Raw genomic sequence first — 72089 nt, 5'->3', positions numbered from 1 at the left:
CTTCGAATGGTGCATATTGAACTCACAAAAAGCCTAGAGTTAAAGTAAGTTAATAAAGTTGAAATCCCTTTGTAACAGATGAGTTTTCGTCCGAAACCCTAATACTTCGAAAGGGATTGTCCAGTTTGTACACGAAGTGCATCCAGGTTTTGCCGCAATCCTCTCAACTTTTTAGCACATGCTATGTGGGTGAAATTATGACACCATGCCAAGTTTCAACCTTTTCAGAGTTCATTTGTAGTGCTTTTCAATTTCTGAGTCATTTAGCTCAAAATAAATCATTAAATGCATGAAAAATATCAACTGAAGTCAGGAGAGGGTTGAAAATTCATGATGTGCCTTTGAATGGTGCATATTGAACTCGCAAAAATCCTAGAGTTAAAATGAGTTATTAAAAATTGAAATCCCTTTGTAATAGATGAGTTTTCGTCCGAAACCCTGATACTTTGAAAGGGATTGTCTAGTTTGTACACGAAGTGCATCCAGTTTCTGCCGCAACCCTCTCAACTTTTTAGCACATGCTATGTGGGTGAAATTATGATACCATGCCAAGTTTCAACCTTTTCAAAGTTCATTTGTAGTGCTTTTCAATTTCAGGGTCATTTAGCTCAAAATAAATCATTAATTGCATGAAAAATATCAAATGAAGTCAGGAGAGGGTTGAAAATTAGTGATGTGCCTTTGAATGGTGCATATTGAACTTACAAAAAGGCTAGAGTTAAAATGAGTAATTAAAAATTGAAATCCCTTTTGTAACAGATGAGTTTTCGTCCGAAACCCTGATACATTGAAAGGGATTGTCCAGTTTGTACACGAAGTGCATCCAGTTTTTGCCGCAACCCTCTCAACTTTTTGGCACATGCTATGTGGGTGAAATTATGATACCATGCCAAGTTTCAACCTTTTCAGAGTTCACTTGTAGTGCTTTTCAATTTCTGGGTCATTTAGCTCAAAATAAATCATTAAATGCATGAAAAATATCAAATGAAGTCAGGAAAGGGGTGAAAAGCATGATGTGCCTTTGAATGTGCATATTGAACTCACAAAAAGCCTTGAGTTAAAATGTATTAAAAATTGAAATCCCTTTGTAAATATAAGTTTTCGTCCGAAACCCTGATACTTCAGAAGGGATTGCCAGTTTGTACACGAAGTGCATCCAGTTTTTTCCGCAACCCTCTCAACCTTTTAGCACATGCTATGTGGGTGAAATTATGATACCATGCCAAGTTTCAACCTTTTCAGAGTTGATTTTTAGTGCTTTTCAATTTCAGGGTCATTTAGCTCAAAATAAATCATTAAATGCATGAAAAATATCAAATGAAGTCAGGAGAGGGTTGAAAATTCATGATGTGCCTTTGAATGGTGCATATTGAACTCGCAAAAAGCCTAGAGTTAAAATGAGTTATTAAAAATTGAAATCCCTTTGTAAGAGATGAGTTTTCGTCCGAAACCCTGATACTTCGAAAGGGATTGTCCAGTTTGTACACGAAGTCCATCCAGTTTTTGCCGTAAGACTCTCAACTTTTTAGCACATGCTATGTGGGTGAAATTATGATACCATGCCAAGTTTCAACTTTTTCAGAGTTCATTTGTAGTGCTTTTCAATTTCAAGGTCATTTAATTCAAAATAAATCATTAAATGAATGAAAAATATCGAATGAAGTCAGGAGAGGGTTGAAAATTCATGATGTGCCTTTGAATGGTGCATATTGAACTCACGAAAAGCCTAGAGTTAAAATAAGTTATTAAAAATTAAAATCCCTTTGTAACAGATGAATTTTCGTCCGAAACCCTGATACATCAAAAGGGATTGTCCAGTTTGTACACGAAGTGCATCCAGTTTTTGCCGCAACCCTCTCAACATTTTAGCACATGCTATGTGGGTGAAATTATGATACCATGCCAAGTTTCAACCTTTTCAGAGTTCATTTGTAGTGCTTTTCAATTTCTGGGTCATTTAGCTCAAAATAAATCATTAAATGCATGAAAAATATCAACTGAAGTCAGGAGAGGGTTGAAAATTCACGATGTGCCTTTGAATGGTGCATATTGAACTCGCAAAAAGCCTGGAGTTAAAATGAGTTATTAAAAATTGAAATCCCTTTGTAACAGATGAGTTTTCGTCCGAAACCCTGATACTTCGAAAGGGATTGTCCAGTTTGTACACGAAGTTCATCCAGTTTTTTGCCGCAACCCCCTCAACTTTTTAGCACATGCTATGTGGGTGAAATTATGATACCATGCCAAGATTCAACCTTTTGAGAGTTCATTTCTAGTGCTTTTTAATTTCAGGGTCATTTAGCTCAAAATAAATCTTTAAATGCATGAAAAATATCAAATGAAGTCAGGAGAGGGTTGAAAATTCATGATGTGCCTTTGAATGGTGCATATTGAACTCGCAAAAAGCCTGGAGTAAAAATGAGTTATTAAAAATTGAAATCCCTTTGTAACAGATGAGTTTTCATCCGAAACCCTGATACTTCGACAGGGATTGTCCAGTTTGTACACGAAGTACATCCAGTTTTTGCCACAACCCAATCAACTTTTTAGCACATGCTATGTGGGTGAAATTATGATACCATGCCAAGTTTCAAGCTTTTCAGAGTTCATTTGTAGTGCTTTTCAATTTCAGGGTCATTTAGCTCAAAATAAATCATTAAATGCATGAAAAATATCAAAGGAAGTCAGGAGAGGGTTGAAAATTCATGATGTGCCTTTGAATGGTGCATATTGGACACACAAAAAGGCTGGAGTTAAAATGAGATATTAAAAATTGAAATCCCTTTGTAACAGATGAGTTTTCGTCCGAAACCCTGATAATTCGAAAGGGATTGTCCAGTTTGTACCCGAAGTGCATCCAGTTTTTGCTGCAACCCTCTCAACTTTTTAGCACATGCTATGTGGGTGAAATTATGATACCATGCCAAGTTTCAACCTTTTCAGAGTTCATTTGTAGTGCTTTTCAATTTCAGGGTCATTTAGCTCAAAATAAATCATTAAATGCATGAAAAATATCAAAGGAAGTCAGGAGAGGGTTGAAAATTCATGATGTGCCTTTGAATGGTGCATATTGAACTTGCAAAAAGCCTGGAGTTAAAATGAGTTATTAAAAATTGATATCCCTTTGTAACAGATGAGTTTTCGTCCGAAACACTGATACTTCGAAAGGGATTGTCCAGTTTGTACACGAAGTGCATCCAGTTTTTGCCGCAACCCTCTCAACTTTTTAGCACATGCTATGTGGGTGAAATTATGATAGCATGCCAAGTTTCAACCTTTTTCAGAGTTCATTTGTAGTGCTTTTCAATTTCTGGGTCATTTAGCTCAAAATAAATCATTACATGCATGAAAAATATCAAATGAAGTCAGGAGAGGGTTGAAAATTCATGATGTGCCTTTGAATGGTGCATATTGAACTCGCAAAAAGCCTGGAGTTAAAATGAGTTATTAAAAATTGAAATCCCTTTGTAAGAGATGAGTTTTCGTCCGAAACCCTGATACTTTGAAAGGGATTGTACAGTTTGTACACGAAGTGCTTCCAGTTTCTGCCGCAACCCTCTCAACTTTTTAGCACATGCTATGTGGGTGAAATTATGATACCATGCCAAGATTCAACCTTTTGAGAGTTCAGTAGTGCTTTTCAATTTCAGGGTCATTTAGCTCAAAATAAATCATTAAATGCATGAAAAATATCAAATGAAGTAAGGAGAGGGTTGAAAATTCAAGATGTGCCTTTGAATGGTGCGTATTGAACTCGCAAAAAGCCTGGAGTAAAAATGAGTTATTAAAAATTGAAATCCCTTTGTAACAGATGAGTTTTCATCCGAAACCCTGATACTTCGAAAGGGATTGTCCAGTTTGTACACAAAGTGCATCCAGTTTTTGCCGCAACCCTCTCAACTTTTTAGCACATGCTATGTGGGTGAAATTATCATACCATGCCAAGTTTCAACCTTTTCAGAGTTCATTTGTAGTGCTTTTCAATTTCAGGGTCATTTAGCTCAAAATAAATCATTAAATGCATGAAAAATATCAAATGAAGTCAGGAAAGGGGTGAAAACCATGATGTGCCTTTGAATGGTGCATATCAAACTCGCAAAAAGCCTGGAGTTAAAATGAGTTATTAAAAATTGAAATCCCTTTGTAACAGATGAGTTTTCGTCCGAAACCCTGATACTTCGAAAGGGATTGTCCAGTTTGTACACGAAGTGCATCCAGTTTTTGCCGCAACCCTCTCAACTTTTTAGCACATGCTATGTGGGTGAAATTATGACACCATGCCAAGTTTCAACCTTTTCAGAGTTCATTTGTAGTGCTTTTCAATTTTAGGGTCATTTAGCTCAAAATAAATCATTAAATGCATGAAAAATATCAACTGAAGTCACGAGAGGGTTGAAAATTCATGATGTGCCTTTGAATGGTGCATATTGAACTCGCAAAAAGCCTGGAGTTAAAATGAGTTATTAAAAATTAAAATCCCTTTGTAACAGATGAGTCTTCGTCCGAAACCCTGATACTTCGAAAGGGATTGTCCAGTTTGTACACGAAGTTCATCCAGTTTTTGCCGTAAGCCTCTCAACCTTTTACCACATGCGATGTGGGTGAAATTATGATACCATGCCAAGTTTCAACCTTTTCAGAGTTCATTTGTAGTGCTTTTCAGTTTCAAGGTCATTTAGTTCAAAATAAATCATTAAATGAATGAAAAATATCAAATGAAGTCAGGAGAGGGTTGAAAATTCATGATGTGCCTTCGAATGGTGCATATTGAACTCACAAAAAGCCTAGAGTTAAAATAAGTTATTAAAAATTGAAATCCCTTTGTAACTGATGAGTTTTCGTCCGAAATCCTGATACTTCAAAAAGGATTGTCCAGTTTGTACACGAAGTGCATCCAGTTTTTGCCACAACCCAATCAACTTTTTAGCACATGCTATGTGGGTGAAATTATGATACCATGCCAAGTTTCAAGCTTTTCAGAGTTCATTTGTAGTGCTTTTCAATTTCAGGGTCATTTAGCTCAAAATAAATCATTAAATGCATGAAAAATATCAAAGGAAGTCAGGAGAGGGTTGAAAATTCATGATGTGCCTTTGAATGGTGCATATTGGACACACAAAAAGGCTGGAGTTAAAATGAGATATTAAAAATTGAAATCCCTTTGTAACAGATGAGTTTTCGTCCGAAACCCTGATAATTCGAAAGGGATTGTCCAGTTTGTACCCGAAGTGCATCCAGTTTTTGCTGCAACCCTCTCAACTTTTTAGCACATGCTATGTGGGTGAAATTATGATACCATGCCAAGTTTCAACCTTTTCAGAGTTCATTTGTAGTGCTTTTCAATTTCAGGGTCATTTAGCTCAAAATAAATAATTAAATGCATGAAAAATATCAAAGGAAGTCAGGAGAGGGTTGAAAATTCATGATGTTCCTTTGAATGGTGCATATTGAACTTGCAAAAAGCCTGGAGTTAAAATGAGTTATTAAAAATTGATATCCCTTTGTAACAGATGAGTTTTCGTCTGAAACACTGATACTTCGAAAGGGATTGTCCAGTTTGTACACGAAGTGCATCCAGTTTTTGCCGCAACCCTCTCAACTTTTTAGCACATGCTATGTGGGTGAAATTATGATAGCATGCCAAGTTTCAACCTTTTTCAGAGTTCATTTGTAGTGCTTTTCAATTTCTGGGTCATTTAGCTCAAAATAAATCATTACATGCCTGAAAAATATCAAATGAAGTCAGGAGAGGGTTGAAAATTCATGATGTGCCTTTGAATGGTGCATATTGAACTCGCAAAAAGCCTGGAGTTAAAATGAGTTATTAAAAATTGAAATCCCTTTGTAAGAGATGAGTTTTCGTCCGAAACCCTGATACTTTGAAAGGGATTGTACAGTTTGTACACGAAGTGCTTCCAGTTTCTGCCGCAACCCTCTCAACTTTTTAGCACATGCTATGTGGGTGAAATTATGATACCATGCCAAGATTCAACCTTTTGAGAGTTCAGTTGTAGTGCTTTTCAATTTCAGGGTCATTTCGCTCAAAATAAATCATTAAATGCATGAAAAATATCAAATGAAGTAAGGAGAGGGTTGAAAATTCATGATGTGCCTTTGAATGGTGCGTATTGAACTCGCAAAAAGCCTGGAGTAAAAATGAGTTATTAAAAATTGAAATCCCTTTGTAACAGATGAGTTTTCATCCGAAACCCTGATACTTCGAAAGGGATTGTCCAGTTTGTACACAAAGTGCATCCAGTTTTTGCCGCAACCCTCTCAACTTTTTAGCACATGCTATGTGGGTGAAATTATGATACCATGCCAAGTTTCAACCTTTTCAGAGTTCATTTGTAGTGCTTTTCAATTTCAGGGTCATTTAGCTCAAAATAAATCATTAAATGCATGAAAAATATCAAATGAAGTCAGGAAAGGGGTGAAAACCATGATGTGCCTTTGAATGGTGCATATTGAACTCGCAAAAAGCCTGGAGTTAAAATGAGTTATTAAAAATTGAAATCCCTTTGTAACAGATGAGTTTTCGTCCGAAACCCTGATACTTCGAAAGGGATTGTCCAGTTTGTACACGAAGTGCATCCAGTTTTTGCCGTAACCCTCTCAACTTTTTAGCACATGCTATGTGGGTGAAATTATGACACCATGCCAAGTTTCAACCTTTTCAGAGTTCATTTGTAGTGCTTTTCGATTTCAGGGTCATTTAGCTCAAAATAAATCATTAAATGCATGAAAAATATCAACTGAAGTCACGAGAGGGTTGAAAATTCATGATGTGCCTTTGAATGGTGCATATTGAACTCGCAAAAAGCCTGGAGTTAAAATGAGTTATTAAAAATTAAAATCCCTTTGTAACAGATGAGTCTTCGTCCGAAACCCTGATACTTCGAAAGGGATTGTCCAGTTTGTACACGAAGTTCATCCAGTTTTTGCCGTAAGCCTCTCAACTTTTTCGCACATGCTATGTGCGTGAAATTATGATACCATGCCAAGTTTCAACCTTTTCAGAGTTCATTTGTAGTGCTTTTCAATTTCAAGGTCATTTAGTTAAAAATAATTCATTAAATGCATGAAAAATATCAAATGAAGTCAGGAGAGGGTTGAAAATTCATGTTGTGCCTTCGAATGGTGCATATTGAACTCACAAAAAGCCTAGAGTTAAAGTAAGTTACTAAAGTTGAAATCCCTTTGTAACAGATGAGTTTTCGTTCGAAACACTGATACTTCGAAAGGGATTGTCCAGTTTGTACCCGAAGTGCATCCAGGTTTTGCCGCAATCCTCTCAACTTTTTAGCACATGCTATGTGGCTGAAATTATGACACCATGCCAAGTTTCAACCTTTTCAGAGTTCACTTGTAGTGCTTTTCAATTTCTGGGTCATTTAGCTCAAAATAAATCATTAAATGCATGAAAAATATCAAATGAAGTCAGGAGAGGGTTGAAAATTCATGATGTGCCTTTGAATGGTGCATATTGGACACACAAAAAGGCTGGAGTTAAAATGAGTTATTAAAAATTGAAATCCCTTTGTAACAGATGAGTTTTCGTCCGAAACCCTGATACTTCGAAAGGTATTGTCCAGTTTGTACACGAAGTGCATCCAGTTTTTGCCGCAACCCTCTCAACTTTTAGCCCATGCTATGTGCGTGAAATTATGATACCATGCCAAGTTTCAACCTTTTAAGAGTTCATTTGTAGTGCTTTTCAATTTCAAGGTCATTTAGCTCAAAATAATTCATTAAATGCATGAAAAATATCAAAGGAAGTCAGGAGAGGGTTGAAAATTCATGATGTGCCTTTGAATGGTGCATATTGAACTCGCAAAAAGCCTGGAGTTAAAATGAGTTATTAAAAATTGATATCCCTTTGTAACAGATGAGTTTTCGTCCGAAACACTGATACTTCGAAAGGGATTGTCCAGTTTGTACACGAAGTGCATCCAGTTTTTGCCGCAACCCTCTCAACTTTTTAGCACATGCTATGTGGGTGAAATTATGATACCAAGCCAAGTTTCAACCTTTTTCAGAGTTCATTTGTAGTGCTTTTCAATTTCTGGGTCATTTAGCTCAAAATAAATCATTAATTGCATGAAAAATATCAAATGAAGTCAGGAGAGGGTTGAAAATTCATGATGTGCCTTTGAATGGTGCATATTGAACTCGCAAAAAGCCTGGAGTTAAAATGAGTTATTAAAAATTGAAATCCCTTTGTAAGAGATGAGTTTTCCTCCGAAACCCTGATACTTTGAAAGGGATTGTACAGTTTGTACACGAAGTGCTTCCAGTTTCTGCCGCAACCCTCTCAACTTTTTAGCACATGCTATGTGGGTGAAATTATGATACCATGCCAAGATTCAACCTTTTGAGAGTTCAGTTGTAGTGCTTTTCAATTTCAGGGTCATTTAGCTCAAAATAAATCATTAAATGCATGAAAAATATCAAATGAAGTCAGGAGAGGGTTGAAAATTCATGATGTGCCTTTGAATGGTGCATATTGAACTCGCAAAAAGCCTGGAGTAAAAATGAGTTATTAAAAATTGAAATCCCTTTGTAACAGATGAGTTTTCATCCGAAACCCTGATACTTCGAAAGGGATTGTCCAGTTTGTACACAAAGTGCATCCATTTTTTTGCCGCAACTCTCTCAACTTTTTAGCACATGCTATGTGGGTGAAATTCTGATACCATGCCAAGTTTCAACCTTTTCAGAGTTCATTTGTAGTGCTTTTCAATTTCAGGGTCATTTAGCTCAAAATAAATCATTAAATGCATGAAAAATATCAAATGAAGTCAGGAAAGGGGTGAAAACCATGATGTGCCTTTGAATGGTGCATATCAAACTCGCAAAAAGCCTGGAGTTAAAATGAGTTATTAAAAATTGAAATCCCTTTGTAACAGATGAGTTTTCGTCCGAAACCCTGATACTTCGAAAGGGATTGTCCAGTTTGTACAGGAAGTGCGTCTAGTTTTTGCCGCAACCCTCTCAACTTTTTAGCACATGCTATGTGGGTGAAATTATGATACCATGCCAAGTTTCAACCTTTTCAGAGTTCATTTGTAGTGCTTTTCAATTTCTGGGTCATTTAGCTCAAAATAAATCATTAAATGCATGAAAAATATCAACTGAAGTCACGAGAGGGTTGAAAATTCATGATGTTCCTTTGAATGGTGCATATTGAACTTTTAAAAAGCCTGGAGTTAAAATGAGTTATTAAAAATTGAAATCCCTTTGTAAGAGATGAGTTTTCGTCCGTAACCCTGATACTTCGAAAGGGATTGTCCAGTTTGTACACGAAGTTCATCCAGTTTTTTCCCGTAAGCCTCTCAACTTTTTAGCACATGCTATGTGGGTCAAGTTATGATATCATGCCAAGTTTCAACCTTTTCAGTGTTCATTTCTAGTGCTTTTCAATTTCTGGGTCATTTAGCTCAAAATAAATCATTAATTGCATGAAAAATATCAAATGAAGTCAGGAGAGGGTTGAAAATTCATGATGTGCCTTTGAATGGTGCATATTGAACTCGCAAAAAGCCTGGAGTTAAAATGAGTTATTAAAAATTGAAATCCCTTTGTAAGAGATGAGTTTTCCTCCGAAACCCTGATACTTTGAAAGGGATTGTACAGTTTGTACACGAAGTGCTTCCAGTTTCTGCCGCAACCCTCTCAACTTTTTAGCACATGCTATGTGGGTGAAATTATGATACCATGCCAAGATTCAACCTTTTGAGAGTTCAGTTGTAGTGCTTTTCAATTTCAGGGTCATTTAGCTCAAAATAAATCATTAAATGCATGAAAAATATCAAATGAAGTCAGGAGAGGGTTGAAAATTCATGATGTGCCTTTGAATGGTGCATATTGAACTCGCAAAAAGCCTGGAGTAAAAATGAGTTATTAAAAATTGAAATCCCTTTGTAACAGATGAGTTTTCATCCGAAACCCTGATACTTCGAAAGGGATTGTCCAGTTTGTACACAAAGTGCATCCATTTTTTTGCCGCAACTCTCTCAACTTTTTAGCACATGCTATGTGGGTGAAATTCTGATACCATGCCAAGTTTCAACCTTTTCAGAGTTCATTTGTAGTGCTTTTCAATTTCAGGGTCATTTAGCTCAAAATAAATCATTAAATGCATGAAAAATATCAAATGAAGTCAGGAAAGGGGTGAAAACCATGATGTGCCTTTGAATGGTGCATATCAAACTCGCAAAAAGCCTGGAGTTAAAATGAGTTATTAAAAATTGAAATCCCTTTGTAACAGATGAGTTTTCGTCCGAAACCCTGATACTTCGAAAGGGATTGTCCAGTTTGTACAGGAAGTGCGTCTAGTTTTTGCCGCAACCCTCTCAACTTTTTAGCACATGCTATGTGGGTGAAATTATGATACCATGCCAAGTTTCAACCTTTTCAGAGTTCATTTGTAGTGCTTTTCAATTTCTGGGTCATTTAGCTCAAAATAAATCATTAAATGCATGAAAAATATCAACTGAAGTCACGAGAGGGTTGAAAATTCATGATGTTCCTTTGAATGGTGCATATTGAACTTGCAAAAAGCCTGGAGTTAAAATGAGTTATTAAAAATTGAAATCCCTTTGTAAGAGATGAGTTTTCGTCCGAAACCCTGATACTTCGAAAGGGATTGTCCAGTTTGTACACGAAGTTCATCCAGTTTTTTGCCGTAAGCCTCTCAACTTTTTAGCACATGCTATGTGGGTCAAGTTATGATATCATGCCAAGTTTCAACCTTTTCAGTGTTCATTTCTAGTGCTTTTCAATTTCTGGGTCATTTAGCTCAAAATAAATCATTAATTGCATGAAAAATATCAAATGAAGTCAGGAGAGGGTTGAAAATTCATGATGTGCCTTTGAATGGTGCATATGGAACTCGCAAAAAGCCTGGAGTTAAAATGAGTTATTAAAAATTGAAATCCCTTTGTAAGAGATGAGTTTTCCTCCGAAACCCTGATACTTTGAAAGGGATTGTACAGTTTGTACACGAAGTGCTTCCAGTTTCTGCCGCAACCCTCTCAACTTTTTAGCACATGCTATGTGGGTGAAATTATGATACCATGCCAAGATTCAACCTTTTGAGAGTTCAGTTGTAGTGCTTTTCAATTTCAGGGTCATTTAGCTCAAAATAAATCATTAAATGCATGAAAAATATCAAATGAAGTCAGGAGAGGGTTGAAAATTCATGATGTCCCTTTGAATGGTGCATATTGAACTCGCAAAAAGCCTGGAGTAAAACTGAGTTATTAAAAATTGAAATCCCTTTGTAACAGATGAGTTTTCATCCGAAACCCTGATACTTCGAAAGGGATTGTCCAGTTTGTACACAAAGTGCATCCATTTTTTTGCCGCAACTCTCTCAACTTTTTAGCACATGCTATGTGGGTGAAATTCTGATACCATGCCAAGTTTCAACCTTTTCAGAGTTCATTTGTAGTGCTTTTCAATTTCAGGGTCATTTAGCTCAAAATAAATCATTAAATGCATGAAAAATATCAAATGAAGTCAGGAAAGGGGTGAAAACCATGATGTGCCTTTGAATGGTGCATATCAAACTCGCAAAAAGCCTGGAGTTAAAATGAGTTATTAAAAATTGAAATCCCTTTGTAACAGATGAGTTTTCGTCCGAAACCCTGATACTTCGAAAGGGTAAATTGTCCAGTTTGTACAGGAAGTGCGTCTAGTTTTTGCCGCAACCCTCTCAACTTTTTAGCACATGCTATGTGGGAGAAATTATGATACCATGCCAAGTTTCAACCTTTTCAGAGTTCATTTGTAGTGCTTTTCAATTTCTGGGTCATTTAGCTCAAAATAAATCATTAAATGCATGAAAAATATCAACTGAAGTCACGAGAGGGTTGAAAATTCATGATGTTCCTTTGAATGGTGCATATTGAACTTTTAAAAAGCCTGGAGTTAAAATGAGTTATTAAAAATTGAAATCCCTTTGTAAGAGATGAGTTTTCGTCCGTAACCCTGATACTTCGAAAGGGATTGTCCAGTTTGTACACGAAGTTCATCCAGTTTTTTCCCGTAAGCCTCTCAACTTTTTAGCACATGCTATGTGGGTCAAGTTATGATATCATGTCCAGTTTCAACCTTTTCAGTGTTCATTTCTAGTGCTTTTCAATTTCTGGGTCATTTAGCTCAAAATAAATCATTAATTGCATGAAAAATATCAAATGAAGTCAGGAGAGGGTTGAAAATTCATGATGTGCCTTTGAATGGTGCATATGGAACTCGCAAAAAGCCTGGAGTTAAAATGAGTTATTAAAAATTGAAATCCCTTTGTAAGAGATGAGTTTTCCTCCGAAACCCTGATACTTTGAAAGGGATTGTACAGTTTGTACACGAAGTGCTTCCAGTTTCTGCCGCAACCCTCTCAACTTTTTAGCACATGCTATGTGGGTGAAATTATGATACCATGCCAAGATTCAACCTTTTGAGAGTTCAGTTGTAGTGCTTTTCAATTTCAGGGTCATTTAGCTCAAAATAAATCATTAAATGCATGAAAAATATCAAATGAAGTCAGGAGAGGGTTGAAAATTCATGATGTCCCTTTGAATGGTGCATATTGAACTCGCAAAAAGCCTGGAGTAAAACTGAGTTATTAAAAATTGAAATCCCTTTGTAACAGATGAGTTTTCATCCGAAACCCTGATACTTCGAAAGGGATTGTCCAGTTTGTACACAAAGTGCATCCATTTTTTTGCCGCAACTCTCTCAACTTTTTAGCACATGCTATGTGGGTGAAATTCTGATACCATGCCAAGTTTCAACCTTTTCAGAGTTCATTTGTAGTGCTTTTCAATTTCAGGGTCATTTAGCTCAAAATAAATCATTAAATGCATGAAAAATATCAAATGAAGTCAGGAAAGGGGTGAAAACCATGATGTGCCTTTGAATGGTGCATATCAAACTCGCAAAAAGCCTGGAGTTAAAATGAGTTATTAAAAATTGAAATCCCTTTGTAACAGATGAGTTTTCGTCCGAAACCCTGATACTTCGAAAGGGATTGTCCAGTTTGTACAGGAAGTGCATCCAGTTTTTGCCGCAACCCTCTCAAATTTTTAGCACATGCTATGTGGGTGAAATTATGATACCATGCCAGGTTTCAACCTTTTCAGAGTTCATTTGTAGTGCTTTTCAATTTCTGGGTCATTTAGCTCAAAATAAATCATTAAATGCATGAAAAATATCAACTGAAGTCACGAGAGGGTTGAAAATTCATGATGTTCCTTTGAATGGTGCATATTGAACTTGCAAAAAGCCTGGAGTTAAAATGAGTTATTAAAAATTGAAATCCCTTTGTAAGAGATGAGTTTTCGTCCGAAACCCTGATACTTCGAAAGGGATTGTGCAGTTTGTACACGAAGTTCATCCAGGTTTTGCCGCAACCCTCTCAACTTTTTAGCACATGCTATGTGCGTGAAATTATGATACCATGCCAAGTTTCAACCTTTTCAGAGTTCATTTCTAGTGCTTTTAAATTTCAAGGTCATTTGGTTCAAAATAAATCATAAAATGCATGAAAAATATCGAATGAAGTCAGGAGAGGGATGAAAATTCATGATGTGCCTTTGAATGGTGCATATTGAACTCGCAAAAAGCCTGGGGTTAAAATGAGTTATTAAAAATTGATATCCCTTTGTAACAGATGAGTTTTCATCCGAAACACTGATACTTCGAAAGGGATTGTCCAGTTTGTACACGAAGTGCATCCAGTTTTTGCCGCAACCCTCTCAACTTTTTAGCACATGCTATGTGGGTGAAATTATGATACCATGCCAAGTTTCAACCTTTTTCAGAGTTCATTTGTAGTGCTTTTCAATTTCTGGGTCATTTAGCTCAAAATAAATCATTAAATGCATGAAAAATATCAAATGAAGTCAGGAGAGGGTTGAAAATTCATGATGTGCCTTTGAATGGCGCATATTGAACTCGCAAAAAGCCTGGAGTTAAAATGAGTTATTAAAAATTGAAATCCCTTTGTAAGAGATGAGTTTTCCTCCGAAACCCTGATACTTTGAAAGGGATTGTACAGTTTGTACACGAAGTGCTTCCAGTTTCTGCCGCAACCCTCTCAACTTTTTAGCACATGCTATGTGGGTGAAATTATGATACCATGCCAAGATTCAACCTTTTGAGAGTTAAGTTGTAGTGCTTTTCAATTTCAGGGTCATTTAGCTAAAAATAAATCATTAAATGCATGAAAAATATCAAATGAAGTCAGGAGAGGGTTGAAAATTCATGATGTGCCTTTGAATGGTGCATATTGGACACACAAAAAGGCTGGAGTTAAAATGAGTTATTAAAAATTGAAATCCCTTTGTAACAGATGAGTTTTCGTCCGAAACCCTGATACTTCGAAAGGGATTGTCCAGTTTGTACACGAAGTGCATCCAGGTTTTGCCGCAACCCTCTCAACTTTTTAGCACATGCTATGTGCGTGAAATTATGATACCATGCCAAGTTTCAACCTTTTCAGAGTTCATTTCTAGTGCTTTTAAATTTCAAGGTCATTTGGCTCAAAATAATTCATTAAATGCATGAAAAATATCAAAGGAAGTCAGGAGAGGGTTGAAAATTCATGATGTGCCTTTGAATGGTGCATATTGAACTCGCAAAAAGCCTGGGGTTAAAATGAGTTATTAAAAATTGATATCCCTTTATAACAGATGAGTTTTCATCCGAAACACTGATACTTCGAAAGGGATTGTCCAGTTTGTACACGAAGTGCATCCAGTTTTTGCCGCAACCCTCTCAACTTTTTAGCACATGCTATGTGGGTGAAATTATGATACCATGCCAAGTTTCAACCTTTTTCAGAGTTCATTTGTAGTGCTTTTCAATTTCTGGGTCATTTAGCTCAAAATAAATCATTAAATGCATGAAAAATATCAAATGAAGTCAGGAGAGGGTTGAAAATTCATGATGTGCCTTTGAATGGCGCATATTGAACTCGCAAAAAGCCTGGAGTTAAAATGAGTTATTAAAAATTGAAATCCCTTTGTAAGAGATGAGTTTTCCTCCGAAACCCTGATACTTTGAAAGGGATTGTACAGTTTGTACACGAAGTGCTTCCAGTTTCTGCCGCAACCCTCTCAACTTTTTAGCACATGCTATGTGGGTGAAATTATGATACCATGCCAAGATTCAACCTTTTGAGAGTTCAGTTGTAGTGCTTTTCAATTTCAGGGTCATTTAGCTAAAAATAAATCATTAAATGCATGAAAAATATCAAATGAAGTCAGGAGAGGGTTGAAAATTCATGATGTGCCTTTGAATGGTGCATATTGAACTCGCAAAAAGCCTGGAGTAAAAATGAGTTATTAAAAATTGAAATCCCTTTGTAACAGATGCGTTTTCATCCGAAACCCTGATACTTCGAAAGGGATTGTCCAGTTTGTACACAAAGTGCATCCATTTTTTTGCCGCAACTCTCTCAACTTTTTAGCACATGCTATGTGGGTGAAATTATGATACCATGCCAAGTTTCAACCTTTTCAGAGTTCATTTGTAGTGCTTTTCAATTTCAGGGTCATTTAGCTCAAAATAAATCATTAAATGCATGAAAAATATCAAATGAAGTCAGGAAAGGGGTGAAAACCATGATGTGCCTTTGAATGGTGCATATCAAACTCGCAAAAAGCCTGGAGTTAAAATGAGTTATTAAAAATTGAAATCCCTTTGTAACACATGAGTTTTCGTCCGAAACCCTTATACTTCGAAAGGGATTGTCCAGTTTGTACAGGAAGTGCATCCAGTTTTTGCCGCAACCCTCTCAACTTTTTAGCACATGCTATGTGGGTGAAATTATGATACCATGCCAAGTTTCAACCTTTTCAGATTTCATTTGTAGTGCTTTTCAATTTCTGGGTCATTTAGCTCAAAATAAATCATTAAATGCATGAAAAATATCAACTGAAGTCACGAGAGGGTTGAAAATTCATGATGTTCCTTTGAATGGTGCATATTGAACTTGCAAAAAGCCTGGAGTTAAAATGAGTTATTAAAAATTGAAATCCCTTTGTAAGAGATGAGTTTTCGTCCGAAACCCTGATACTTCGAAAGGGATTGTCCAGTTTGTACACGAAGTTCATCCAATTTTTTGCCGTAAGCCTCTCAACTTTTTAGCACATGCTATGTGGGTCAAGTTATGATATCATGCCAAGTTTCAACCTTTTCAGAGTTCATTTCTAGTGCTTTTCAATTTCAAGGTCATTTAGTTCAAAATAAATCATAAAATGCATGAAAAATATCGAATGAAGTCAGGAGAGTGTTGAAAATTCATGATGTGCCTTCGAATGGTGCATATTGAACTCACAAAAAGCCTAGTGTTAAAATAAGTTATTAAAAATTGAAATCCCTTTGTAACAGATGAGTTTTCGTCCGAAACACTCATACTTCGAAAGGGATTGTCCAGTTTGTACACGAAGTGCATCCAGTTTTTGCCGTAAGCCTCTCAACCTTTTACCACATGCGATGTGGGTGAAATTCTGATACCATGCCAAGTTTCAACCTTTTCAGAGTTCATTTGTAGTGCTTTTCAATTTCAAGGTCATTTAGTTCAAAATAAATCATTAAATGAATGAAAAATATCAAATGAAGTCAGGAGAGGGTTGAAAATTCATGATGTGCCTTCGAATGGTGCATATTGAACTCACAAAAAGCCTAGAGTTAAAATAAGTTATTAAAAATTGAAATCCCTTTGTAACTGATGAGTTTTCGTCCGAAATCCTGATACTTCAAAAGGGATTGTCCAGTTTGTACACGAAGTGCATCCAGTTTTTGCCACAACCCTCTCAACTTTTTAGCACATGCTATGTGGGTGAAATTATGATACCATGCCAAGTTTCAAGCTTTTCAGAGTTCATTTGTAGTGCTTTTCAATTTCAGGGTCATTTAGCTCAAAATAAATCATTAAATGCATGAAAAATATCAAGTGAAGTCAGGAGAGGGTTGAAAATTCATGATGTGCCTTTGAATGGTGTATATTGGACACACAAAAAGGCTGGAGTTAAAATGAGTTATTAAAAATTAATATCCCTTTGTAACAGATGAGTTTTCGTCCGAAACACTGATACTTCGAAAGGGATTGTCCAGTTTGTACACAAAGTGCATCCATTTTTTGCCGCAACCCTCTCAACTTTTTAGCACATGCTATGTGGGTGAAATTATGATACCATGCCAAGTTTCAACCTTTTCAGAGTTCATTTGTAGTGCTTTTCAATTTCAGGGTCATTTAGCTCAAAATAAATCATTAAATGCATGAAAAATATCAAATGAAGTCAGGAGAGGGTTGAAAATTCATGCTGTGCCTTTGAATGGTGCATATTGAACTCACAAAAGGGATGGAGGTAAAATGAGTTATTAAAAATTGAAATCCCTTTTGTAACAGATGAGTTTTCGTCCGAAACCCTGATACTTTGAAAGGGATTGTCCAGTTTGTACACGAAGTGCATCCAGTTTTTGCCGCAAGCCTCTCAACTTTTTAGCACATGCTATGTGGGTGAAATTATGATACCATGCCAAGTTTCAACCTTTTTCAGAGTTCATTTGTAGTGCTTTTCAATTTCTGGATCATTTAGCTCAAAATAAATCATTAAATGCATGAAAAATATCAAATGAAGTTAGGAGAGGGTTGAAAATTCATGATGTGCGTTTGAATGGTGCATATTGAACTCGCAAAAAGCCTGGAGTTAAAATGAGTTATTAAAAATTGAAATCCCTTTGTAAGAGATGAGTTTTCATCCGAAACCCTGATACTTTGAAAGGGATTGTACAGTTTGTACACGAAGTGCTTCCAGTTTCTGCCGCAACCCTCTCAACTTTTTAGCACATGCTATGTGGGTGAAAGTATGATACCATGCCAAGATTCAACCTTTTGAGAGTTCAGTTGTAGTGCTTTTCAATTTCAGGGTTATTTAGCTCAAAATAAATCATTAAATGCATGAAAAATATCGAATGAAGTCAGGAGAGGGTTGAAAATTCATGATGTGCCTTTGAATGGTGCATATTGAACTCGCGAAAAGCCTGGAGTAAAAATGAGTTATTAAAAATTGAGATCCCTTTGTAACAGATGAGTTTTCATCCGAAACCCTGATACTTCGAAAGGGATTGTCCAGTTTGTACACAAAGTGCATCCAGTTTTTGCCGCAACCCTCTCAACTTTTTAGCACATGCTATGTGGGTGAAATTATGATACCATGCCAAGTTTCAACCTTTTCAGAGTTCATTTGTAGTGCTTTTCAATTTCAGGGTCATTTAGCTAAAAATAAATCATTAAAAGCATGAAAAATATCAAAGGAAGTCAGGAGAGGGTTGAAAATTCATGATGTGCCTTTGAATGGTGCATATTGAACTCACAAAAAGCCTGGAGTTAAAATGAGTTATTAAAAATTGAAATCCCTTTGTAACAGATGAGTTTATGTCCGAAACCCTGATACTTCGAAAGGGATTGTCCAGTTTGTACATGAAGTGCATCCAGTTTTAGCTGCAACCCTCTCAACTTTTTAGCACATGCTATGTGGGTGAAATTATGATACCATGCCAAGTTTCAACATTTTCAGAGTTCATTTGTAGTGCTTTTCAATTTCTGGGTCATTTAGCTCAAAATAAATCATTAAATGCATGAAAAATATCAACTGAAGTCACGAGAGGGTTGAAAATTCATGATGTTCCTTTGAATGGTGCATATTGAACTTGCAAAAAGCCTGGAGTTAAAATGAGTTATTAAAAATTGAATTCCCTTTGTAAGAGATGAGTTTTCGTCCGAAACCCTCATACTTCGAAAGGGATTGTCCAGTTTGTACACGAAGTTCATCCAGTTTTTTGCCGTAAGCCTCTCAACTTTTTAGCACATGCTATGTGGGTCAAGTTATGATATCATGCCAAGTTTCAACCTTTTGAGAGTTCATTTCTAGTGCTTTTCAATTTCAAGGTCATTTAGTTCAAAATAAATCATTAAATGCATGAAAAATATCGAATGAAGTCGGGAGAGTGTTGAAAATTCATGATGTGCCTTCGAATGGTGCATATTGAACTCACAAAAAGCCTACAGTTAAAATAAGTTATTAAAAATTGAAATCCCTTTGTAACAGATGAGTTTTCGTCCGAAACACTCATACTTCGAAAGGGATTGTCTAGTTTGTACACGAAGTGCATCCAGTTTTTGCCGTAAGCCTCTCAACTTTTTAGCACATGCTATGTGGGTGAAATTATGATACCATGCCAAGTTTCAACCTTTTGAGAGTTCATTTGTAGTGCTTTTCAATTTTAGGGTCATTTAGCTCAAAATAAATCATTAAATGCATGAAAAATATCAAGTGAAGTCAGGAGAGGGTTGAAAATTCATGATGTGCCTTTGAATGGTGCATATTGAACTCACAAAAGGGCTGGAGGTAAAATGAGTTATTAAAAATTGAAATCCCTTTTCTAACAGATGAGTTTTCGTCCGAAACCCTGATACTTTGAAAGGGATTGTCCAGTTTGTACACGAAGTGCATCCAGTTTTTGCCGCAACCCTCTCAACTTATTAGCACATGCTATGTGGGTGAAATTATGATACCATGCCAAGTTTCAACCTTTTTAGAGTTCATTTGTAGTGCTTTTCAATTTCAGGGTCATTTAGCTCAAAATAAATCATTAAATGCATGAAAAATATCAAATGAAGTCAGGAGAGGGTTGAAAATTCATGATGTGCCTTCGAATGGTGCATATTGAACTCAAAAAAAGCTAGAGTTAAAATAAGTTATTAAAATTGAAATCCCTTTGTAAAAGATGAGTTTTCGTCCGAAACCCTGATACTTCAAAAGGGATTATCCAGTTTGTACACGAAGTGCATCCAGTTTTTGCCGCAACCCTCTCAACTTTTTACCACATGCTATTTGGGTGAAATTATGATACCATGCCAAGTTTCAACCTTTTCAGAGTTCATTTGTAGTGCTTTTCAATTTCTGGGTCATTTAGCTCAAAATAAATCATTAAATGCATGAAAAATATCAAATGAAGTCAGGAGTGGGTTGAAAATTCATGATGTGCCTTCGAATGGTGCATATTGAACTCAAAAAAGGCTGGAGTCAAAATGAGTTATTAAAAATTGAAATCCCTTTTGTAACAGATGAGTTTTCATCCGAAACCCTGATACTTTGAAAGGGATTGTCCAGTTTGTACACGAAGTTCATCTAGTTTTTGCCGTAAGCCTCTCAACTTTTTAGCACATTCTATGTGGGTGAAATTATGATACCATGCCAAGTTTCAACCTTTTCAGAGTTCATTGGTAGTGCTTTTCAATTTCAAGGTCATTTAGTTCAAAATAAATCATTAAACTCATGAAAAAGATCAAATGAAGTCAGGAGAGGGTTGAAAATTCATGATGTGCTTCCAATGGTCCATATTGAACTCACAAAAATCCTGGAGTTAAAATGTATTAAAAATTGAAATCCCTTTGTAAAAGATGAGTTTTCGTCCGAAACCCTGATACTTCAAAAGGGATTGTCTAGTTTGTACACAAAGTGCATCCAGTTTTTGCCGCAACCCTCTCAACTTTTTAGCACATTCTATGTGGGTGAAATTATGATACCATGCCAAGTTTCAAGCTTTTCAGAGTTCATTTGTACTGCTTTTCAATTTCAGGGTCATTTAGCTCAAGATAAATCATTAAATGCATGAAAAATATCAAATGAAGTCAGGAGAGGTGTGGCGCCCGGATAATCAAGCTACAGTGATCCCCCGCTAATGATGCCACGTCACCTCGGTTACTGTTGATAAACCCTAGATAATTCAAAACCGAAACAAATTCAAAATTTAATTACAGGAAAACAATAAAAGTTTTCAAACATTAAAATAAAAATGTTCGGTTTGCACTAAATATTACATAGATAATTATGGTGTAGAAGATACAGTTTTATAAAATGCATAAATATTTTAAATTGAAATAAAACAGAAAGGAAAAGAAATAAAAAAAAAAAAAAGAAAATACAAAACAGAAAAGCTAAAACCTAAAGCTAACAAAAAAAAATATGAAAGAACCCTCTCCCTGGGCCGTGGCCCAACTGGACCAGCCCACTGGCCCAGACCGGCCCCCACTCCCCCATAACCCTACCCCCCCGAAACCCTAACCCCACCCCGTCGCCCCCAGCCGCCCCACTCCCCCCCCACTCGCTCCACTCCCCCCTGCCCCCTCCCCGATCCAGATCGGATCGGGGGCGTTCGCCGCCGCCGCCCGGACTCCACGCCCGGAGCTCCCCCCCCCGCCGGACTGCTTCCTCCCTCCCCGGCCTGCCTCCTCTACGCCGTCGTCTCGCCTCCTCACCTCCTCCTCGTCCCGAGCCGAGGCCGCCACTCCGGCGCCGCGCCCTCGACCCCGTCGCCCCGACGCACCCACGGCCGCGGCGAGCCCGACGCGCCCCCGCCGCTCAGCGCCGACGCCGCTCGTCTCCCCGTCGCCCGGCCGTCCTCGCCCCTCCTCTCCGTCGCCTAACCACCTCCCCAGCGCCACGGTGCCGCCCCCGTCGTCCTCGTCTCCTCGTCTCCAACGCCGTCGACGCACGCCGCCGCCTCGGCCTCGTCTCCTCCCCGTCGACGCCGTCCCCGTCCCCCTCCACCACGGTCCTCCCCAACCTCCATCGAGCACGCTGCCCGTTCCCTACGCACCCCGGTGAGGACCCCGGTCCTCCTGCACCCCGTCCCCTCTCGCCGGTGCTTGGCCCCGCCTCCTTGGCCGCACCCCGCGGGCGCTCGCGCCGCGCCCCCCCTTTCCCCGTACGCCCCGCGCCCGAGCTCCGGACGGGCTCGCGTCTGCCGCGCCCGTCGCCGTGAGCCCCGCCTCTCGCCCACGGCCTCTACTCCGCCGCTCGCCTGCACCGCGCCTCGTGCCCCCCCCTGCTGCAGCCCTGCCGCGCGCTCATGCGCGCCCACCCACACGGGGCCGTGCTCGCCGCCGCTCGCTCACCGGCCGGCCCGTGCTGGCCTCGCCCACGCCGGCCTGGCGACCTGCCAGGTCCGCCGCCCACGCCCGCATGCCCCTGGGTATGCGCCCGAACGGGGCGCGCCCGTTAACCGTCGCCCGCGCCCTGTATGGCCTCTGTGCCACAGACAAACGGGGCCCACCCCCCGTGAACAAAAAAAATAATATTAATAATAATACTATTTAAATTAATTAAAAAAAAGGAATTAGTAAATAATAATTAAAGTTGATTAAAATGATAATTAATTAATTAATTAATTAACTAAAGAATTAATTAAATTAATTAATCCTGATTAGATTAATCTAATTACTGGTTAACTTAGTTAACCCTTGATTAGCCTAATCAGTCAATGACCAGTGGGACCCACACGTCAGTTGACCAGTCAACACCTCTGTTGACTGCTGACGTCATGCTGATGTCATGATGACGTCAGCAAGCACTGTTCTGGATAATGTTGTATTAAAATAATTAAATAAATCCTGAAAATGATTTAAATCTTTTAAAATCAATATAAAATAAACCGTAGCCCGGATGGAAAAACTTTGTACATGAAAGTTGCTCAGAACGACGAGACGAATTCGGATACGCAGCCCGTTTATCCGCCACGCATCCCTAGCATAGCGAACACGCAATTTTCCCCCTCTGTTTCATCTGTCCGAAAACGCGAAACACCGGGGATACTTTCCTGGATGTTATCCCCCTTCACCGGTATCACCTAATACCGCGTTAGGGCACCTCTAACGTCGTTACTTGTCATGTCATGCATCACTATGCATATGCTTGCTTAAATATTTATTGTTTCTTCCCCCTCTTCTCTCGCTAGACACCGAGACCGACGCCGCTGCTACCCAGTACGACTACGGAGTTGACGACCCCTCTCTCTTGCCAGAGCAACCAGGCAAGCCCCCCCTTTGATCACCAGATATCACCTACTCTTCTCTATACTGCTTGCATTAGAGTAGTGTAGCATGTTACTGCTTCCCGTTAATCCTATACTGATGCATAGCTTGTCCTTGCTACTACTGTTGTTACCTTACCTGCAATCCTAATGCTTAGTATAGGATGCTAGTTTTTCATCAGTGGCCCTACATCCTTGTCCGTCTGCCATGCTATACTATCGGGCCGTGATCACTCGGGAGTTGATCACGGGTATATACTATATACTTTATACATGATAAATGTGTTGACTAAAGACGGGTCGGCTTGAGGAGCACCCGCGAGTGGATCTTTGAGGCGGAGCGACAGGGCAGGTTCCGACCACCTAGGAGAGAGGTGGGCCTGGCCCTGGTCGACGTTCGCGAATACTTAACACGCTTAACGAGATCTGGATATTTAATCCGAGTCTGGCCATTTGGTCTATACGCACTAACCATCTACGCGGGAGTAGTTATGGGTATCCCGGCGTCGTGGTATCAGCCGAAGCCTTCGTGACGTCAGCGACTGAGTGGCGCGCGCCGGATTGGAACGTAAGCCTGCTCTTGTATTAAGGGGGCTAGTTCTGCTTCCGGCCGCGTACGCAACGTGCAGGTGTGCTAAGGGCGATGGGCCCAGACCCCTGTGCGCTTAGGTTTAGACCGGCGTGCTGACCTCTCTGTTGTGCCTAGGTGGGGCTGCGACGTGTTGATCTTTCGAGGCCGGGCATGACCCAGGAAAGTGTGTCCGGCCAAATGGGATCGAGCGTGTTGGGGTATGTGGTGCACCCCTGCAGGGAAGTTAATCTATTCGAATAGCCGTGATCTTCGGTAACAGGACGACTTGGAGTTGTACCTTGACCTTATGACAACTAGAACCGGATACTTAATAAAACACACCCTTCCAAGTGCCAGATACAATCGGTGTTCGCTCTCTCACAGGGCGACGAGGGGAGGATCATCGGTTAGGATTATGCTATGCGATGATACTTGGAGGACTTCAGTCTACTCCCTTCTACATGCTGCAAGATGGAGGTTACCAGAAGCGTAGTCTTCGAAAGGACTAGCTATCCCCCTCTTATTCCGGCATTCTGCAGTTCAGTCCACATATGATACCCTTACTCCATTTGATACCCATGCATATGTAGTGTAGCTCCTTGCTTGCGAGTACTTTGGATGAGTACTCACGGTTGCTTTCTCCCTCTTTTCCCCTATCCCTTCTACCTGGTTGTCGCAACCAGATGTTGGAGCCCAGGATCCAGACGCCACCGTCGACAACGACCCCTACTACACCGGAGGTGCCTACTACTACGTGATGCCCGCTGACGACGACCAGGAGTAGTTAGGAGGATCCCAGGCAGGAGGCCTGCGCCTCTTTCGATCTGTATCCCAGTTTGTGCTAGCCTTCTTAAGGCAAACTTGTTTAACTTATGTCTGTACTCAGATATTGTTGCTTCCGCTGACTCGTCTATGATCGAGCTCTTGTATTCGAGCCCTCGAGGCCCCTGGCTTGTAATATGATGCTTGTATGACTTACTTTATTTGTAGAGTTGTGTTGTGATATCTTCCCGTGAGTCCCTGATCTTGATCGTACACGTTTGCGTGTATGATTAGTGTACGGTCAAATCGGGGGCGTCACAAGTTGGTATCAGAGCCGACTGCCTGTAGGGATTCCCCTTCCACACTCCTTGGCCGAAGTCGAGTCTAGACATTGCAAAAACTTTTACTAACCTGGCTGTGTGCCTTATGGGCCCACGTCGCCATCGGGTGGTACTAGGATCTTTTACTCCTCGACCTTTACTCTGGGACTCTGAACTCTCTTCTACTCGGGTTAAACGAATTTACTAACTCTGACACTAGGATCCCGTTACGACATTCACCCCAAAGTTGGATAAGCCCTAGTTATTCTTTAGGGTAGTATTTGAACATTATCCTCATTGTCATTTGACTCCTGTGAAAACATCTTTGTTTTCAGATGGAACCCACGAGGCAGGTCGTGCGCCACACGACGGCCATTGGTGCCTCAGGATCACCTGCCGTGTTGGTTGAGATGATGACCTATCTGGGTTATCGCTGGCACCCTGAGTACACCGTCTATGAGGAGTATCAGGACTTCAACCAGGAGCAGTACCGTGCCATCGTCCACCTCTACTCTCGGGAGTATGACTCCACTACCGTGCTGCACACTGCTCATGGTGTTGGAGTGACTATCGATATGGCGGTCCACGATGCTGCTTATGCTGCTCTGACACGTCTTCGTGGAGAGTGTCAGGAGTTGGATACCTCCCCCTTCAGGCACATTGCTATCGCATCCGATGTTGGTGCGGAGGGTTACTACACTGCTGCCTACTCCACTGTCACCCGAGAGCCCTTCTACCATCAGAACCTAGTTCTGCATGCTGATGGGCTGGATCGAGCTAACCGAGCTCTTCGCCACGAGTTGTACACCACTCGTCAGCACCTCTACCGTGCTCTGACGATGTTGCACCCCTTCGTCGGATCTGGAGAGCTATCGCGTTCTGCGATCTACCCTGCCCGGACCGTGATGCCCCAGGGCGTCGGCTGGCCAGATGTGGGAGGCTACTCTCCTGCATTGGGTCCTCTCCTGCCACCTGCGCATCGGGTTCCGCACCAGAGTATCCGTGGGCCCCAGGCTACTCGCGTGGAGGTCTTCCCTTCGCGTCACTACCAGCTGTCGGGCTACACCTACCTCCGCAGTACCGCATGGGACTGACGTAGACTTGCTTGTTAGTGCCGCCTATGATGTCTTAGTCTATGTACCAGACTCTGTGTAACGAACTCCATGCATGATCTCTTTTGTAAGATATGTCGACTACTATGTAGTATCTATCGTGCTGCTTTCGTCGTGCATGTTTCATCATGAATGATTCTCATCTTTGCACATTTCTCAATACTGAACTACCCCTGTTATGTATTAGCAGGATGGTTAGACCAGGTGGTCGTGGTCGTGGTCGTGGTGGCAACGCCCCACCACCGCCTGAGTACATGGCTGGGATGATGCAACAGTTTGAGCTGAATCGTCAGTTCATGGAGAATATTATGGCTCAGTTTCCTCGCCCCAATATGAACCAGCAGCCAGCCCCAGTAACTCTGCAGGATTTCTTGCGCCTGAACCCAACTGTGTACCGCAGCTCAACTCAGCCTCTGGATGCTGATGACTGGCTCCGAGACATCACCTATGAGATGGAGTCTGCTGATGTAGCCCCTGCCAGCTATGTCACCTTTGCTTCCTTCTTCCTGAAGGGACCCGCAGCTCAATGGTGGGACAGCCACAGGCGTACTCTGCCAGCTGGAACAATCATCACCTGGCCAGACTTCCAAGCTGCCTTCCGTGCTCGCTTCATTCCTCAGGGAGTTATGGACCGGAAGAAGCGTGAGTTCCGCAACCTCACCCAAGGCAATAAAACCGTGGAAGCTTACCAGCGGGAGTTTCTTGACTTGTCCCGCTATGCTGAAGAAGACATCGCAACTGATGCACGCAGACAGGAGAAGTTCCGTGATGGCCTTCAAGCTGACATCAAGCTCGCACTTCTAGTGCACGACTTTGCTGATTTCGCCACTCTGGTGAACAAAGCCATCAACGTCGAAACTGGTCTGCAGGAATACCAGAGCTCTCACAAGCGCAGCCGTGACACGGGCTCATCTTCGGGCCCGTCCTCGCAGAAGCGCAAGATATGGATCCCCAACAGCATGTACCAGCCGGATGCACCTGCCCCAAGGCAGTCCTATGCTGCACCTCGTCTTCCTGCTCCTCCAACTAGGCAGACAAGGCTTCCAGCTCCACCACCACAAGCTCCTGTTCCCACTCCCAATAATGGCCTCTGCTACAAGTGTGGTCAGCCAGGTCACCGTGCTAGGGATTGCAATCAAAACCAGAATCAACTCGCCCTCCCAGCAACTGGCCGTGGAAGCAACCAGCCTCGCAACAACAGTGCCAAGTCTTATGGTCGTGTTCATGCCAACCATGTTGATCTCAATGAAGTTCTAGACCAGCCTGCTACCGTGATGGGTACACTCCTCGTAAACTCAGTACCTGCATCTGTTTTATTCGATTCAGGGGCATCGCATTCATTCATGTCAGAAGATTTTGCATACAAGCATGACGTTAAATGTGAGGAGATGAACACTTCGGTATTGGTAAAAACCCCCGTGGGACAATGTCAAACCTCACTGGTTGGCATCGATGTCCCCGTGGAAATCGAAGGGCTGGAATTCTATGCCTCTCCCATTATCCTGAAGTCGTCTAACATCGACCTCATTCTGGGAATGGATTGGTTGAAAGCGCATACTGCTTCTATAGTTTGCGCCACTAAGGTCGTCCATCTGCTACACCCTTCTGACGAAATAATAGCTTACCAAGCTCATCTAGTTCAGAACGCCGAGGCACGTCTTTATGCCTTGAATGCGTTGAACGCTGCACCACTCGAGGGCATTGAAAACATTCCCGTCGTTCGTGAATTCCAAGATGTCTTCCCAGAAGAACTTCCAGGGATTCCCCCTGCTAGAGCTGTCGAATTCATCATCGACTTGAAACCCGGCACCACCCCTATAGCCAAACGACCCTATAAGATGCCGCCGCATGAACTCATTGAGCTTAAGGAGGAAATCGACAAATCTCTTGTCAAAGGTTTCATTCGTCCTAGTTGCTCTCCTTGGGGAGCACCTTCTCTCTTTGTTAAGAAAAAGGATGGGACAAACCGATTAGTCCAAGACTACCGTCCTATAAACCAAGCTACCATTCAGAATAAATATCCTCTTCCTCGGATCAATGATCTTTATGATCAACTGGCTGGCTCATCAGTGTTCTCCAAACTCGACTTGAGGTTGGGTTACCACCAGATCCGTGTTCGTGAAGAGGACATCCCAAAAACTGCCTTCGTGACTCGGTATGGATCATACGAGTACACCGTCATGTCATTCGGTTTAACGAATGCTCCAGCCACCTTCTCTCGTCTGATGAATTATATATTCATGGATTACCTCGACAAGTTCGTCGTGGTTTATTTGGACGATATCCTTGTATTTTCCAAGAACAAGGAGGAACATGCTGAACATCTTCGTCTTGTGCTGGAAAAACTTCGAGAGCATCAACTGTATGCTAAGTATTCCAAGTGTGAATTCTGGCTCCCCGAAGTAACCTATCTTGGGCATGTCATCTCCAAGAATGGTATTGCCGTCAACCCTGAACGAGTTCAGGCTATTCTCGATTGGACTCCTCCGAAGAATGTGAAGCAAGTCCGAAGTTTCCTCGGTCTCGCCAGCTATTGCCGTCGATTCGTCGAGAACTTCTCCAAGATTGCCAGGCCCCTGACTAATCTGTTGCATAAGGGTGTCAAGTTTGACTGGACAGACAAGTGTCAGGAAAGTTTCCAGGCGCTCAAAGACAAGTTGACTTCTGCCCCCGTACTTGCTCCACCTGATACTAAGAAGGACTTCGTCATTTACTGCGACGCTTCCCGTCAAGGATTAGGCTGTGTCCTAATGCAGGAGCGCAGAGTGATTGCTTATGCCTCTCGTCAACTGCGCCCTCACGAAGAAAACTACCCAGTTCACGACCTCGAGCTTGCTGCTGTCATTCATGCACTGAAGCAGTGGCGACATTACCTTCTCGGTAATCGTTGCGAGATCTTCACCGACCATCAAAGTCTGAAGTATCTGTTTACTCAGCCAGATTTGAACCTACGCCAGCAAAGATGGATGGAGACTGTTGCAGACTTTGACGTGGGTATATCCTATACCCCCGGCAAGGCTAATGTAATGGCTGACGCCTTGAGCCGCAAGTCTTACTGCAACCATCTCCAGGTCCACAAAGTTCAGCCCTCGCTTGTCGAAGAATTTAGAGGGCTGAACCTCCATATTGTTCCTCCGGGATCACTCGCTCCCCCTCCCGAAGGTTTTCCCAAACGGAACCTCCATGTTGTTTCCAAGGGTTCTCTCAATACCCTGGTTGCGAAACCAGATCTTGTGGACACCATCAAATGGATACAGAAATGTGACGATGAAGTCCTCAAGATTAAGCGCGACCTCAAAAGAGGAAAGCCCTCATTCTTCACGATCGCCGACGATGGCGCCTTGTATTTCAAAGGCCGCCTAGTGGTACCATGTTCGAAGAAAAACCTGGATAAGACTAAAAGGGTTATGCAAGAAGCCCATGATACGCCTCTGTCCATCCATCCTGGTAGTACAAAGATGTACCAGGATATTCGTCAAAGATTCTGGTGGTCTAATATGAAGCAGGACATTGCTCGTTATGTTGCTGAGTGTGACGTTTGTCGCCGAATCAAAGCAGAGCATCAAAGGCCTGCTGGAACTCTGCAACCTATCTCTATTCCTGAATGGAAATGGGACCATGTTGAAATGGACTTCGTCACTGGATTTCCCAAATCACAGAAAGGTAATGATGCTATTCTTGTCGTCATTGACCGGCTTTCCAAAGTTGCCCATTTCCTGGCGGTCAAAGAGACAATCACTGCTAGTCAGCTTGCTACTCTCTACATGGCTAGAATTGTTTCACTTCACGGTATCCCACTGGTTATCAGTTCAGACCGTGGCAGCTTATTCACTTCAAGGTTTTGGGCGAGTTTCCAAGAAGCTATGGGGACTCATCTGTCGTTCAGTACTGCGTTCCATCCTCAGTCGCAAGGACAGGTTGAACGTGTCAACCAAGTTCTCGAAGACATGCTTCGAGCTTGTGTAATCTCATTCGGCAAGAAATGGGAGGAATCTCTTCCATATGCCGAGTTCTCTTATAATAATAGCTATCAAGCTAGTCTAAAGATGTCCCCCTTCGAAGTGCTATATGGACGAAAGTGTCGAACCCCTCTGAACTGGTCAGAAACTGGGGAACGTCCACTCTTTGGTCCGGATATTATACAACAGGCCGAAGAACAAGTTCGCATTATTCGCGAGAATCTCAAGATTGCTCAGTCACGTCAGAAAAGTCTGTATGACCGTCATCACCAAGACATGGTCTATCAACCTGGCGAAAAGGCTTATCTTCGAGTTACACCAATGAAGGGTGCTCACCGCTTCGGGATCAAGGGCAAGCTAGCTCCTCGCTATATCGGTCCCTTCACTATTCTCGAAAGGCGTGGAAAGGTGGCATATCAACTGGAGCTTCCGCCGAACCTTTCTCAGGTTCACGATGTGTTCCATGTGTCACAACTCCGCCGTTGCTTCAAGGATCCAATCCGAGCGGTGGATCATGAAGTGCTCGAATTGCAACAGGACCTCTCTTATAAAGAGCATCCGGTCCGCATTCTTGACCAAGCTGAACGCCGCACACGTCAGAAGGCGATCAAATTCCTCAAAGTCCGATGGTCGAATCACTCTGAAGACGAAGCCACTTGGGAACGCGAGGATCGCCTGCGTGATGAATACCCCGCGTTGTTTCCTTCTACCTCCTAAATCTCGGGACGAGATTTCTTGTAGTGGAGGAGAATTGTGGCGCCCGGATAATCAAGCTACAGTGATCCCCCGCTAATGATGCCACGTCACCTCGGTTACTGTTGATAAACCCTAGATAATTCAAAACCGAAACAAATTCAAAATTTAATTACAGGAAAACAATAAAAGTTTTCAAACATTAAAATAAAAATGTTCGGTTTGCACTAAATATTACATAGATAATTATGGTGTAGAAGATACAGTTTTATAAAATGCATAAATATTTTAAATTGAATTAAAACAGAAAGGAAAAGAAATAAAAGAAAAAAAAAGAAAATACAAAACAGAAAAGCTAAAACCTAAAGCTAACAAAAAAAAATATGAAAGAACCCTCTCCCTGGGCCGTGGCCCAACTGGACCAGCCCACTGGCCCAGACCGGCCCCCACTCCCCCATAACCCTACCCCCCCGAAACCCTAACCCCACCCCGTCGCCCCCAGCCGCCCCACTCCCCCCCCACTCGCTCCACTCCCCCCTGCCCCCTCCCCGATCCAGATCGGATCGGGGGCGTTCGCCGCCGCCGCCCGGACTCCACGCCCGGAGCTCCCCCCCCCGCCGGACTGCTTCCTCCCTCCCCGGCCTGCCTCCTCTACGCCGTCGTCTCGCCTCCTCACCTCCTCCTCGTCCCGAGCCGAGGCCGCCACTCCGGCGCCGCGCCCTCGACCCCGTCGCCCCGACGCACCCACGGCCGCGGCGAGCCCGACGCGCCCCCGCCGCTCAGCGCCGACGCCGCTCGTCTCCCCGTCGCCCGGCCGTCCTCGCCCCTCCTCTCCGTCGCCTAACCGCCTCCCCAGCGCCACGGTGCCGCCCCCGTCGTCCTCGTCTCCTCGTCTCCAACGCCGTCGACGCACGCCGCCGCCTCGGCCTCGTCTCCTCCCCGTCGACGCCGTCCCCGTCCCCCTCCACCACGGTCCTCCCCAACCTCCATCGAGCACGCTGCCCGTTCCCTACGCACCCCGGTGAGGACCCCGGTCCTCCTGCACCCCGTCCCCTCTCGCCGGTGCTTGGCCCCGCCTCCTTGGCCGCACCCCGCGGGCGCTCGCGCCGCGCCCCCCCTTTCCCCGTACGCCCCGCGCCCGAGCTCCGGACGGGCTCGCGTCTGCCGCGCCCGTCGCCGTGAGCCCCGCCTCTCGCCCACGGCCTCTACTCCGCCGCTCGCCTGCACCGCGCCTCGTGCCCCCCCCTGCTGCAGCCCTGCCGCGCGCTCATGCGCGCCCACCCACACGGGGCCGTGCTCGCCGCCGCTCGCTCACCGGCCGGCCCGTGCTGGCCTCGCCCACGCCGGCCTGGCGACCTGCCAGGTCCGCCGCCCACGCCCGCATGCCCCTGGGTATGCGCCCGAACGGGGCGCGCCCGTTAACCGTCGCCCGCGCCCTGTATGGCCTCTGTGCCACAGACAAACGGGGCCCACCCCCCGTGAACAAAAAAAATAATATTAATAATAATACTATTTAAATTAATTAAAAAAAAGGAATTAGTAAATAATAATTAAAGTTGATTAAAATGATAATTAATTAATTAATTAATTAACTAAAGAATTAATTAAATTAATTAATCCTGATTAGATTAATCTAATTACTGGTTAACTTAGTTAACCCTTGATTAGCCTAATCAGTCAATGACCAGTGGGACCCACACGTCAGTTGACCAGTCAACACCTCTGTTGACTGCTGACGTCATGCTGATGTCATGATGACGTCAGCAAGCACTGTTCTGGATAATGTTGTATTAAAATAATTAAATAAATCCTGAAAATGATTTAAATCTTTTAAAATCAATATAAAATAAACCGTAGCCCGGATGGAAAAACTTTGTACATGAAAGTTGCTCAGAACGACGAGACGAATTCGGATACGCAGCCCGTTTATCCGCCACGCATCCCTAGCATAGCGAACACGCAATTTTCCCCCTCTGTTTCATCTGTCCGAAAACGCGAAACACCGGGGATACTTTCCTGGATGTTATCCCCCTTCACCGGTATCACCTAATACCGCGTTAGGGCACCTCTAACGTCGTTACTTGTCATGTCATGCATCACTATGCATATGCTTGCTTAAATATTTATTGTTTCTTCCCCCTCTTCTCTCGCTAGACACCGAGACCGACGCCGCTGCTACCCAGTACGACTACGGAGTTGACGACCCCTCTCTCTTGCCAGAGCAACCAGGCAAGCCCCCCCTTTGATCACCAGATATCACCTACTCTTCTCTATACTGCTTGCATTAGAGTAGTGTAGCATGTTACTGCTTCCCGTTAATCCTATACTGATGCATAGCTTGTCCTTGCTACTACTGTTGTTACCTTACCTGCAATCCTAATGCTTAGTATAGGATGCTAGTTTTTCATCAGTGGCCCTACATCCTTGTCCGTCTGCCATGCTATACTATCGGGCCGTGATCACTCGGGAGTTGATCACGGGTATATACTATATACTTTATACATGATAAATGTGTTGACTAAAGACGGGTCGGCTTGAGGAGCACCCGCGAGTGGATCTTTGAGGCGGAGCGACAGGGCAGGTTCCGACCACCTAGGAGAGAGGTGGGCCTGGCCCTGGTCGACGTTCGCGAATACTTAACACGCTTAACGAGATCTGGATATTTAATCCGAGTCTGGCCATTTGGTCTATACGCACTAACCATCTACGCGGGAGTAGTTATGGGTATCCCGGCGTCGTGGTATCAGCCGAAGCCTTCGTGACGTCAGCGACTGAGTGGCGCGCGCCGGATTGGAACGTAAGCCTGCTCTTGTATTAAGGGGGCTAGTTCTGCTTCCGGCCGCGTACGCAACGTGCAGGTGTGCTAAGGGCGATGGGCCCAGACCCCTGTGCGCTTAGGTTTAGACCGGCGTGCTGACCTCTCTGTTGTGCCTAGGTGGGGCTGCGACGTGTTGATCTTTCGAGGCCGGGCATGACCCAGGAAAGTGTGTCCGGCCAAATGGGATCGAGCGTGTTGGGGTATGTGGTGCACCCCTGCAGGGAAGTTAATCTATTCGAATAGCCGTGATCTTCGGTAACAGGACGACTTGGAGTTGTACCTTGACCTTATGACAACTAGAACCGGATACTTAATAAAACACACCCTTCCAAGTGCCAGATACAATCGGTGTTCGCTCTCTCACAGGGCGACGAGGGGAGGATCATCGGTTAGGATTATGCTATGCGATGATACTTGGAGGACTTCAGTCTACTCCCTTCTACATGCTGCAAGATGGAGGTTACCAGAAGCGTAGTCTTCGAAAGGACTAGCTATCCCCCTCTTATTCCGGCATTCTGCAGTTCAGTCCACATATGATACCCTTACTCCATTTGATACCCATGCATATGTAGTGTAGCTCCTTGCTTGCGAGTACTTTGGATGAGTACTCACGGTTGCTTTCTCCCTCTTTCCCCCTATCCCTTCTACCTGGTTGTCGCAACCAGATGTTGGAGCCCAGGATCCAGACGCCACCGTCGACAACGACCCCTACTACACCGGAGGTGCCTACTACTACGTGATGCCCGCTGACGACGACCAGGAGTAGTTAGGAGGATCCCAGGCAGGAGGCCTGCGCCTCTTTCGATCTGTATCCCAGTTTGTGCTAGCCTTCTTAAGGCAAACTTGTTTAACTTATGTCTGTACTCAGATATTGTTGCTTCCGCTGACTCGTCTATGATCGAGCTCTTGTATTCGAGCCCTCGAGGCCCCTGGCTTGTAATATGATGCTTGTATGACTTACTTTATTTGTAGAGTTGTGTTGTGATATCTTCCCGTGAGTCCCTGATCTTGATCGTACACGTTTGCGTGTATGATTAGTGTACGGTCAAATCGGGGGCGTCACAAGAGGGTTGAAAATTCATGATGTGCCTTTGAATGGTGCATATTGAACTCACAAAAAGCCGGGAGTTAAAATGAGTTATTAAAAATTGAAATCCCTTTGTAAAAGATGAGTTTTCGTCCGAAACCCTCATACTTTGAAAGGGATTGTCCAGTTTGTACACGAAGTGCATCCATTTTCTGCTGCAACCCTCTCAACTTGTTAGCACATTCTATGTGGGTGAAATTATGATACCATGCCAAGATTCAACCTTTTCAGAGTCCACTTGTAGTGCTTTTCATTTTCAATGTCATTTAGCTCAAAATAAATCAATAAATGCATCAAAAATATCAAATGAAGTCAGGAGAGGGTTGAAAAGTCATGATGTGCCTTTGTATGGTGCATATTGAACTCGCAAAAAGCCTGGAGTTAAAATGAGTTATTAAATTTTTTTAATCCCTTTGTAACGGATGAGTTTTCGTCCTAAGCACTGATACTTCAAAAGGGATTGTCCAGTTTGTACACGAAGTTCATCTAGTTTTTGCCGTAACCCTCTCAACTTTTTAGCACATGCTATGTAGGTGAAATTATGATACCATGCCAAGTTTCAAGCTTTTCAGAGTTCATTTGTAGTGATTTTCAATTTCAGGGTCATTTAGCACAAAATAAATCATTAAATGCATGAAAAAGATCAAACGAAGTCAGGAGAGGGTTCAAAATTCATGATGTGCCTTCGAATGGTGCATATTGAACTCACAAAAATCCTAGAGTTAAAATAAGTTATTAAAAATTGAAATCCCTTTGTAACAGATGAGTTTTCGTCCGAAACCCTGATACTTCGAAAGGGATTGTCCAGTTTGTACACGAAGTGCATCCAGTTTTTGCCGTAAGCCTCTCAACTTTTTAGCACATGCTATGTGGGTGAAATTATGATACCATGCCAAGTTTCAACCTTTTCAGAGTTCATTTGTAGTGCTTTTCAATTTCTGGGTCATTTAGCTCAAAATAAAGCATTAAATGCATGAAAAATATCAAATGAATTCAGGAAAGGGGTGAAAATCATGATGTGCCTTTGAATGGTGCATATTTAACTCACAAAAATCCTGGAGTTAAAATGTATTAAAAATTGAAATCCCTTTGTAAAAGATGAGTTTTCGTCCGAAACCCTGATACTTCAAAACGGATTGTCTAGTTTGTACACGAAGTGCATCCAGTTTTTGCCGAAACCCTCTCAACTTTTTAGCACATGCTATGTGGGTGAAATTATGATACCATGCCAAGTTTCAACCTTTTCAGAGTTCATTTGTACTGCTTTTCAATTTCAGGGTCATTTAGCTCAAAATAAATCATTAAATGCATGAAAAATATCCAATGAAGTCAGGAGAGGGTTGAAAATTCATGATGTGCCTTTGAATGGTGCATAGTGAACTCACAAAAAGGCTGGAGTTAAAATGAGTTATTAAAAATTGAAATCCCTTTTGTAAGAGATGAGTTTTCGTCCGAAACCCTGATACTTTGAAACGGATTGTCCAGTTTGTACACGAAGTGCATCCAGTTTTTGCCGCAAACCTCTCAACTTTTTAGCACATGCTATGTGGGTGAAATTATGATACCATGCCAAGTTTCAACCTTTTCAGAGTTCACTTGTAGTGCTTTTCAATTTCAGGGTCATTTAGCTCAAAATAAATCATTAAATGCATGAAAAATATCAAATGAAGTCAGGAGAGGGTTGAAAATTCATGATGTGCCTTCGAATGGTGCATATTGAACTCAAAAAAAGCTAGAGTTAAAATAACTTATTAAAATTGAAATCCCTTTGTAAAAGATGAGTTTTCGTCCGAAACCCTGATACTTCAAAAGGGATTATCCAGTTTGTACACGAAGTGCATCCAGTTTTTGCCACAACCCTCTCAACTTTTTATCACATGCTATTTGGGTGAAATTATGATACCATGCCAAGTTTCAACCTTTTCAGAGTTCATTTGTAGTGCTTTTCAATTTCTGGGTCATTTAGCTCAAAATAAATCATTAAATGCATGAAAAATATCACGTGAAGTCAGGAGAGGGTTGAAAATTCATGATGTGCCTTTGAATGGTGCATATTGAACTCACAAAAAGGCTGGAGTCAAAATGAGTTATTAAAAATTGAAATCCCTTTGTAACAGATGAGTTTTCGTCCGAAACCCTGATACTTCGAAAGGGATTGTCCAGTTTGTACACGAAGTGCATCCAGTTTTTGCCGTAAGCCTCTCAACTTTTTAGCACATGCTATGTGGGTGAAATTATGATACCATGCCAAGTTTCAACCTTTTCAGAGTTCATTTTTAGTGCTTTTCAATTTCTGGGTCATTTAGCTCAACATAAAGCATTAAATGCATGAAAAATATCAAATGAAGTCAGGAAAGGGGTGAAAATCATGATGTGCCTTTGAAAGGTGCATATTTAACTCACAAAAATCCTGGAGTTGAAATGAATTAAAAATTGAAATCCCTTTGTAAAAGATGAGTTTTCGTCCGAAACCATGATACTTCAAAACGGATTGTCTAGTTTGTACACGAAGTGCATCCAGTTTTTGCCGAAACCCTCTCAACTTTTTAGCACATGCTATGTGGGTGAAATTATGATACCATGCCAAGTTTCAAGCTTTTCAGAGTTCATTTGTACTGCTTTTCAATTTCAGGGTCATTTAGCTCAAAATAAATCATTAAATGCATGAAAAATATCCAATGAAGTCAGGAGAGGGTTGAAAATTCATGATGTCCCTTTGAATGGTGCATAGTGAACTCACAAAAAGGCTGGAGTTAAAATGAGTTATTAAAAATTGAAATCCCTTTTGTAACAGATGAGTTTTCGTCCGAAACCCTGATACTTTGAAACGGATTGTCCAGTTTGTACACGAAGTGCATCCAGTTTTTGCCGCAAACCTCTCAACTTTTTAGCACTTGCTATGTGGCTGAAATTATGATACCATGCCAAGTTTCAACCTTTTCAGAGTTCACTTGTAGTGCTTTTCAATTTCAGGGTCATTTAGCTCAAAATAAATCATTAAATGCATGAAAAATATCAAATGAAGTCAGGAGAGGGTTGAAAATTCATGATGTGCCTTCGAATGGTGCATATTGAACTCAAAAAAAGCTAGAGTTAAAATAAGTTATTAAAATTGAAATCCCTTTGTAAAAGATGAGTTTTCGTCCGAAACCCTGATACTTCAAAAGGGATTATCCAGTTTGTACACGAAGTGCATCCAGTTTTTGCCGCAACCCTCTCAACTTTTTACCACATGCTATTTGGGTGAAATTATGATACCATGCCAAGTTTCAACCTTTTCAGAGTTCATTTGTAGTGCTTTTCAATTTCTGGGTCATTTAGCTCAAAATAAATCATTAAATGCATGAAAAATATCACCTGAAGTCAGGAGAGGGTTGAAAATTCATGATGTGCCTTTGAATGGTGCATATTGAACTCACAAAAAGCCTGGAGTCAAAATGAGTTATTAAAAATTGAAATCCCTTTTGTAACAGATGAGTTTTCATCCGAAACCCTGATACTTTGAAAGGGATTGTCCAGTTTGTACACGAAGTTCATCTAGTTTTTGCCGTAAGCCTCTCAACTTTTTAGCACATGCTATGTGGGTGAAATTATGATACCATGCCAAGTTTCAACCTTTTCAGAGTTCATTGGTAGTGCTTGTCAATTTCAAGGTCATTTAGTTCAAAATAAATCATTAAATTCATGAAAAAGATCAAATGAAGTCAGGAGAGGGTTGAAAATTCATGATGTGCCTTCCAATGGTGCATATTGAACTCACAAAAATCCTGGAGTTAAAATGTATTAAAAATTGAAATCCCTTTGTAAAAGATGAGTTTTCGTCCGAAACCCTGATACTTCAAAAGGGATTGTCTAGTTTGTACACAAAGTGCATCCAGTTTTTGCCGCAACCCTCTCAACTCTTTAGCACATTCTATGTGGGTGAAATTATGATACCATGCGAAGTTTCAAGCTTTTCAGAGTTCATTTGTACTGCTTTTCAATTTCAGGGTCATTTAGCTCAAAATAAATCATTAAATGCATGAAAAATATCCAATGAAGTCAGGAGAGGGTTGAAAATTCATGATGTGCCTTTGAATGGTGCATACTGAACTCACAAAAAGGCTGGAGTTAAAATGAGTTATTAAAAATTGAAATCCCTTTTGTAACAGATGAGTTTTCGTCCGAAACCCTGATACTTTGAAACGGATTGTCCAGTTTGTACACGAAGTGCATCCAGTTTTTGCCGCAAGCCTCTCAACTTTTTAGCACATGCTATGTGGGTGAAATTATGATACCATGCCAAGTTTCAACTTTTTCAGAGTTCATTTGTAGTGCTTTTCAATTTCAGGGTCATTTAGCTCAAAATAAATCTTTAAATGCATGAAAAATATCAAATGAAGTCAGGAGAGGGTTCAAAATTCATGATGTGCCTTTGAATGGTGCATATTGAACTCACAAAAAGCCTGGAGTTAAAATGAGTTATTAAAAATTGAAATCCCTTTGTAACAGATGAGTTTTCGTCCGAAACCCTGATACTTCAAAAGGGATTATCCAGTTTGTACACGAAGTGCATCCAGTTTCTGCCACAACCCTCTCAACTTTTTACCACATGCTATTTGGGTGAAATTATGATACCATGCCAAGTTTCAACCTTTTCAGAGTTCATTTGTAGTGCTTTTCAATTTCTGGGTCATTTAGCTCAAAATAAATCATTAAATGCATGAAAAATATCCAAAGAAGTCAGGAGAGGGTTGAAAATTCATGATGTGCCTTTGAATGGTGCATATTGAACTCGCAAAAAGCCTGGAGTTAAAATGATTTATTAAAAATTGAAATCCCTTTTGTAACAGATGAGTTTTCGTCCGAAACCCTGATACTTTGAAACGGATTGTCCAGTTTGTACACGAAGTGCATCCAGTTTTTGCCGCAAGCCTCTCAACTTTTTAGCACATGCTATGTGGGTGAAATTATGATACCATGCCAAGTTTCAACCTTTTCAGAGTTCATTTGTAGTGCTTTTCAATTTCAGGGTCATTTAGCTCAAAATAAATCATTAAATGCATGAAAAATATCAAATGAAGTCAGGAGTGGGTTGAAAATTCATGATGTGCCTTTGAATGGTGCATATTGAACTCACAAAAATCCTGGAGTTAAAATGTATTAAAAATTGAAATCCCTTTGTAAAAGATGAGTTTTCGTCCGAAACCCTGATACTTCAAAAGGGATTGTCTAGTTTGTACACGAAGTGCATCCAGTTTTTGCCGCAACCCTCTCAACTTTTTAGCATATTCTATGTGGGTGAAATTATGATACCATGCCAAGTTTCAAGCTTTTCAGAGTTCATTTGTACTGCTTTTCAATTTCAGGGTCATTTAGCTCAAAATAAATCATTAAATGCATGAAAAATATCAAATGAAGTCAGGAGAGGGTTGAAAATTCATGATGTGCCTTTGTATGGTGCATATTGAACTCACAAAAAGGCTGGAGTTAAAATGAGTTATTAAAAATTGAAATCCCTTTTGTATCAGATGAGTTTTCGTCCGAAACCCTGATACTTTGAAAGGGATTGTCCAGTTTGTACACGAAGTGCATCCAATTTTTGCCGCAAGCCTCTCAACTTTTTAGCACATGCTATGTGGGTGAAATTATGATACCATGCCAAGTTTCAACCTTTTCAGAGTTCATTTCTAGTGCTTTTCAATTTCAGGGTCATTTAGCTCAAAATAAATCTTTAAAAGCATGAAAAATATCAAATGAAGTCAGGAGAGGGTTGAAAATTCATGATGTGCCTTTGAATGGTGCATATTGAACTCGCAAAAAGCCTGGAGTTAAAATGAGTTATTAAAAATTGAAATCCCTTTGTAACAGATGAGTTTTCATCCGAAACCCTGATACTTCGAAAGGGATTGTCCAGTTTGTACATGAAGTGCATCCAGTTTTTGCCGTAAGCCTCTCCACTTTTTACCACATGCGATGTGGGTGAAATTATGATACCATGCCAAGTTTCAACCTTTTTAGAGTTCATTTGCAGTGCTTTTCAATTTCAAGGTCATTTAGTTCAAAATAAATCATTAAATGAATGAAAAATATCAAATGAAGTCAGGAGAGGGTTGAGAATTCATGATGTGCCTTCGAATGGTGCATATTGAACTCACAAAAAGCCTAGTGTTAAAATAAGTTATTAAAATTGAAATCCCTTTGTAAAAGATGAGTTTTCGTCTGAAACCCTGATACTTCAAAAGGGATTACCCAGTTTGTACACGAAGTGCATCCAGTTTTTGCCACAACCCTCTCAACATTTTAGCACATGCTATGTGGGTCAAATTATGATACCATGCCAAGTTTCAACCTTTTCAGACTTCATTTGTAGTGCTTTTCAATTTCTGGGTCATTTAGCTCAAAATAAATCATTAAATGCATGAAAAATATCAAATGAAGTCAGGAGAGGGTTGAAAATTCATGATGTGCCTTCGAATGGTGCATATTGAACTCGCAAAAAGCCGGGAGTTAAAATAAGTTATTAAAAATTGAAATCCCTTTTGTAACAGATGAGTTTTCGTCCAAAACCCTGATACTTCGAAAGGGACTGTCCAGTTTGTACACGAAGTTCATCCAGTTTTTGCCGCAAGCCTCTCAACTTTTTAGCACATGCTATGTGGGTGAAATTATGATACCATGCCAAGTTTCAACCTTTTCAGAGTTCATTTGTAGTGCTTTTCAATTTCAGGGTCATTTAGTTCAAAATAAATCATTAAATGCATGAAAAATATCAAATGAAGTCAGGAGAGGGTTGAAAATTCATGATGTGCCTTCGAATGGTGCATATTGAACTCACAAAAAGCCTAGAGTTAAAATAATTTATTAAAAATTGAAATCCCTTTGTAACAGATGAGTTTTCATCCGAAACCCGGATACTTCAAAAGGGATTATCCAGTTTGTACACGAAGTGCATCCAGTTTTTGCCACAACCCTCTCAACTTTTTACCACATGCTATTTGGGTGAAATTATGATACCATGCCAAGTTTCAACCTTTTCAGAGTTCATTTGTAGTGCTTTTCAATTTCTGGGTCATTCAGCTCAAAATAAATCATTAAATGCATGAAAAATATCAAGTGAAGTCAGGAGAGGGTTGAAAATTCATGATGTGCCTTCGAATGGTGCATATTGAACTCACAAAAATCCTAGAGTTAAAATAAGTTATTAAAAATTGAAATCCCTTTGTAACAGATGAGTTTTCGTCCGAAACCCTGATACTTCGAAAGGGATAGTCCAGTTTGTACACGAAGTGCATCCAGTTTTTGCCGTAAGCCTCTCAACTTTTTAGCACATGCTATGTGGGTGAAATTATGATACCATGCCAAGTTTCAACCTTTTCAGACTTCATTGGTAGTGCTTTTCAATTTCTGGGTCATTTAGCTCAAAATAAAGCATTAAATGCATGAAAAATATCAAATGAAGTCAGGAAAGGGGTGAAAATCATGATGTGCCTTTGAATGGTGCATATTTAACTCACAAAAATCCTGGAGTAAAAATGTATTAAAAATTGAAATCCCTTTGTAAAAGATGAGTTTTCGTCCGAAACCCTGATACTTCAAAAGGGATTGTCTAGTTTGTACACGAAGTACATCCAGTTTTTGCCGCAACCCTCTCAACTTTTTAGCACATGCTATGTGGGTGAAATTATGATACCATGCGAAGTTTCAAGCTTTTCAGAGTTCATTTGTACTGCTTTTCAATTTCGGGGTCATTTAGCTCAAAATAAATCATTAAATGCATGAAAAATATCCAATGAAGTCAGGAGAGGGTTGAAAATTCATGAGGTGCCTTTGAATGGTGCATATTGATCTCACAAAAAGGCTGGAGTTAAAATGAGTTATTAAAAATTGAAATCCCTTTTGTAACAGATGAGTTTTGGTCCGAAACCCTGATACTTTGAAACGGATTGTCCAGTTTGTACACGAAGTGCATCCAGATTTTGCCGCAAACCTCTCAACTTTTTAGCACATGCTATGTGGGTGAAATTATGATACCATGCCAAGTTTCAACTTTTTCAGAGTTAACTTGTAGTGCTTTTCAATTTCAGGGTCATTTAGCTCAAAATAAATCATTAAATGGATGAAAAATATCAAATGAAGTCAGGAGAGGATTGAAAATTCATGATGTGCCTTTGAATGGTGCATATTGAACTCGCAAAAAGCCTGGAGTTAAAATGAGTTATTAAAAATTGAAATCCCTTTGTAACAGATGAGTTTTCGTCCGAAACCCTCATACTTTGAAAGGGATTGTCCAGTTTGTACACGAAGTGCATCCATTTTCTGCCGCAACCCTCTCAACTTGTTAGCACATTCTATGTCGGTGAAATGATGACACCATGCCTAGATTCAACCTTTTCAGAGTCCATTTGTAGTGCTTTTCATTTCCAGGGTCATATAGCTCAAAATAAATCATTAAATGCATGAAAAATATCAAATGAAGTCAGGAGAGGGTTGAAAATTCATGATGTGCCTTTGTATGGTGCATATTGAACTCGCAAAAAGCCTGGAGTTAAAATGAGTTATTAAATTTTTTAATCCCTTTGTAACGGATGAGTTTTCGTCCGAAACCCTAACACTTCGAAAGGGATTGTGCAGTTTGTACACGAAGTTCATCCAGTTTTTGCCGTAAGCATCTCAAAAAGCCTAGAGTTAAAATAAGTTATTAAAAATTGAAATCCCTTTGTAACAGATGAGTTTTCGTCCGAAACCCTGATACTTCGAAAGGGATTGTCCAGTTTGTACACGAAGTGCATCCAGTTTTTGCCGTAAGCCTCTCAACTTTTTAGCACATGCTATGTGGGTGAAATTATGATACCATGCCAAGTTTCAACCTTTTCAGAGTTCATTTGTAGTGCTTTTCAATTTCTGGGTCATTTAGCTCAAACTAAAGCATTAAAAGCATGAAAAAATCAAATGAAGTCAGGAAAGGGGTGAAAATCATGATGTGCCTTTGAATGGTGCATATTTAACTCACAAAAATCTTGGAGTTAAAATGTATTAAAAATTGAAATCCCTTTGTAAAAGATGAGTTTTCGTCCGAAACCCTGATACTTCAAAAGGGATTGTCTAGTTTGTACACGAAGTGCATCCAGTTTTTGCCGCAACCCTCTCAACTTTTTAGCACATGCTATGTGGGTGAAATTATGATACCATGCCAAGTTTCAAGCTTTTCAGAGTTCATTTGTAGTGCATTTCAATTTCAGGATCATTTAGCTCAAAATAAATCACTAAATGCATGAAAAATATCAAATAAAGTCAGGAGAGGGTTGAAAATTCATCATGTGCCTTTGAATGGTGCATATTGAACTCGCAAAAAGCCCGGAGTTAAAATGAGTTGTTAAAAATTGAAATCTCTTTGTAACAGATGAGTTTTCGTCCGAAACCCTGATACTTTGAAACGGATTGTCCAGTTTCTACACGAAGTGCATCCAGTTTTTGCCGCAAACCTCTCAACTTTTTAGCACATGCTATGTGGGTGAAATTATGATACCATGCCAAGTTTCAAACTTTCAGAGTTCATTTGTAGTGCATTTCAATTTCAGGATCATTTAGCTCAAAATAAATCACTAAATGCATGAAAAATATCAAATAAAGTCAGGAGAGGGTTGAAAATTCATCATGTGCCTTTGAATGGTGCATATTGAACTCGCAAAAAGCCCGGAGTTAAAATGAGTTGTTAAAAATTGAAATCTCTTTGTAACAGATGAGTTTTCGTCCGAAACCCTGATACTTTGAAACGGATTGTCCAGTTTGTACACGAAGTGCATCCAGTTTTTGCCGCAAACCTCTCAACTTTTTAGCACATGCTATGTGGGTGAAATTATGATACCATGCCAAGTTTCAACCTTTTTAGAGTTCATTTGTAGTGCTTTTCAATTTCTGGGTCATTTAGCTCAAAAGAAATTATTAAATGCATGAAAAATATCAAATGAAGTCAGGAAAGGGGTGAAAATCATGATGTGCCTTTGAATGGTGCATATTGAACTCACAAAAAGCCTGGAGTTAAAATGTATTAAAAATTGAAATCCCTTTGTAACAGATGAGTTTTCGTCCGAAACCCTGATACTTAAAAAGGGATTGTCCAGTTTGTACACGAAGTGCATCCAGTTTTTGCCGCAACCCTCTCAACTTTTTAGCACATGCTATGTGGGTGAAATTACTATACCATCCCAAGTTTCAATCTTTTCAGAGTTCATTTCTAGTGCTTTTCAATTTCAGGGTCATTTAGCTCAAAATAAATCATTAAATGCATGAAAAATATCCAATGAAGTCAGGAGAGGATTTAAAATGAGTTATTAAAAATTGAAATCCCTTTTGTAACAGATGAGTTTTCGTCCGAAACCCTGATACTTTGAAACGGATTGTCCAGTTTGTACACGAAGTGCATCCAGTTTTTTCCGCAAACCTCTCAACTTTTTAGCACATGCTATGTGGGTGAAATTATGATACCATGCCAAGTTTCAAATTTTTCAGAGTTCACTTGTAGTGCTTTTCAATTTCAGGGTCATTTAGCTCAAAATAAATCATTAAATGCATGAAAAATATCAAATGAAGTCAGGAGAGGGTTGAAAATTCGTGATGTGCCTTTGAATGGTGCATATTGAACTCGCAAAAAGCCTGGAGTTAAAATGAGTTATTAAAAATTGAAATCCCTTTGTAACAGATGAGTTTTCGTCCGAAACCCTGATACTTTGAAACGGATTGTCCAGTTTGTACACGAAGTGCATCCAGTTTTTGCCGCAAACCTCTCAACTTTTTAGCACATGCTATGTGGGTGAAATTACTATACCATCCCAAGTTTCAATCTTTTCAGAGTTCATTTCTAGTGCTTTTCAATTTCAGGGTCATTTAGCTCAAAATAAATCATTAAATGCATGAAAAATATCCAATGAAGTCAGGAGAGGATTTAAAATGAGTTATTAAAAATTGAAATCCCTTTTGTAACAGATGAGTTTTCGTCCGAAACCCTGATACTTTGAAACGGATTGTCCAGTTTGTACACGAAGTGCATCCAGTTTTTTCCGCAAACCTCTCAACTTTTTAGCACATGCTATGTGGGTGAAATTATGATACCATTCCACGTTTCAAACTTTTCAGAGTTCATTTGTAGTGCTTTTCAATTTCAGGGTCATTTAGCTCAAAATAAATCATTAAATGCATGAAAAATATCAAATGAAGTCGGGAGGGGGTTGAAAATTCATGATGTGCCTTTGAATGGTGCATATTGAACTCGCAAAAATCCCGGAGTTAAAATGAGTTATTAAAAATTGAAATCCCTTTGTAACAGATGAGTTTTCGTCCGAAACCCTGATACTTCGAAAGGGATTGTCCAGTTTGTACACGAAGTTCATCCAATTTTTTCCGTAAGCCTCTCAACTTTGTAGCACATGCTATGTGGGTGAAATTATGATACCATGCCAAGTTTCAACCTTTTCAGAGTTCATTTGTAGTGCTTTTCAATTTCAGGGTCATTTAGCTCAAAATAAATCATTAAATGCATGAAAAATATCAAATGAAGTCAGGAGAGGGTTGAAAATCATGATGTGCCTTTGAATGGTGCATATTGAACTCACAAAAAGCCTGGAGTTAAAATGTATTAAAAATTGAAATCCCTTTGTAACAGATGAGTTTTCGTCCGAAACCCTGATACTTCAAAAGGGATTGTCCAGTTTGTACACGAAGTGCATCCAGTTTTTGCCGCAACCCTCTCAACTTTTTAGCACATGCTATGTGGGTGAAATTATGATACCATGCCAAGTTTCAAATTTTTCAGAGTTCACTTGTAGTGCTTTTCAATTTCATGGTCATTTAGCTCAAAATAAATCATTAAATGCATGAAAAATATCAAATGAAGTCAGGAGAGGGTTGAAAATTCGTGATGTGCCTTTGAATGGTGCATATTGAACTCTCAAAAAGCCTGGAGTTAAAATGAGTTATTAAAAATTGAAATCCCTTTGTAACAGATGAGTTTTCGTACGAAACCCTGATACTTTGAAACGGATTGTCCAGTTTGTACACGAAGTGCATCCAGTTTTTGCCGCAAACCTCTCAACTTTTTAGCACATGCTATGTGGGTGAAATTATGATACCATTCCAAGTTTCAAACTTTTCAGAGTTCATTTGTAGTGCTTTTCAATTTCAGGGTCATTTAGCTCAAAATAAATCATTAAATGCATGAAAAATATCAAATGAAGTCGGGAGAGGGTTGAAAATTCATGATGTGCCTTTGAATGGTGCATATTGAACTCGCAAAAAGCCCGGAGTTAAAATGAGTTATTAAAAATTGAAATCCCTTTGTAACAGATGAGTTTTCGTCCGAAACCCTGATACTTCGAAAGGGATTGTCCAGTTTGTACACGAAGTGCATCCAGTTTTTGCCGTAAGCCTCTCAACATTTTACCGCATGCTATGTGGGTGAAATTATGATACCATGCCAAGTTTCAACCTTTTTAGAGTTCATTTGTTGTGCTTTTCAATTTCTGGGTCATTTAGCTCAAAATAAATTATTAAATGCATGAAAAATATCAAATGAAGTCAGGAAAGGGGTGAAAATCATGATGTGCCTTTGAATGGTGCATATTGAACTCACAAAAAGCCTGGAGTTAAAATGTATTAAAAATTGAAATCCCTTTGTAACAGATGAGTTTTCGTCCGAAACCCTGATACTTAAAAAGGGATTGTCCAGTTTGTACACGAAGTGCATCCAGTTTTTGCCGTAAGCCTCTCAACATTTCAGCGCATGCTATGTGGGTGAAGTTATGATACCATGCCAAGTTTCAACCTTTTTAGAGTTCATTTGTAGTGCTTTTCAATTTCTGGGTCATTTAGCTCAAAATAAATTATTAAATGCATGAAAAATATCAAATGAAGTCAGGAAAGGGGTGAAAATCATGATGTGCCTTTGAATGGTGCATATTGAACTCACAAAAAGCCTAGAGTTAAAATGTATTAAAAATTGAAATCCCTTTGTAACAGATGAGTTTTCGTCCGAAACCCTGATACTTCAAAAGGGATTGTCCAGTTTGTACACGAAGTGCATCCAGTTTTTGCCGCAACCCTCTCAACTTTTTAGCACATGCTATGTGGGTGAAATTACGATACCATCCCAAGTTTCAACCTTTCCAGAGTTCATTTGTAGTGCTTTTCAATTTCAGGGTCATTTAGCTCAATATAAATAATTAAATGCATGAACAATATCAAATGAAGTGAGGACAGGGGTGAAAATTCATGATGTACCTTTGAATGGTGTATATTGAACTCACAAAAAGCCTGGAGTTAAAATGAGTTATTAAAAATTGAAATCCCTTTTGTAACAGATGAGTTTTCGTCCGAAACCCTGATACTTTGAAACGGATTGTCCAGTTTGTACACGAAGTGCATCCTGTTTTTTCCGCAAACCTCTCAACTTTTTAGCACATGCTATGTGGGTGAAATTATGATACCATGCCAAGTTTCAAATTTTTCAGAGTTCACTTGTAGTGCTTTTCAATTTCAGGGTCATTTAGCTCAAAATAAATCATTAAATGCATGAAAAATATCAAATGAAGTCAGGAGAGGGTTGAAAATTCGTGATGTGCCTTTGAATGGTGCATATTGAACTCGCAAAAAGCCTGGAGTTAAAATGAGTTATTAAAAATTGAAATCCCTTTGTAACAGATGAGTTTTCGTCCGAAACCCTGATACTTTGAAACGGATTGTCCAGTTTGTACACGAAGTGCATCCAGTTTTTGCCGTAAGCCTCTCAACTTTTTAGCGCATGCTATGTGGGTGAAATTATGATACCATGCCAAGTTTCAACCTTTTTAGAGTTCATTTGTAGTGCTTTTCAATTTCTGGGTCATTTAGCTCAAAATAAATCATTAAATGCATGAAAAATATCAAATGAAGTCTGGAAAGGGGTGAAAATCATGATGTGCCTTTGATGGTGCATATTGAACTCACAAAAATCCTGGAGTTAAAATGTATTAAAAATTGAAATCCCTTTGTAAAAGATGAGTTTTTGTCCGAAACCATGATACTTCAAAAGGGATTGTCTAGTTTGTACACGAAGTGCATCCAATTTTTGCCGCAACCCTCTCAACTTTTTAGCACATGCTATGTGGGTGAAATTATGATACCATGCCAAGTTTCAAGCTTTTCAGAGTTCATTTGTACTGCTTTTCAATTTCAGGGTCATTTAGCTCAAAATAAATCATTAAATGCATGAAAAATATCCAATGAAGTCAGGAGAGGGTTGAAAATTCATGATGTGCCTTTGAATGGTGCATATTGAACTCACAGAAAGGCTGGAGTTAAAATGAGTTATTAAAAATTGAAATCCCTTTTGTAACAGATGAGTTTTCGTCCGAAACACTGATACTTTGAAACGGATTGTCCAGTTTGTACACGAAGTGCATCCAGTTTTTTCCGCAAACCTCTCAACTTTTTAGCACATGCTATGTGGGTGAAATTATGATACCATGCCAAGTTTCAAATTTTTCAGAGTTCACTTGTAGTGCTTTTCAATTTCAGGGTCATTTAGCTCAAAATAAATCATTAAATGCATGAAAAATATCAAATGAAGTCAGGAGAGGGTTGAAAATTCGTGATGTGCCTTTGAATGGTGCATATTGAACTCGCAAAAAGCCTGGAGTTAAAATGAGTTATTAAAAATTGAAATCCCTTTGTAACAGATGAGTTTTCGTCCGAAACCCTGATACTTTGAAACGGATTGTCCAGTTTGTACACGAAGTCCATCCAGTTTTTGCCGCAAACCTCTCAACTTTTTAGCACATGCTATGTGGGTGAAATTATGATACCATTCCAAGTTTCAAACTTTTCAGAGTTCATTTGTAGTGCTTTTCAATTTCAGGGTCATTTAGCTCAAAATAAATCATTAAATGCATGAAAAATATCAAATGAAGTCGGGAGAGGGTTGAAAATTCATGATGTGCCTTTGAATGGTGCATATTGAACTCGCAAAAAGCCCAGAGTTAAAATGAGTTATTAAAAATTGAAATCCCTTTGTAACAGATGAGTTTTCGTCCGAAACCCTGATACTTCGAAAGGGATTGTCCAGTTTGTACACGAAGTGCATCCAGTTTTTGCCGTAAGCCTCTCAACATTTTAGCGCATGCTATGTGGGTGAAATTATGATACCATGCCAAGTTTCAACCTTTTTAGAGTTCATTTGTAGTGCTTTTCAATTTCTGGGTCATTTAGCTCAAAATAAATCATTAAATGCATGAAAAATATCAAATGAAATCAGGAAAGGGGTGAAAATCATGATGTGCCTTTGATGGTGCATATTGAACTCACAAAAAGCCTGGAGTTAAAATGTATTAAAAATTGAAATCCCTTTGTAAAAGATGAGTTTTTGTCCGAAACACTGATACTTCAAAAGGGATTGTCTAGTTTGTACACGAAGTGCATCCAATTTTTGCCGCAACCCTCTCAACTTTTTAGCACATGCTATGTGGGCGAAATTATGATACCATGCCAAGTTTCAGACTTTTTAGAGTTCATTTGTAGTGCTTTTCAATTTCAGGGTCATTTAGCTCAAAATAAATCATTAAATGCATGAAAAATATCAAATGAAGTCGGGAGAGGGTTGAAAATTCATGATGTGCCTTTGAATGGTGCATATTGAACTCGCAAAAAGCCCGGAGTTAAAATGAGTTATTAAAAATTGAAATCCCTTTTGTAACAGATGAGTTTTCGTCCGTAACCCTGATACTTTGAAACGGATTGTCCAGTTTGTACACGAAGTGCATCCAGTTTTTGCCGCAAACCTCTCAACGTTTTAGCACATGCTATGTGGGTGAAATTATGATACCATTCCAAGTTTCAGACTTTGTGCTTTTCAATTTCAGGGTCATTTAGCTCAAAATAAATCATTAAATGCATGAAAAATATCAAATGAAGTCAGGAGAGGGTTGAAAATTCGTGATGTGCCTTTGAATGGTGCATATTGAACTCGCAAAAAGCCTGGAGTTAAAATGAGTTATTAAAAATTGAAATCCCTTTGTAACACATGAGTTTTCGTCCGAAACCCTGATACTTTGAAACAGATTGTCCAGTTTGTACACGAAGTGCATCTAGTTTTTGCTGCAAACCTCTCAACTTTTTAGCACATGCTATGTGGGTGAAATTATGATACCATTCCAAGTTTCAAACTTTTCAGTGTTCATTTGTAGTGCTTTTCAATTTCAGGGTCATTTAGCTCAAAATAAATCATTAAATGCATGAAAAATATCAAATGAAGTCGGGAGAGGGTTGAAAATTCATGATGTGCCTTTGAATGGTGCATATTGAACTCGCAAAAAGCCCGGAGTTAAAATGAGTTATTAAAAATTGAAATCCCTTTGTAACAGATGAGTTTTCGTCCGAAACCCTGATACTTCGAAAGGGATTGTCCAGTTTGTACACGAAGTGCATCCAGTTTTTGCCGTAAGCCTCTCAACATTTTACCGCATGCTATGTGGGTGAAATTATGATACCATGCCAAGTTTCAACCTTTTTAGAGTTCATTTGTTGTGCTTTTCAATTTCTGGGTCATTTAGCTCAAAATAAATTATTAAATGCATGAAAAATATCAAATGAAGTCAGGAAAGGGGTGAAAATCATGATGTGCCTTTGAATGGTGCATATTGAACTCACAAAAAGCCTGGAGTTAAAATGTATTAAAAATTGAAATCCCTTTGTAACAGATGAGTTTTCGTCCGAAACCCTGATACTTAAAAAGGGATTGTCCAGTTTGTACACGAAGTGCATCCAGTTTTTGCCGCAACCCTCTCAACTTTTTAGCACATGCTATGTGGGTGAAATTACGATACCATCCCAAGTTTCAAGCTTTTCAGAGTTCATTTGTAGTGCTTTTCAATTTCAGGGTAATTTAGCTCAAAATAAATCATTAAATGCATGAAAAATATCAAATGAAGTCGGGAGAGGGTTGAAAATTCATGATGTGCCTTTGAATGGTGCATATTGAACTCACAAAAAGGCTGGAGTTAAAATGAGTTATTAAAAATTGAAATCCCTTTTGTAACAGATGAGTTTTCGTCCGAAACCCTGATACTTTGAAACGGATTGTCCAGTTTGTACACGAAGTGCATCCAGTTTTTTCCGCAAACCTCTCAACTTTTTAGCACATGCTATGTGGGTGAAATTATGATACCGTGCCAAGTTTCAAATTTTTCAGAGTTCACTTGTAGTGCTTTTCAATTTCAGGGTCATTTAGCTCAAAATAAATCATTAAATGCATGAAAAATATCAAATGAAGTCAGGAGAGGGTTGAAAATTCGTGATGTGCCTTTGAATGGTGCATATTGAACTCGCAAAAAGCCTGGAGTTAAAATGAGTTATTAAAAATTGAAATCCCTTTGTAAGAGATGAGTTTTCGTCCGAAACCCTGATACTTTGAAACGGATTGTCCAGTTTGTACACGAAGTGCATCCAGTTTTTGCCGTAAGCCTCTCAACTTTTTAGCGCATGCTATGTGGATGAAATTATGATACCATGCCAAGTTTCAACCTTTTTAGAGTTCATTTTAGTGCTTTTCAATTTCTGGGTCATTTAGCTCAAAATAAATCATTAAATGCATGAAAAATATCAAATGAAGTCAGGAAAGGGGTGAAAATCATGATGTGCCTTTGATGGTGCATATTGAACTCACAAAAATCCTGGAGTTAAAATGTATTAAAAATTGAAATCCTTTTGTAAAAGATGAGTTTTTGTCCGAAACCCTGATACTTCAAAAGGGATTGTCTAGTTTGTACACGAAGTGCATCCAATTTTTGCCGCAACCCTCTCAACTTTTTAGCACATGCTATGTGGGTGAAATTATGATACCATGCCAAGTTTCAAGCTTTTCAGAGTTCATTTGTAGTGCTTTTCAATTTCAGGGTAATTTAGCTCAAACTAAATCATTAAATGCATGAAAAATATCAAATGAAGTCAGGAGAGGGTTGAAAATTCATGATGTGCCTTTGAATGGTGCATATTGAACTCACAGAAAGGCTGGAGTTAAAATGAGTTATTAAAAATTGAAATCCCTTTTGTAACAGATGAGTTTTCGTCCGAAACCCTGATACTTTGAAACGGATTGTCCAGTTTGTACACGAAGTGCATCCAGTTTTTTCCGCAAACCTCTCAACTTTTTAGCACATGCTATGTGGGTGAAATTATGATACCATGCCAAGTTTCAAATTTTTCAGAGTTCACTTGTAGTGCTTTTCAATTTCAGGGTCATTTAGCTCAAAATAAATCATTAAATGCATGAAAAATATCAAATGAAGTCAGGAGAGGGTTGAAAATTCGTGATGTGCCTTTGAATGGTGCATATTGAACTCGCAAAAAGCCTGGAGTTAAAATGAGTTATTAAAAATTGAAATCCCTTTGTAACACATGAGTTTTCGTCCGAAACCCTGATACTTTGAAACAGATTGTCCAGTTTGTACACGAAGTGCATCTAGTTTTTGCTGCAAACCTCTCAACTTTTTAGCACATGCTATGTGGGTGAAATTATGATACCATTCCAAGTTTCAAACTTTTCAGAGTTCATTTGTAGTGCTTTTCAATTTCAGGGTCATTTAGCTCAAAATAAATCATTAAATGCATGAAAAATATCAAATGAAGTCGGGAGAGGGTTGAAAATTCATGATGTGCCTTTGAATGGTGCATATTGAACTCGCAAAAAGCCCGGAGTTAAAATGAGTTATTAAAAATTGAAATCCCTTTGTAACAGATGAGTTTTCGTCCGAAACCCTGATACTTCGAAAGGGATTGTCCAGTTTGTACACGAAGTGCATCCAGTTTTTGCCGTAAGCCTCTCAACATTTCAGCGCATGCTATGTGGGTGAAATTATGATACCATGCCAAGTTTCAACCTTTTTAGAGTTCATTTGTAGTGCTTTTCAATTTCTGGGTCATTTAGCTCAAAATAAATTATTAAATGCATGAAAAATATCAAATGAAGTCAGGAAAGGGGTGAAAATCATGATGTGCCTTTGAATGGTGCATATTGAACTCACAAAAAGCCTAGAGTTAAAATGTATTAAAAATTGAAATCCCTTTGTAACAGATGAGTTTTCGTCCGAAACCCTGATACTTCAAAAGGGATTGTCCAGTTTGTACACGAAGTGCATCCAGTTTTTGCCGCAACCCTCTCAACTTTTTAGCACATGCTATGTGGGTGAAATTACGATACCATCCCAAGTTTCAACCTTTCCAGAGTTCATTTGTAGTGCTTTTCAATTTCAGGGTCATTTAGCTCAATATAAATAATTAAATGCATGAACAATATCAAATGAAGTGAGGACAGGGGTGAAAATTCATGATGTACCTTTGAATGGTGTATATTGAACTCACAAAAAGCCTGGAGTTAAAATGAGTTATTAAAAATTGAAATCCCTTTTGTAACAGATGAGTTTTCGTCCGAAACCCTGATACTTTGAAACGGATTGTCCAGTTTGTACACGAAGTGCATCCAGTTTTTTCCGCAAACCTCTCAACTTTTTAGCACATGCTATGTGGGTGAAATTATGATACCATGCCAAGTTTCAAATTTTTCAGAGTTCACTTGTAGTGCTTTTCAATTTCAGGGTCATTTAGCTCAAAATAAATCATTAAATGCATGAAAAATATCAAATGAAGTCAGGAGAGGGTTGAAAATTCGTGATGTGCCTTTGAATGGTGCATATTGAACTCGCAAAAAGCCTGGAGTTAAAATGAGTTATTAAAAATTGAAATCCCTTTGTAACAGATGAGTTTTCGTCCGAAACCCTGATACTTTGAAACGGATTGTCCAGTTTGTACACAAAGTGCATCCAGTTTTTGCCGTAAGCCTCTCAACTTTTTAGCGCATGCTATGTGGGTGAAATTATGATACCATGCCAAGTTTCAACCTTTTTAGAGTTCATTTGTAGTGCTTTTCAATTTCTGGGTCATTTAGCTCAAAATAAATCATTAAATGCATGAAAAATATCAAATGAAGTCTGGAAAGGGGTGAAAATCATGATGTGCCTTTGATGGTGCATATTGAACTCACAAAAATCCTGGAGTTAAAATGAGTTATTAAAAATTGAAATCCCTTTGTAAAAGATGAGTTTTTGTCCGAAACCATGATACATCAAAAGGGATTGTCTAGTTTGTACACGAAGTGCATCCAATTTTTGCCGCAACCCTCTCAACTTTTTAGCACATGCTATGTGGGTGAAATTATGATACCATGCCAAGTTTCAAGCTTTTCAGAGTTCATTTGTACTGCTTTTCAATTTCAGGGTCATTTAGCTCAAAATAAATCATTAAATGCATGAAAAATATCCAATGAAGTCAGGAGAGGGTTGAAAATTCATGATGTGCCTTTGAATGGTGCATATTGAACTCACAGAAAGGCTGGAGTTAAAATGAGTTATTAAAAATTGAAATCCCTTTTGTAACAGATGAGTTTTCGTCCGAAACCCTGATACTTTGAAACGGATTGTCCAGTTTGTACACGAAGTGCATCCAGTTTTTTCCGCAAACCTCTCAACTTTTTAGCACATGCTATGTGGGTGAAATTATGATACCATGCCAAGTTTCAAGCTTTTCAGAGTTCATTTGTAGTGCTTTTCAATTTCAGGGTAATTTAGCTCAAAATAAATCATTAAATGCATGAAAAATATCAAATGAAGTCAGGAGAGGGTTGAAAATTCATGATGTGCCTTTGAATGGTGCATATTGAACTCGCAAAAAGCCTGTATTTAAAATGAGTTATTAAAAATTGAAATCCCTTTGTAACAGATGAGTTTTCGTCCGTAACCCTGATACTTTGAAACGGATTGTCCAGTTTGTACACGAAGTGCATCCAGTTTTTGCCGCAAACCTCTCAACTTTTTAGCACATGCTATGTGGGTGAAATTATGATACCATTCCAAGTTTCAAACTTTTCAGAGTTCATTTGTAGTGCTTTTCAATTTCAGGGTCATTTAGCTCAAAATAAATCATTAAATGCATGAAAAATATCAAATGAAGTCGGGAGAGGGTTGAAAATTCATGATGTGCCTTTGAATGGTGCATATTGAACTCGCAAAAAGCCCAGAGTTAAAATGAGTTATTAAAAATTGAAATCCCTTTGTAACAGATGAGTTTTCGTCCGAAACCCTGATACTTCGAAAGGGATTGTCCAATTTGTACACGAAGTGCATCCAGTTTTTGCCGTAAGCCTCTCAACATTTTAGCGCATGCTATGTGGGTGAAATTATGATACCATGCCAAGTTTCAACCTTTTTAGAGTTCATTTGTAGTGCTTTTCAATTTCTGGGTCATTTAGCTCAAAATAAATCATTAAATGCATGAAAAATATCAAATGAAATCAGGAAAGGGGTGAAAATCATGATGTGCCTTTGATGGTGCATATTGAACTCACAAAAAGCCTGGAGTTAAAATGTATTAAAAATTGAAATCCCTTTGTAAAAGATGAGTTTTTGTCCGAAACACTGATACTTCAAAAGGGATTGTCTAGTTTGTACACGAAGTGCATCCAATTTTTGCCGCAACCCTCTCAACTTTTTAGCACATGCTATGTGGGCGAAATTATGATACCATGCCAAGTTTCAGACTTTTTAGAGTTCATTTGTAGTGCTTTTCAATTTCAGGGTCATTTAGCTCAAAATAAATCATTAAATGCATGAAAAATATCAAATGAAGTCGGGAGAGGGTTGAAAATTCATGATGTGCCTTTGAATGGTGCATATTGAACTCGCAAAAAGCCCGGAGTTAAAATGAGTTATTAAAAATTGAAATCCCTTTGTAACAGATGAGTTTTCGTCCGTAACCCTGATACTTTGAAACGGATTGTCCAGTTTGTACACGAAGTGCATCCAGTTTTTGCCGCAAACCTCTCAACGTTTTAGCACATGCTATGTGGGTGAAATTATGATACCATTCCAAGTTTCAGACTTTTCAGAGTTCATTTGTAGTGCTTTTCAATTTCAGGGTCATTTAGCTCAAAATAAATCATTAAATGCATGAAAAATATCAAACGAAGTCGGGAGAGGGTTGAAAATTCATGATGTGCCTTTGAATGGTGCATATTGAACTCGCAAAAAGCCCGGAGTTAAAATGAGTTATTAAAAATTGAAATCCCTTTGTAACAGATGAGTTTTCGTCCGAAACCCTGATACTTCGAAAGGGATTGTCCAGTTTGTACACGAAGTGCATCCAGTTTTTGCCGTAAGCCTCTCAACATTTTAGCGCATGCTATGTGGGTGAAATTATGATACCATGCCAAGTTTCAACCTTTTTAGAGTTCATTTGTAGTGCTTTTCAATTTCTGGGTCATTTAGCTCAAAATAAATTATTAAATGCATGAAAAATATCAAATGAAGTCAGGAAAGGAGTGAAAATCATGATGTGCCTTTGAATGGTGCATATTGAACTCACAAAAAGCCTGGAGTTAAAATGTATTAAAAATTGAAATCCCTTTGTAACAGATGAGTTTTCGTCCGAAACCCTGATACTTCAAAAGGGATTGTCCAGTTTGTACACGAAGTGCATCCAGTTTTTGCCGCAACCCTCTCAACTTTTTAGCACATGCTATGTGGGTGAAATTACGATACCATCCCAAGTTTCAAGCTTTTCAGAGTTCATTTGTAGTGCTTTTCAATTTCAGGGTAATTTAGCTCAAAATAAATCATTAAATGCATGAAAAATATCAAATGAAGTCAGGAGAGGGTTGAAAATTCATGATGTGCCTTTGAATGGTGCATATTGAACTCGCAAAAAGCCTGTATTTAAAATGAGTTATTAAAAATTGAAATCCCTTTGTAACAGATGAGTTTTCGTCCGTAACCCTGATACTTTGAAACGGATTGTCCAGTTTGTACACGAAGTGCATCCAGTTTTTGCCGCAAACCTCTCAACTTTTTAGCACATGCTATGTGGGTGAAATTATGATACCATTCCAAGTTTCAAACTTTTCAGAGTTCATTTGTAGTGCTTTTCAATTTCAGGGTCATTTAGCTCAAAATAAATCATTAAATGCATGAAAAATATCAAATGAAGTCGGGAGAGGGTTGAAAATTCATGATGTGCCTTTGAATGGTGCATATTGAACTCGCAAAAAGCCCAGAGTTAAAATGAGTTATTAAAAATTGAAATCCCTTTGTAACAGATGAGTTTTCGTCCGAAACCCTGATACTTCGAAAGGGATTGTCCAATTTGTACACGAAGTGCATCCAGTTTTTGCCGTAAGCCTCTCAACATTTTAGCGCATGCTATGTGGGTGAAATTATGATACCATGCCAAGTTTCAACCTTTTTAGAGTTCATTTGTAGTGCTTTTCAATTTCTGGGTCATTTAGCTCAAAATAAATCATTAAATGCATGAAAAATATCAAATGAAATCAGGAAAGGGGTGAAAATCATGATGTGCCTTTGATGGTGCATATTGAACTCACAAAAAGCCTGGAGTTAAAATGTATTAAAAATTGAAATCCCTTTGTAAAAGATGAGTTTTTGTCCGAAACCCTGATACTTCAAAAGGGATTGTCTAGTTTGTACACGAAGTGCATCCAATTTTTGCCGCAACCCTCTCAACTTTTTAGCACATGCTATGTGGGCGAAATTATGATACCATGCCAAGTTTCAGACTTTTTAGAGTTCATTTGTAGTGCTTTTCAATTTCAGGGTCATTTAGCTCAAAATAAATCATTAAATGCATGAAAAATATCAAATGAAGTCGGGAGAGGGTTGAAAATTCATGATGTGCCTTTGAATGGTGCATATTGAACTCGCAAGAAGCCCGGAGTTAAAATGAGTTATTAAAAATTGAAATCCCTTTGTAACAGATGAGTTTTCGTCCGTAACCCTGATACTTTGAAACGGATTGTCCAGTTTGTACACGAAGTGCATCCAGTTTTTGCCGCAAACCTCTCAACGTTTTAGCACATGCTATGTGGGTGAAATTATGATACCATTCCAAGTTTCAGACTTTTCAGAGTTCATTTGTAGTGCTTTTCAATTTCAGGGTCATTTAGCTCAAAATAAATCATTAAATGCATGAAAAATATCAAACGAAGTCGGGAGAGGGTTGAAAATTCATGATGTGCCTTTGAATGGTGCATATTGAACTCACAAAAAGCCCGGAGTTAAAATGAGTTATTAAAAATTGAAATCCCTTTGTAACAGATGAGTTTTCGTCCGAAACCCTGATACTTCGAAAGGGATTGTCCAGTTTGTACACGAAGTGCATCCAGTTTTTGCCGTAAGCCTCTCAACATTTTAGCGCATGCTATGTGGGTGAAATTATGATACCATGCCAAGTTTCAACCTTTTTAGAGTTCATTTGTAGTGCTTTTCAATTTCTGGGTCATTTAGCTCAAAATAAATTATTAAATGCATGAAAAATATCAAATGAAGTCAGGAAAGGAGTGAAAATCATGATGTGCCTTTGAATGGTGCATATTGAACTCACAAAAAGCCTGGAGTTAAAATGTATTAAAAATTGAAATCCCTTTGTAACAGATGAGTTTTCGTCCGAAACCCTGATACTTCAAAAGGGATTGTCCAGTTTGTACACGAAGTGCATCCAGTTTTTGCCGCAACCCTCTCAACTTTTTAGCACATGCTATGTGGGTGAAATTACGATACCATCCCAAGTTTCAAGCTTTTCAGAGTTCATTTGTAGTGCTTTTCAATTTCAGGGTAATTTAGCTCAAAATAAATCATTAAATGCATGAAAAATATCAAATGAAGTCAGGAGAGGGTTGAAAATTCATGATGTGCCTTTGAATGGTGCATATTGAACTCGAAAAAAGCCTGTATTTAAAATGAGTTATTAAAAATTGAAATCCCTTTGTAACAGATGAGTTTTCGTCCGTAACCCTGATACTTTGAAACGGATTGTCCAGTTTGTACACGAAGTGCATCCAGTTTTTGCCGCAAACCTCTCAACTTTTTAGCACATGCTATGTGGGTGAAATTATGATACCATTCCAAGTTTCAAACTTTTCAGAGTTCATTTGTAGTGCTTTTCAATTTCAGGGTCATTTAGCTCAAAATAAATCATTAAATGCATGAAAAATATCAAATGAAGTCGGGAGAGGGTTGAAAATTCATGATGTGCCTTTGAATGGTGCATATTGAACTCGCAAAAAGCCCAGAGTTAAAATGAGTTATTAAAAATTGAAATCCCTTTGTAACAAATGAGTTTTCGTCCGAAACCCTGATACTTCGAAAGGGATTGTCCAGTTTGTACACGAAGTGCATCCAGTTTTTGCCGTAAGCCTCTCAACATTTTAGCGCATGCTATGTGGGTGAAATTATGATACCATGCCAAGTTTCAACCTTTTTAGAGTTCATTTGTAGTGCTTTTCAATTTCTGGGTCATTTAGCTCAAAATAAATCATTAAATGCATGAAAAATATCAAATGAAATCAGGAAAGGGGTGAAAATCATGATGTGCATTTGATGGTGCATATTGAACTCACAAAAAGCCTGGAGTTAAAATGTATTAAAAATTGAAATCCCTTTGTAAAAGATGAGTTTTTGTCCGAAACACTGATACTTCAAAAGGGATTGTCTAGTTTGTACACGAAGTGCATCCAATTTTTGCCGCAACCCTCTCAACTTTTTAGCACATGCTATGTGGGCGAAATTATGATACCATGCCAAGTTTCAGACTTTTTAGAGTTCATTTGTAGTGCTTTTCAATTTCAGGGTCATTTAGCTCAAAATAAATCATTAAATGCATGAAAAATATCAAATGAAGTCGGGAGAGGGTTGAAAATTCATGATGTGCCTTTGAATGGTGCATATTGAACTCGCAAAAAGCCCGGAGTTAAAATGAGTTATTAAAAATTGAAATCCCTTTGTAACAGATGAGTTTTCGTCCGAAACCCTGATACTTCGAAAGGGATTGTCCAGTTTGTACACGAAGTGCATCCAGTTTTTGCCGTAAGCCTCTCAACATTTTAGCGCATGCTATGTGGGTGAAATTATGATACCATGCCAAGTTTCAACCTTTTTAGAGTTCATTTGTAGTGCTTTTCAATTTCTGGGTCATTTAGCTCAAAATAAATTATTAAATGCATGAAAAATATCAAATGAAGTCAGGAAAGGAGTGAAAATCATGATGTGCCTTTGAATGGTGCATATTGAACTCACAAAAAGCCTGGAGTTAAAATGTATTAAAAATTGAAATCCCTTTGTAACAGATGAGTTTTCGTCCGAAACCCTGATACTTCAAAAGGGATTGTCCAGTTTGTACACGAAGTGCATCCAGTTTTTGCCGCAACCCTCTCAACTTTTTAGCACATGCTATGTGGGTGAAATTACGATACCATCCCAAGTTTCAAGCTTTTCAGAGTTCATTTGTAGTGCTTTTCAATTTCAGGGTAATTTAGCTCAAAATAAATCATTAAATGCATGAAAAATATCAAATGAAGTCAGGAGAGGGTTGAAAATTCATGATGTGCCTTTGAATGGTGCATATTGAACTCGCAAAAAGCCTGTATTTAAAATGAGTTATTAAAAATTGAAATCCCTTTGTAACAGATGAGTTTTCGTCCGTAACCCTGATACTTTGAAACGGATTGTCCAGTTTGTACACGAAGTGCATCCAGTTTTTGCCGCAAACCTCTCAACTTTTTAGCACATGCTATGTGGGTGAAATTATGATACCATTCCAAGTTTCAAACTTTTCAGAGTTCATTTGTAGTGCTTTTCAATTTCAGGGTCATTTAGCTCAAAATAAATCATTAAATGCATGAAAAATATCAAATGAAGTCGGGAGAGGGTTGAAAATTCATGATGTGCCTTTGAATGGTGCATATTGAACTCGCAAAAAGCCCAGAGTTAAAATGAGTTATTAAAAATTGAAATCCCTTTGTAACAGATGAGTTTTCGTCCGAAACCCTGATACTTCGAAAGGGATTGTCCAATTTGTACACGAAGTGCATCCAGTTTTTGCCGTAAGCCTCTCAACATTTTAGCGCATGCTATGTGGGTGAAATTATGATACCATGCCAAGTTTCAACCTTTTTAGAGTTCATTTGTAGTGCTTTTCAATTTCTGGGTCATTTAGCTCAAAATAAATCATTAAATGCATGAAAAATATCAAATGAAATCAGGAAAGGGGTGAAAATCATGATGTGCCTTTGATGGTGCATATTGAACTCACAAAAAGCCTGGAGTTAAAATGTATTAAAAATTGAAATCCCTTTGTAAAAGATGAGTTTTTGTCCGAAACCCTGATACTTCAAAAGGGATTGTCTAGTTTGTACACGAAGTGCATCCAATTTTTGCCGCAACCCTCTCAACTTTTTAGCACATGCTATGTGGGCGAAATTATGATACCATGCCAAGTTTCAGACTTTTTAGAGTTCATTTGTAGTGCTTTTCAATTTCAGGGTCATTTAGCTCAAAATAAATCATTAAATGCATGAAAAATATCAAATGAAGTCGGGAGAGGGTTGAAAATTCATGATGTGCCTTTGAATGGTGCATATTGAACTCGCAAGAAGCCCGGAGTTAAAATGAGTTATTAAAAATTGAAATCCCTTTGTAACAGATGAGTTTTCGTCCGTAACCCTGATACTTTGAAACGGATTGTCCAGTTTGTACACGAAGTGCATCCAGTTTTTGCCGCAAACCTCTCAACGTTTTAGCACATGCTATGTGGGTGAAATTATGATACCATTCCAAGTTTCAGACTTTTCAGAGTTCATTTGTAGTGCTTTTCAATTTCAGGGTCATTTAGCTCAAAATAAATCATTAAATGCATGAAAAATATCAAACGAAGTCGGGAGAGGGTTGAAAATTCATGATGTGCCTTTGAATGGTGCATATTGAACTCGCAAAAAGCCCGGAGTTAAAATGAGTTATTAAAAATTGAAATCCCTTTGTAACAGATGAGTTTTCGTCCGAAACCCTGATACTTCGAAAGGGATTGTCCAGTTTGTACACGAAGTGCATCCAGTTTTTGCCGTAAGCCTCTCAACATTTTAGCGCATGCTATGTGGGTGAAATTATGATACCATGCCAAGTTTCAACCTTTTTAGAGTTCATTTGTAGTGCTTTTCAATTTCTGGGTCATTTAGCTCAAAATAAATTATTAAATGCATGAAAAATATCAAATGAAGTCAGGAAAGGAGTGAAAATCATGATGTGCCTTTGAATGGTGCATATTGAACTCACAAAAAGCCTGGAGTTAAAATGTATTAAAAATTGAAATCCCTTTGTAACAGATGAGTTTTCGTCCGAAACCCTGATACTTCAAAAGGGATTGTCCAGTTTGTACACGAAGTGCATCCAGTTTTTGCCGCAACCCTCTCAACTTTTTAGCACATGCTATGTGGGTGAAATTACGATACCATCCCAAGTTTCAAGCTTTTCAGAGTTCATTTGTAGTGCTTTTCAATTTCAGGGTAATTTAGCTCAAAATAAATCATTAAATGCATGAAAAATATCAAATGAAGTCAGGAGAGGGTTGAAAATTCATGATGTGCCTTTGAGTGGTGCATATTGAACTCGCAAAAAGCCTGTATTTAAAATGAGTTATTAAAAATTGAAATCCCTTTGTAACAGATGAGTTTTCGTCCGTAACCCTGATACTTTGAAACGGATTGTCCAGTTTGTACACGAAGTGCATCCAGTTTTTGCCGCAAACCTCTCAACTTTTTAGCACATGCTATGTGGGTGAAATTATGATACCATTCCAAGTTTCAAACTTTTCAGAGTTCATTTGTAGTGCTTTTCAATTTCAGGGTCATTTAGCTCAAAATAAATCATTAAATGCATGAAAAATATCAAATGAAGTCGGGAGAGGGTTGAAAATTCATGATGTGCCTTTGAATGGTGCATATTGAACTCGCAAAAAGCCCAGAGTTAAAATGAGTTATTAAAAATTGAAATCCCTTTGTAACAGATGAGTTTTCGTCCGAAACCCTGATACTTCGAAAGGGATTGTCCAATTTGTACACGAAGTGCATCCAGTTTTTGCCGTAAGCCTCTCAACATTTTAGCGCATGCTATGTGGGTGAAATTATGATACCATGCCAAGTTTCAACCTTTTTAGAGTTCATTTGTAGTGCTTTTCAATTTCTGGGTCATTTAGCTCAAAATAAATCATTAAATGCATGAAAAATATCAAATGAAATCAGGAAAGGGGTGAAAATCATGATGTGCCTTTGATGGTGCATATTGAACTCACAAAAAGCCTGGAGTTAAAATAATTTATTAAAAATTGAAATCCCTTTGTAACAGATGAGTTTTCGTCCAAAACCCTGATACTTCGAAAGGGATTGTCCAGTTTGTACACGAAGTGCATCCAGTTTTTGCCGTAAGCCTCTCAACTTTTTAGCGCATGCTATGTGGATGAAATTATGATACCATGCCAAGTTTCAACCTTTTTAGAGTTCATTTGTAGTGCTTTTCAATTTCTGGGTCATTTAGCTCAAAATAAATCATTAAATGCATGAAAAATATCAAATGAAATCAGGAAAGGGGTGAAAATCATGATGTGCCTTTGATGGTGCATATTGAACTCACAAAAAGCCTGGAGTTAAAATGTATTAAAAATTGAAATCCCTTTGTAAAAGATGAGTTTTTGTCCGAAACCCTGATACTTCAAAAGGGATTGTCTAGTTTGTACACGAAGTGCATCCAATTTTTGCCGCAACCCTCTCAACTTTTTAGCACATGCTATGTGGGTGAAATTATGATACCATGCCAAGTTTCAGACTTTTCAGAGTTCATTTGTAGTGCTTTTCAATTTCAGGGTCATTTAGCTCAAAATAAATCATTAAATGCATGAAAAATATCAAATGAAGTCGGGAGAGGGTTGAAAATTCATGATGTGCCTTTGAATGGTGCATATTGAACTCGCAAAAAGCCCGGAGTTAAAATGAGTTACTAAAAATTGAAATCCCTTTGTAACAGATGAGTTTTCGTCCGTAACCCTGATACTTTGAAACGAATTGTCCAGTTTGTACACGAAGTGCATCCAGTTTTTGCCGCAAACCTCTCAACGTTTTAGCACATGCTATGTGGGTGAAATTATGATACCATTCCAAGTTTCAGACTTTTCAAAGTTCATTTGTAGTGCTTTTCAATTTCAGGGTCATTTAGCTCAAAATAAATCATTAAATGCATGAAAAATATCAAATGAAGTCGGGAGAGGGTTGAAAATTCATGATGTGCCTTTGAATGGTGCATATTGAACTCGCAAAAAGCCCGGAGTTAAAATGAGTTATTAAAAATTGAAATCCCTTTGTAACAGATGAGTTTTCGTCCGAAACACTGATACTTCGAAAGGGATTGTCCAGTTTGTACGCGAAGTGCATCCAGTTTTTGCCGTAAGCCTCTCAACATTTTAGCGCATGCTATGTGGGTGAAATTATGATACCATGCCAAGTTTCAACCTTTTTAGAGTTCATTTGTAGTGCTTTTCAATTTCTGGGTCATTTAGCTCAAAATAAATCATTAAATGCATGAAAAATATCAAATGAAATCAGGAAAGGGGTGAAAATCATGATGTGCCTTTGATGGTGCATATTGAACTCACAAAAAGCCTGGAGTTAAAATGTATTACAAATTGAAATCCCTTTGTAAAAGATGAGTTTTTGTCCGAAACCCTGATACTTCAAAAGGGATTGTCTAGTTTGTACACGAAGTGCATCCAATTTTTGCCGCAACCCTCTCAACTTTTTAGCACATGCTATGTGGGTGAAATTATGATACCATGCCAAGTTTCAGACTTTTCAGAGTTCATTTGTAGTGCTTTTCAATTTCAGGGTCATTTAGCTCAAAATAAATCATTAAATGCATGAAAAATATCAAATGAAGTCGGGAGAGGGTTGAAAATTCATGATGTGCCTTTGAATGGTGCATATTGAACTCGCAAAAAGCCCGGAGTTAAAATGAGTTACTAAAAATTGAAATCCCTTTGTAACAGATGAGTTTTCGTCCGTAACCCTGATACTTTGAAACGAATTGTCCAGTTTGTACACGAAGTGCATCCAGTTTTTGCCGCAAACCTCTCAACGTTTTAGCACATGCTATGTGGGTGAAATTATGATACCATTCCAAGTTTCAGACTTTTCAGAGTTCATTTGTAGTGCTTTTCAATTTCAGGGTCATTTAGCTCAAAATAAATCATTAAATGCATGAAAAATATCAAATGAAGTCGGGAGAGGGTTGAAAATTCATGATGTGCCTTTGAATGGTGCATATTGAACTCGCAAAAAGCCCGGAGTTAAAATGAGTTATTAAAAATTGAAATCCCTTTGTAACAGATGAGTTTTCGTCCTAAACCCTGATACTTCGAAAGGGATTGTCCAGTTTGTACACGAAGTGCATCCAGTTTTTGCCGTAAGCCTCTCAACATTTTAGCGCATGCTATGTGGGTGAAATTATGATACCATGCCAAGTTTCAACCTTTTTAGAGTTCATTTGTAGTGCTTTTCAATTTCTGGGTCATTTAGCTCAAAATAAATCATTAAATGCATGAAAAATATCAAATGAAATCAGGAAAGGGGTGAAAATCATGATGTGCCTTTGATGGTGCATATTGAACTCACAAAAAGCCTGGAGTTAAAATGTATTACAAATTGAAATCCCTTTGTAAAAGATGAGTTTTTGTCCGAAACCCTGATACTTCAAAAGGGATTGTCTAGTTTGTACACGAAGTGCATCCAATTTTTGCCGCAACCCTCTCAACTTTTTAGCACATGCTATGTGGGTGAAATTATGATACCATGCCAAGTTTCAAGCTTTTCAGAGTTCATTTGTACTGCTTTTCAATTTCAGGGTCATTTAGCTCAAAATAAATCATTAAATGCATGTAAAATATCCAATGAAGTCAGGAGAGGGTTGAAAATTCATGATGTGCCTTTGAATGGTGCATATTGAACTCACAGAAAGGCTGGAGTTAAAATGAGTTATTAAAAATTGAAATCCCTTTTGTAACAGATGAGTTTTCGTCCGAAACACTGATACTTTGAAACGGATTGTCCAGTTTGTACACGAAGTGCATCCAGTTTTTTCCGCAAACCTCTCAACTTTTTAGCACATGCTATGTGGGTGAAATTATGATACCATGCCAAGTTTCAAATTTTTCAGAGTTCACTTGTAGTGCTTTTCAATTTCAGGGTCATTTAGCTCAAAATAAATCATTAAATGCATGAAAAATATCAAATGAAGTCAGGAGAGGGTTGAAAATTCGTGATGTGCCTTTGAATGGTGCATATTGAACTCGCAAAAAGCCTGGAGTTAAAATGAGTTATTAAAAATTGAAATCCCTTTGTAACAGATGAGTTTTCGTCCGAAACCCTGATACTTTGAAACGGATTGTCCAGTTTGTACACGAAGTGCATCCAGTTTTTGCCGCAAACCTCTCAACTTTTTAGCACATGCTATGTGGGTGAAATTATGATACCATTCCAAGTTTCAAACTTTTCAGAGTTCATTTGTAGTGCTTTTCAATTTCAGGGTCATTTAGCTCAAAATAAATCATTAAATGCGTGAAAAATATCAAATGAAGTCGGGAGAGGGTTGAAAATTCATGATGTGCCTTTGAATGGTGCATATTGAACTCGCAAAAAGCCCAGAGTTAAAATGAGTTATTAAAAATTGAAATCCCTTTGTAACAGATGAGTTTTCGTCCGAAACCCTGATACTTCGAAAGGGATTGTCCAGTTTGTACACGAAGTGCATCCAGTTTTTGCCGTAAGCCTCTCAACATTTTAGCGCATGCTATGTGGGTGAAATTATGATACCATGCCAAGTTTCAACCTTTTTAGAGTTCATTTGTAGTGCTTTTCAATTTCTGGGTCATTTAGCTCAAAATAAATCATTAAATGCATGAAAAATATCAAATGAAATCAGGAAAGGGGTGAAAATCATGATGTGCCTTTGATGGTGCATATTGAACTCACAAAAAGCCTGGAGTTAAAATGTATTAACAATTGAAATCCCTTTGTAAAAGATGAGTTTTTGTCCGAAACCCTGATACTTCAAAAGGGATTGTCTAGTTTGTACACGAAGTGCATCCAATTTTTGCCGCAACCCTCTCAACTTTTTAGCACATGCTATGTGGGTGAAATTATGATACCATGCCAAGTTTCAGACTTTTCAGAGTTCATTTGTAGTGCTTTTCAATTTCAGGGTCATTTAGCTCAAAATAAATCATTAAATGCATGAAAAATATCAAATGAAGTCGGGAGAGGGTTGAAAATTCATGATGTGCCTTTGAATGGTGCATATTGAACTCGCAAAAAGCCCGGAGTTAAAATGAGTTATTAAAAATTGAAATCCCTTTGTAACAGATGAGTTTTCGTCCGTAACCCTGATACTTTGAAACGGATTGTCCAGTTTGTACACGAAGTGCATCCAGTTTTTGCCGCAAACCTCTCAACGTTTTAGCACATGCTATGTGGGTGAAATTATGATACCATTCCAAGTTTCAGACTTTTCAGAGTTCATTTGTAGTGCTTTTCAATTTCAGGGTCATTTAGCTCAAAATAAATCATTAAATGCATGAAAAATATCAAATGAAGTCGGGAGAGGGTTGAAAATTCATGATGTGCCTTTGAATGGTGCATATTGAACTCGCAAAAAGCCCGGAGTTAAAATGAGTTATTAAAAATTGAAATCCCTTTGTAACAGATGAGTTTTCGTCCGAAACCCTGATACTTCGAAAGGGATTGTCCAGTTTGTACACGAAGTGCATCCAGTTTTTGCCGTAAGCCTCTCAACATTTTACCGCATGCTATGTGGGTGAAATTATGATACCATGCCAAGTTTGAACCTTTTTAGAGTTCATTTGTAGTGCTTTTCAATTTCTGGGTCATTTAGCTCAAAATAAATTATTAAATGCATGAAAAATATCAAATGAAGTCAGGAAAGGGGTGAAAATCATGATGTGCCTTTGAATGGTGCATATTGAACTCACAAAAAGCCTGGAGTTAAAATGTATTAAAAATTGAAATCCCTTTGTAACAGATGAGTTTTCGTCCGAAACCCTGATACTTCAAAAGGGATTGTCCAGTTTGTACACGAAGTGCATCCAGTTTTTGCCGCAACCCTCTCAACTTTTTAGCACATGCTATGTGGGTGAAATTACGATACCATCCCAAGTTTCAAGCTTTTCAGAGTTCATTTGTAGTGCTTTTCAATTTCAGGGTAATTTAGCTCAAAATAAATCATTAAATGCATGAAAAATATCAAATGAAGTCAGGAGAGGGTTGAAAATTCATGATGTGCCTTTGAATGGTGCATATTGAACTCGCAAAAAGCCTGTATTTAAAATGAGTTATTAAAAATTGAAATCCCTTTGTAACAGATGAGTTTTCGTCCGAAACCCTGATACTTTGAAACGGATTGTCCAGTTTGTACACGAAGTGCATCCAGTTTTTTCCGCAAACCTCTCAACTTTTTAGCACATGCTATGTGGGTGAAATTATGATACCATGCCAAGTTTCAAGCTTTTAAGAGTTCATTTGTAGTGCTTTTCAATTTCAGGGTCATTTAGCTCAAAATAAATCATTAAATGCATGAAAAATATCAAATGAAGTCAGGAGAGGGTTGAAAATTCATGATGTGCCTTTGAATGGTGCATATTGAACTCGCAAAAAGCCTGGATTTAAAATGAGTTATTAAAAATTGAAATCCCTTTGTAACAGATGAGTTTTCGTCCGAAACACTGATACTTCGAAAGGGATTGTCCAGTTTGTACACGAAGTTCATCCAATTTTTTCCGTAAGCCTCTCAACTTTGTAGCACATGCTATGTGGGTGAAATTATGAAACCATGCCAAGTTTCAACCTTTTCAGAGTTCATTTGTAGTGCTTTTCAATTTCAGGGTCATTTAGCTCAAAATAAATCATTAAATGCATGAAAAATATCAAATGAAGTCAGGAAAGGGGTGAAAATCATGATGTGCCTTTGATGGTGCATATGGAACTCACAAAAAGCCTGGAGTTAAAATGTATTAAAAATTGAAATCCCTTTGTAAAAGATGAGTTTTTGTCCGAAACCCTGATACTTCAAAAGGGATTGTCTAGTTTGTACACGAAGTGCATCCAATTTATGTCGCAACCCTCTCAACTTTTTAGCACATGCTATGTGGGTGAAATTATGATACCATGCCAAGTTTCAAGCTTTTCAGAGTTCATTTGTACTGCTTTTCAATTTCAGGGTCATTTAGCTCAAAATAAATCATTATATGCATGAAAAGTATCCAATGAAGTCAGGAGAGGGTTGAAAATTCATGATGTGCCTTTGAATGGTGCATATTGAACTCACAAAAAGGCTGGAGTTAAAATGAGTTATTAAAAATTGAAATCCCTTTTGTAACAGATGAGTTTTTGTCCGAAACCCTGATACTTTGAAACGGATTGTCCAGTTTGTACACGAAGTGCATCCAGTTTTTTCCGCAAACCTCTCAACTTTTTAGCACATGCTATGTGGGTGAAATTATGATACCATGCCAAGTTTCAAATTTTTCAGAGTTCACTTGTAGTGCTTTTCAATTTCAGGGTCATTTAGCTCAAAATAAATCATTAAATGCATGAAAAATATCAAATGAAGTCAGGAGAGGGTTGAAAATTCATGATGTGCCTTCGAATGGTATATTGAACTCACAAAAAGCCTAGAGTTAAAATAATTTATTAAAAATTGAAATCCCTTTGTAACAGATGAGTTTTCGTCCAAAACCCTGATACTTCGAAAGGGATTGTCCAGTTTGTACACGAAGTGCATCCAGTTTTTGCCGTAAGCCTCTCAACTTTTTAGCGCATGCTATGTGGGTGAAATTATGATACCATGCCAATTTTCAACCTTTTTAGAGTTCATTTGTAGTGCTTTTCAATTTCTGGGTCATTTAGCTCAAAATAAATCATTAAATGCATGAAAAATATCAAATGAAATCAGGAAAGGGGTGAAAATCATGATGTGCCTTTGATGGTGCATATTGAACTCACAAAAAGCCTGGAGTTAAAATGTATTAAAAATTGAAATCCCTTTGTAAAAGATGAGTTTTTGTCCGAAACCCTGATACTTCAAAAGGGATTGTCTAGTTTGTACACGAAGTGCATCCAATTTATGCCGCAACCCTCTCAACTTTTTAGCACATGCTATGTGGGTGAAATTATGATACCATGCCAAGTTTCAAGCTTTTCAGAGTTCATTTGTACTGCTTTTCAATTTCAGGGTCATTTAGCTCAAAATAAATCATTATATGCATGAAAAATATCCAATGAAGTCAGGAGAGGGTTGAAAATTCATGATGTGCCTTTGAATGGTGCATATTGAACTCACAAAAAGGCTGGAGTTAAAATGAGTTATTAAAAATTGAAATCCCTTTTGTAACAGATGAGTTTTTGTCCGAAACCCTGATACTTTGAAACGGATTGTCCAGTTTGTACACGAAGTGCATCCAGTTTTTTCCGCAAACCTCTCAACTTTTTAGCACATGCTATGTGGGTGAAATTATGATACCATGCCAAGTTTCAAATTTTTCAGAGTTCACTTGTAGTGCTTTTCAATTTCAGGGTCATTTAGCTCAAAATAAATCATTAAATGCATGAAAAATATCAAATGAAGTCAGGAGAGGGTTGAAAATTCATGATGTGCCATTGAATGGTGCATATTGAACTCGCAAAAAGCCTGGAGTTAAAATGAGTTATTAAAAATTGAAATCCCTTTGTAACAGATGAGTTTTCGTCCGTAACCCTGATACTTTGAAACGGATTGTCCAGTTTGTACACGAAGTGCATCCAGTTTTTGCCGCAAACCTCTCAACGTTTTAGCACATGCTATGTAGGTGAAATTATGATACCATTCCAAGTTTCAGACTTTTCAGAGTTCATTTGTAGTGCTTTTCAATTTCAGGGTCATTTAGCTCAAAATAAATCATTAAATGCATGAAAAATATCAAATGAAGTCGGGAGAGGGTTGAAAATTCATGATGTGCCTTTGAATGGTGCATATTGAACTCGCAAAAAGCCCGGAGTTAAAATGAGTTATTAAAAATTGAAATCCCTTTGTAACAGATGAGTTTTCGTCCGAAACCCTGATACTTCGAAAGGGATTGTCCAGTTTGTACACGAAGTGCATCCAGTTTTTGCCGTAAGCCTCTCAACATTTTAGCGCATGCTATGTGGGTGAAATTATGATACCATGCCAAGTTTCAACTTTTTAGAGTTCATTTGTAGTGCTTTTCAATTTCTGGGTCATTTAGCTCAAAATAAATTATTAAATGCATGAAAAATATCAAATGAAGTCAGGAAAGGGGTGAAAATCATGATGTGCCTTTGAATGGTGCAGATTGAACTCACAAAAAGCCTGGAGTTAAAATGTATTAAAAATTGAAATCCCTTTGTAACAGATGAGTTTTCGTCCGAAACCCTGATACTTCAAAAGGGACTGTCCAGTTTGTACACGAAGTGCATCCAGTTTTTGCCGCAACCCTCTCAACTTTTTAGCACATGCTATGTGGGTGAAATTACGATACCATCCCAAGTTTCAAGCTTTTCAGAGTTCATTTGTAGTGCTTTTCAATTTCAGGGTAATTTAGCTCAAAATAAATCATTAAATGCATGAAAAATATCAAATGAAGTCAGGAGAGGGTTGAAAATTCATGATGTGCCTTTGAATGGTGCATATTGAACTCGCAAAAAGCCTGTATTTAAAATGAGTTATTAAAAATTGAAATCCCTTTGTAACAGATGAGTTTTTGTCCGAAACCCTGATACTTTGAAACGGATTGTCCAGTTTGTACACGAAGTGCATCCAGTTTTTTCCGCAAACCTCTCAACTTTTTAGCACATGCTATGTGGGTGAAATTATGATACCATGCCAAGTTTCAAGCTTTTAAGAGTTCATTTGTAGTGCTTTTCAATTTCA

Source organism: Triticum urartu, chromosome 6A (genome assembly GCF_056163025.1).
Source record: "Triticum urartu cultivar PI428250 chromosome 6A, HENAU_Tu73, whole genome shotgun sequence".
Taxonomy (NCBI): domain Eukaryota; kingdom Viridiplantae; phylum Streptophyta; class Magnoliopsida; order Poales; family Poaceae; genus Triticum; species Triticum urartu.
This window is presented reverse-complemented; position numbering follows the sequence as displayed.